This window comes from Scyliorhinus canicula, chromosome 15 (assembly GCF_902713615.1).
Source record: "Scyliorhinus canicula chromosome 15, sScyCan1.1, whole genome shotgun sequence".
NCBI lineage: Eukaryota > Metazoa > Chordata > Chondrichthyes > Carcharhiniformes > Scyliorhinidae > Scyliorhinus > Scyliorhinus canicula.
The window spans coordinates 50,073,351-50,145,082 of record NC_052160.1 but is presented as its reverse complement, the minus strand read 5'-3'; the positions used below and the strand labels follow the sequence as shown (position 1 = coordinate 50,145,082).

The window sequence follows — 71,732 nt, the reverse complement described above, 5'->3', positions numbered from 1 at the left end:
GGGTGATCATTGATCGGCACAACATCGAGGGCTGAAGGGCCTGTTCTGTGCTGTACTGTTCTATGTTCTATGAAATGGTGTCCTGGGTATTTTACCTCCGCCTAAGATTGCGGATAGTGATTTAATATGTGAAAGATGGTATCTCCCCAACAGTGCAGCACTCCCTGGGAATCGCTGAAATACCAGCCTGTTTCTGGAGTCTTTCAAGGCCATGGCTGGCATACGTTTTAATTTATTCTTAAATTGTGGGTCATTGCTGGCTGGGTCAGCATCTGTTACCCGTCCCTAATTGCCCTTGACCCAAGTGGTTTGCTTGACCGGAGGGCAGTTATGAGTCATCCACATTACTGTGAATGTAAATATAGCAGATTTTCTTCTCAAAGAGACATTAGTGAACCCAATCAGGGGGGGGGGGGAGTTTTTTTTTTTCAATGATAATGGTCATCATTAGACTTTTAATTCTATATTTATATCGCATTCAAATTTCACCATCTGCCAGGGTGGGATTTGAACCCAGGTCCCCAGAGCATTATCCTGGGTCTCTGGATCACTAGTCCAGTGACAATACCACTATTGGTGGTAATTACCACTATTACTATACCACCAAATAGCAGGCAGGGCCTTGTGATTAAGTTTTGAGTGCTTCCATGAGGTTTCCAGGAAGGGTAAGTTGAGGCCAACATACTGGACTTATTTGCAAGGGAGGCATATATTGTAATGTGAGGGTAATGGATTTTAAAAAAATAAATAAATTTAGATTACCCAATTCATTTTTTCCAATTAAGGGGCAATTTAGTGTGGCCAATCCACCTACCCTGCACATCTTTGGGTTGTGGGGGTGAAACCACGCAAACACGGGGAGAACGTGCAAACCCCACACAGACAGTGGCCCAGGGTCAGGATTTGAATCTGTGTCCTCAGCATCACAGTCCCAGTGCTAACCACTGCAACACATGCCATCTTCTGAGGGTAATGGATGAGATCAAGTGGGTATGAAGGACCATTTTTTCATGCAACACTTCATACCGCCAATGTTTTGTGCAGTTGTTATGATAATGGTCTAGCATCCCAGAGGGTGTGATTGGATTGGGTGTGGTGCATTGTTCCTGTGATATAAAGGCACTGGCCCTGAACTAGCATACCCAAGTGTGAATTCAAAGCCTACAGTGGCAAGATGTAATTCAATAAATCTGCTAAAGGAAATAATTACAGAGGGAAATTTCCAGAAATCAAGTGGTTCACTAATACCTTTCAGGAAAAGGAATTAGTTTCTTCATATCTGTCACTCCATTTACATGACTCCAGTTGCACCCTCTCTTCTGAAATAGCTGTGCAACTCACCAATTGTAAATAACCATTGGCATTGCGATGGCAACACTTCAAGATGTCTCACCACCATTTTCTGAGGGCAACTATTAATGTGCAGTGAACGGCGCCCATGCCACAGATGCCCAACAACCCAAGAACAAATCACAGTGGCTCAGTGGTTAGCATTGCTGCCTCACAGTGCCATGGGAGACGGGTTCGATTCCGACCTTAGGTGACTGTGTGGAGTTTGCACTTTCTCCCCATGTCTGCATGGGTTTCCTCTGGGTGCTCAGGTTTCCTCCCTACAGTCCAAAGATGAGCAGGTTAGGTGGATTGGCCAAGATAAATTGGCCTAAGGTGGGGTTACAGGGATAGTGTGGGGTTTGGGCCTAGATAGGGTGCCCTTTCAGAGGCCGAAAGGCCTCCTTCTGCATTGTAAAGATTCTATGATTTGATTATGTCATGTATGAGGATAAAAGGGTAGGGATCTTCAAACAAAGTATTCAGGCTGTACCCAACTCTGTCCATATAAAGTTCCTCACATTCTACCAATTCAGAATGCCCTACTTAGCCAGCATTTAATTCATGTTTTTATTTTGGTTTCCCCTCCCTTCTTATTCGCTTTCTCCTTGATTAAGCCTAACCCAGGTTGATGTGGTTACTGCGCAGTTTTGATCCCTGATAAATGAGCAAAATGGAAGTGCAAAAGTTGTTTACTCCTGATGTTAACCTTTTGTTGATCAACAACAACCTGCATCCACATATCCCCTTAATGTAGTAACATTTTCCAAGGTGCTTCACTGGAATTAACCTGATTAAAACTGACACCGAAACAATGAGGGAGACATCAGAAAGGCACCTGAAATCTTGGTCAAAGACTTTAAGGAGCAGAGAAGTGGAGAGGATTAGGGAGAGAATTCTAGAACTTCAAATCTAGCCAAACGATGGAAACCAGGAACCCACAGGACTTCAGCTAGAAATGTGGAGCGGGATTCTCCGACCCCCGCCGGGTCGGAGAATCGCCGGGGGCCGGCGTGAATCCCGCCCCCGCCGTCTCCCGAAGTCTCCGGCACCAGAGATTCGGCAGGGTTAGGAATCGCGTCGCGCCGGTCAGCGGGCACCCCACCGGCGATTCTCCGGCCCGCGATGGGCCGAAGTCCCGCTGCTGTCATGCCGGTCCTGCCGGCAGGAATCAAACCACCTACCTTACCGGCAGGACCAGGCGGTGCGGGCGGGCTCCGGGATCCTGGGAAGGGTGCGGGGCGATCTGGTCCCAGGGGGTGCCCCCACGGTGGCCTGGTCCATGATTGGGGCCCACCGATCAGCGGGCGGGCCTGAGCTGTGGGGGCACTCTTTTCCTTCCACGTTCGCCATAGTCTTCGCGATGGCGGACATGGAAGTGACCCCCTCCTCTGCGCATGCACGGGGATGACGTCAGCAGCTGCTGAAGCTCCAGCGCATGCGCGGACTTCTGCCGGCCGGCGAAGTCCCTTTGGCCCCGGCTGGCGTGGGGCCAAAGGCCTTCCACGCCAGCCGGTGGGCACCAACCACTCCGGCGCGGGCCTAGCCCCTCAAGGTTAGAGCTTGGCCCCTAAAGGTGAGGAGAAATCCGCACCTTTGGGACATCACGACGCCGTAGTGGTTCACGCCACTCCATCCCGCCGGGACCCCTTGCCCCGCCGGGTAGGGGAGAATCCCGGCCATGATCATTTAAGGTACAATCAATACAAGATTATTTTGCATTCTGTTGCCACCATCCTGATCTGTTCGGGATCAACAAAGTTTCTTCTCTTCGGCTTGTCAGAATATCTGTCACATTAGGGTGAAAATTCAGGTTTCTTCAGTCAAGATTCAAACACCACAGCTGTGCAGTGACTGCCTGCACCTCAGATACTAAACCTTTCCGTAATTATTATTAACGTAGGACCAGATTTCTGGGGGTAAAACACCAGTAGCCGACACCAGGTGGCAGCACCAAGCTCTGTTTGAGAGGGCAGTCAGACTGTGAATCCTTAAACTGACTGCGTAAACGCTGACCTTGGCTAATGTTTGATTGTGTTGCTCAGACACCCCCTTGTGGTAACATTCATAGAATGCAGGTGGGAAGGACAGCTTCAAAAGAGAATTGTGTAGCACAGAAGGAGGCCATTCAGCCCATTGCACCTGTGCCAGCACTTTGGAAGACCAAACCGGTTAGTCTCACTCTGCCCTTTCCGCATAGCCCAGAACATGTTTCATTTCAATAGAGGTCCAATTCCCTTTTGAAAGTTGTTCTGTAATCTTCCAACACCATTCCATTGTGATCACTCACAACTCACAGCATCTCACCTCTACTTTGGCAATTATCGTAAACCTAAATCATCTTGTTACTCGCCCAGCTACCAGTGGAAACATTTTCTTCTTATCTACTGCATCCGAATCTTCAGATTTTTCAATACCCCTATTGCGTCTCCCAGTAATCATCTCTACTCTTCAGGAGAACAATTAAAGCTTCTCAAGTCTCTCCATATAACAGAACCCTTTATCTCTGGTACTGTGACTGACTAACACTTACTTGCACAATGTCACCTCCTGCTGGTCACACTCACAAAGTACAATATTTTGCCAACAAATTTATACATTTTTTTTGGAAAATATTTTATTAAGGCATATATAATTTTTAACAACAATTTTCAAGAGGAAAAACAACAGAAGAAATAACACCCACCCAACGAACAACCAGACCCAGCCAACGTGGCTTACGTACACAGATCCCCTGTCCCCTTTCTCGCTAACTCTTTCCCTTAACCCTCCCCCACCCTTATTTGTGCTGACAGCTAATTTTCCCCAAAGAAATCAATAAACAGCTGCCACCTTGTTCGGGCAAACTCTCGCATCAATCCCCTCAGTGCAAACTTGATCTTCTCAAGCCTGAGAAACACGGTCATGTCACTGACCCATACCCCCGATATTGGACGTTCCATGTCCCTCCACGCCAATAAGATCCGTCTCCGGGCTACCAGGGAGGCAAAGTTCAACACATTGGCCTCTCTCGCCCCTCAGACTCCCGGGTCTTCCGACACACCAAAAATCGGCACCTCTGGACTCGGAACTACCCGTACCTTCAATACCGTGGACATGGCATCGGAAATCATGGCCAGAATCCCCGAAGCGTCGGACATGCCCAAAACATGTGGACGTGATTTGCAGGCCCTCACGCACACTGTCCACACCTATCCTCCACCCCTTCAAAGAACCGGCTCATTCGGGCCACAGTCATGTGCACTCTGTGGACCACCTTGAATTGTATCAAGTTAAGCCTGGCACACGACGAGGACGCGTTAACTCTACTCAGGGCACCTTCCCACAATCCCACCTCTATTTCCTTGCCCAACTCTTCCTCCCATTTTCACTTTACCTCCCCTATCGGGGGTTCCCCCCCCCCCATTCCATGAGTTCTTTCTAAATTTCTGAGATCTTCCCCTGCCCCACTCCCGTTTTCGACACTACCTTGTCCTGTACCCCGGGACGGTAAAAGAGGACAGGTCGAGATCTGCCTTCGTGCAAAGTTTCCCACCTGCAGGTAACGGAACCCATTCCCCCGGAGCTCAAACTCCTCCTCCAAACACAGAAAGCTGCTGTCAACAAACAGGTCCCCAAACCGCTTGATCCCAGCTCGCTGCCACCTCCGGAACCACCCCCAACCCCCCCCCCCCCCCCCCTCCCAGTGCAAACCGGTGGTTGCCACAAATAGGTGCCCATACCGACGCCCCCTCCATTCCCATGTGCTTCCGCCACTGTCCCCACACACTCAACACTGACTACTACCAAGGCTTGCTGAGTACCGAGCTGGCGAGAACGGCAGAGGTGCCGTAACCAGTGCCCCTAAAGTTGCGCCCCTGCATGAGGCCGCCTCCACCCGCTCCCACACCGACCCCTCCCCCACCTCCCACTTCCTGACCATTGCTATGTTCGCTGCCCAGTAGTAGTTCCTGAAATGTGGTAGGACCAGCACCCCCCCCCCCCCCCCCCCACCACCCGACCAACCTTGCTCCAGCAGCACCATCTTTACCCGCCCATACGAACCCAGAGATCACCGTGTTCACCCTCTTAAAAAAAGCCTTCCGGACAAAAATAAGCAGGCACTAAAATACAAACAAAAAGCTCGGGAGAACTGTCATCTTTACCGTCTGCACCCTCCCTGCCAGTGGTAACGGGAACGTATCTCACCTTCTGAAGACCCCTTCATCTGCTCCACTAACCGAGCCAGATTCAGCTTGTGTAGCCTGTCCCACTCCCGCGCCACCTGAATGCCCAAATACCTAAAGGTCCCTCCTAGCACCTTGAACGGCATCTCCTCTCCTGCCCCCTCGCCTGAATCGCATATTCAATTTTGCCCATATTCAATTTGCACCCCAAAAACCGGCCGAATTGCCCTAAGATCCCCATAATCCCTCCAATCCCCCCCCCCCCCCCCCCCCCCCCCCACCAAAGCGGGTCAGAAATATACAAAAGGTTGTTCGCATATGGCGAGACCCTGCGCTCCACCCCTCCCACACATTCCCCTGCCAGTCTTTTGACGCTCTCTGCGCAACAACAGTGGGGAGAGTGGACATCCTGCCTCATCCCCCGGTGCAGCCTAAAATAATCTGAGCTCACCGGGTTCGTCTGCACACTCGCTACCGGTAACTGGTACAGCAACTGGACCCAGTCCACTAAACCCTGCCCAAACCCGAATCGCCCCAGGACCTCCCACAGATACTCCCACGCTACCCGATCAAATGCCTTCTCTGCATCCATGGTGACCACCACCTCCACCTCCCTTCCCTCGGAGGGCATCATAGTCACATTTAGCAGCCTTCTAAGGTTCGCCGCTAAACACCACCTTCACAACCCCACCTGGCCCTCCCCTATCACTCCCGGCCCACAATCCTCTATTCTCCAGGCCAAGATCTTGGCCAACAGCTTGGTGTCTACATTTAGAAGGGAGGTTGGCCTGTATGGCCCACATTTTTCCAGGTCCTTATCCCGCTTCAGGATGAGAGAAATCGAGGCCTGGGGGAGGAGCACCCCTCGCTCCCTAGCCTTATTAAATGCCCTTACCAGCAAGGGCCCCAGCACACCTGAAAACCTTTTATAAAACTTCACTGGGTACCCATCCGGCCCTGGGGCCTTGCCCGACTGCATAGCCTCTAACCCCTCCTCGGCCCTCCACCAGCTCTTCCTCCGCCCTTGGAAACTCCAGTCCCTCCAAAAACTGCCTCATCCCCTCCACCCCGGCTGGGGGTTCCGACTCGTATAACCTGCTGTAAAAGTCCCTCAACACCCCGTTCATCCCCACTGGGTCCAAGATCATATTCCCCTGTCTATCCTTCACGTTCCCAATCTCACTCGCCGCCTCCCGCTTCCACAGCTGGTGTGCTGGCATCCGACTAGCCTTCTCCCCATGTTCATACACCGCCCTGCTCGGCCCTCACAACTGTCCCACTGCCTTCCCTCTGGAAAGCAACCCAAACTCCATCTGCAGCTTCTGCTGCTCCTTCAACAATCCCGCCTCCGGGCAACTGAATACTTCCTGTCCTCCTGCAGGATCTCCTTCACTAATCTATCCATCTCCGCCTTCTGCCTATGTGCCCATTTTCAAGATAAACTCGCCTCTCACCACTGCCTTCAACGCCTCCCAAACCATATCTGCCGAGACCTGCCCCGTATCGTTTATCTCCGCATATCTCCGAATGGCCTCCCTCACCTGCACACACACCTCCTCCTCTGCTAATAGTCATACATCTAACCTCCAGTGCGGGCGCTGGCCGCCTCCTTATTCACCCGTATGTCCACCCAGTGCGGGGCATGATCCGACACTACTATCGCCGAGTACTCAACTTCCACCACCTGCACCAGCAACGTCCTATCCATAACGAAAAAGTCAATCCGGGAGTACGCTTTGTGTACATGGGAAAAAAATGAGTACTCTTTCGCTCTCAGCTGCCCAAACCTTCACGGATCCTCCCCTCCCCTTCCATAAACCCCTGTAGTTCCTTCGTAGCCGCTAACACCTTCCCTGTCCTCGAACTCAACCATCCAGCCCTGGATCCATAACCGTATTAAAGTGCCCCCGCCATAATCAGCCAATGCAAGTCCAGATCAGGGATCTTCCCCAGTATCCGCCTCATGAACTGTATATCAGCCCAATTCATGCGTAAATGTTCACCAGCACCATTGGCATTCCCTCCAACTTCCCGCCCACCAGAAGGTATCCTCCCTGAGTCCGCCACTTTACTTCCCACTTCGAATGCCACTCGCTTAGTAATCAGAATCACCAGTCCCCTTGTTTTGGAATCTAACCCCAAATGGAATACCTGCTCTACCCACCCCTTCCTCAGCCTGGTCTGATCCACCACCCTCAGGTGTGTCTCTTGTATCATTGCCACGTCCGCCTTTAAGCTTTTCAGAAGTGCAAACACACAGGCCTTCTTGACTGGCCCACTCAGCCCTCTCACATTCCATGTGATCAGCCTTGTTGGGGTGCAGCCTTGTCACACTCACCATCCCCCCCCCATCCCCGATCAACTATAGCCTCCAGCCCATGTCCCACAGGCCCGCCCTTGGGTGCCCACCGTCATTGACCCTCACCAGGTCACCCTTCAACAGTCCCTTCCTTATCAGTGGACATCTATCCCCCCTTCCCCCCTCGTCTCACAAAAAAAAAACAATTCCAACCCCCATTGACACACTTACTACCCGCTCACCCCTCACTGCGCTTCCATGTGCTAGCCTGCCTAGCTAGCCTGGCAGCCCCCGACCATGGCAGTTCCTACCCCTCGTTGATTCCCCTCCCCCGCTCAATCATCCTCCTAGTGCGAACTTTACAATCCCCACCCAACACATAGAAAAGAGCGACCCACCATCCCCCATCAAAAAAACCCAAACCCAAAACAGAGCAACGGCCCCAAGTACAGTGCAAAAGTGGTTCATACAAACCGGAAGAAAAAACAAAATACAAGATAGAAACATCCCCTCCAGAGTTCAATGTCCCCATTCTCCATTGTCTCTAATAAATTCCATCGCCTCCTCTGGCGACCCAAAGTAGAGTTCCCGGCCTTCGTACGTTGCCCACAGACCCCCTGGGTATAAACTTGCCGAAGTTCACCCCCTTCTTAAAGAGGGCCGTCTTCACCTTGTTGAATCTCGCCCTCCTTTTGGCCAGCTCCGCACCCAGGTCCTGATAGATACACAGCTCGCTGCCTTCCAGCGCCTCGTCTGCCTGGCCAACCTCAAAATCCGTTCCTTATCCAGGAAGTGGTCGCACTACCATCGCCCTTGGCGGCTCATTTCCTCGCGGCTTCCTGTGTGCCCTATGTACCTGGTCCATCTCCAAGGACCGAGCAAATGCTCCTTCACCCAACAGCTTCTCGAATATCCACGCCACATGTGCACCAGCGTCCGCTCCCTCGCTGTCCTCTGGCAGGCCCACGATCCTCAAGTTCTGCCTGCGCAATCTATTCTCCAGGCCCTCCACCCTGTCCTGCAGCCTCCTCTGTTGATCTCTCATCAACCCCATCTCCGCAGCGATGGAGGCAAGGTGCTCCTTGTGCTCCCCCAGCGCCTCCTCCACTTTCCGGATCGCCTGGCCCTGGGCCTCTAACCTCATCTCCATGCGGTCGATTCCCACTTTTATCGGATCCACCAACCTGGCCATGTCCTCCAAGTTCTCCTTCCTCTGCTGGGCAAACTTCTCTTGGAGGAAGCTCACGAACTGATCCCTTGACCAGTGGGCCGGCAAGCTCAGACTCCGCCATCTTCACCTGTGTCGCAGGCTCCACACCAACGTTTGATCGTTGTGCTCTCCTTTTCCGACCACTTCTGATCTACAAATCCATACACCGGTGGGATACTCTCTTCTGCCACACCTCCTGTGCCTTTTACAAACACTCAGCTCCGCTATCAGCCGGGGGAAAGGTACAAAATGTCAACCACGAGCGGGAGCCACAAATGAGCGACCACTCACTCTATAGTCGCCACCAGAAGTCCAAATTTATTTTTCTATCATGTTAATATTGAGCCATCCTATAAACAGATGGAAAGCAGTGGGCAGGGAGGAGGGGGCTGAGTAGTAGATTTTGAAGAAGGAATGAAAGTTGGGTAGAGATGTTGGTGCAGAGTGTAAGAGGGTTCAGGACATTACACTGGAACCTGAGCTTGTGGTAGCACATACAGTAGAATTCTGGTCTGGAGAATGAGTGGTGGGATGTAGGGAGGGTGTGGTGGGATGTAGGGAGAGTGTGGCGGGATGTAGGGAGAGTTTGGCTTTGGATGTAGGGAGGTTGTGTGGTGGGATGTAGGGAGAGTGTGGTGGGATGTAGGGAGAGTGTGTGGTGGGATGTAGGGAGAGTTTGGCTTAGGATGTAGGGAGGTTGTGTGGTGGGATGTAGGGAGAGTGTGGTGGGATGTAGGGAGAGTTTGGCTTTGGATGTAGGGAGGTTGTGTGGTGGGATGTAGGGAGAGTGTGTGGTGGGATGTAGGGAGAGTGTGAGGTGGGATGTAGGGAGGGTGTGTGGTGGGATGTAGGGAGGGTGTGTGGTGGGATGTAGGGAGGGTGTGGTGGGATGTAGGGAGGGTGTGGTGGGATGTAGGGGAGGGTGTGGTGGGATGTAGGGAGAGTGTGTGGTGGGATGTAGGGAGAGTGTGTGGTGGGATGTAGGGAAAGTGTGAGGTGGGATGTAGGGAGGGTGTGTGGTGGGATGTAGGGAGAGTGTGTGGTGGGATGTAGGGAGAGTGTGAGGTGGGATGTAGGGAGATTGTGTGGTGGGATGTAGGGAGTGTGTGGTGGGATGTAGGGAGTGTGTGGGGGATTAGGGAGAGTGAGCTGGGATGGTAGGGAGAGTGTGTGGGGGGATGTAGGGAGTGTGTGGTGGGATGTAGGGAGTGTGTGGTGGGATGTAGGGAGGGTGTGCTGGGATGTAGGAGGGTTGTGGGTGGGATGCTGGATGAGTGTGAGGTGGGATGTAGGGAGAGTGTGGTGGGATGTAGGGAGGTTGTGTGGTGGGATGTAGGGAGGGTGTGTGGTGGGATGTAGGGGGTGTGGTGTGGTGGGATGTAGGTAGGGAGTGTGGTGGGAATGTAGGAAGGGTGTGGTGGGGATGTAGGGAGGTGTGTGGGATGTAGGTGAGGGTGTGGTGGTGGGATTAGGGAGGGTGTGTGGTGGGATGTAGGGGTGTGGGTGGGATGTAGGGAGGGTGTGTGGTGGGGATGTAGGAAGGGTGGTGGTGGGATGTTAGGGAGGGTGTGGTCGATGTAGGGAGGGGTGTTGGTGGGATGTTAGGGAGGGTGTGTGGTGGGATGTAGGGAGGGGTGTGTGGTGGGATGTAGGGTGTGTGGTGGGATGTAGGGAGGGTGTGTGGTGGGATGTAGGGAGGGTGTGTGGTGGGATGTAGGGAGTTTATGGTGGGATGCTGGATGAGTGTGAGGTGGGATGTAGGGAGAGTGTGTGGGTGGGATGTAGGGAGGTTGTGTGGTGGGATGTAGGGAGGGTGTGTGGTGGGATGTAGGGAGTGTGTGGTGGGATGTAGGGAGGGAGTGTGGTGGGATGTAGGAAGGGTGTGGTGGGATGTAGGGAGGGTGTGGTGGGATGTAGGGAGGGTGGTGGTGGATGTAGGGAGGGTGTGTGGTGGGATGTAGGGAGGGTGTGTGGTGGGATGTAGGGAGAGTGTGGTGGGATGTAGGGAGGGTGTGTGGTGGGATGTAGGGAGGGTGTGTGGTGGGATGTAGGGAGGGTGTGAGTGGGATGTAGGAGGGTGTGGTGGGATGTAGGGAGGGTGTGGTGGGATGTAGGGAGGGTGTGTGGTGGGATGTAGGGAGGGTGTGAGGTGGGATGCAGGGAGAGTGTGGTGGGATGTAGGGAGGGTGTGTGCTGGGATGTAGGGAGAGTGTGGTGGGATGTAGGGAGGGTGTGGTGGGATGTAGGGAGGGTGTGTGGTGGATGTAGGGAGTGTGTGGTGGGATGTAGGGAGTGTGTGGTGGGATGTAGGGAGAGTGTGGTGGGATGTAGGGAGGGTGTGGTGGGATGTAGGGAGTGTGTGTGGTGGGAATGTAGGGAGGGAGTGTGGTGGGATGTAGGGAGGGTGTGGTGGGATGTAGGGAGGGTGTGGTGGGATGTAGGGAGGGAGTGTGGGGGATGTAGGGAGGGAGTGTGCTGGGATGTAGGGAGAGTGTGCTGGGATGTAGGGAGTGTGTGTGGTGGGATGTAGGGAGGGAGTGTGGAGGGATGTAGGGAGGGAGTGTGGTGGGATGTAGGGAGGGTGTGGTGGGATGTAGGGAAGGTGTGGTGGGATGTAGTGAGAGTGTGTGGTGGGATGTAGGGAGGGTGTGGTGGGATGTAGGGAGAGTGTGGTGGGATGTAGGGTGGGAGTGTGGTGGGATGTAGGGAGGGTGTGTGGTGGGATGTAGGGAGGGTGTGTGGTGGGATGGAGGGAGGGGTGTGAGGTGGGATGTAGGGAGGGTGTGATGGGATGTAGGGAGAGTGTGTGGTGGGATGTAGGGAGGTGTGTGGTGGGATGTAGGGAGGGTGTGTGGTGGGATGTAGGGAGGGTGTGAGGTGGGCTGTAGGGAGGGTGTGATGGGATGTAGGGAGAGTGTGTGTTGGGATGTAGGGAGAGTGTGGTGGGATGTAGGGAGGGTGTGTGGTGGGATGTAGAGAGGATGTGGTGGGATGTAGGGAGGGTGAGGTGGGATGTAGGGAGTGTGTGGTGGGATGTAGGGAGGGTGAGGTGGGATGTAGGGAGTGTGTGGTGGGATGTAAGGAGGGTGTGTGGTGGGATGTAGGGAGAGTGAGCTGGGATGTAGGGAGGGAGTGTGGTGGGATGTAGGGAGGGTGTGGTGGGATGTAGGGAGGGTGTGTGGTGGGATGTAGGGAGGGTGTGGTGGGATTTAGGGAGGGTGTGAGGTGGGATGTAGGGAAGGTGTGATGGGATGTAGGGAGAGTGAGGTAGGATGTAGGGAGAGTGTGTGGTGGGATGTAGGGAGAGTGAGGTGGGATGTAGGGAGAGTGTGTGGTGGGATGTAGGGAGGGTGTGGTGGGATGTAGGGAGGGTGTGGTGGGATGTAGGGAGGGTGTGGTGGGATGTAGGGAGGGTGTGGTGGGATGTAGGGAGGGTGTGGGATGTAGGGAGGGTGTGTGGTGGGATGTAGTGTGTGGTGGGATGTAGGGAGGGTGGTGTGGTGGGATGTAGGGAGGGTGTGTGGTGGGATGTAGGGAGTTTATGGGTGGGATGCTGGATGAGTGTGAGGTGGGATGTAGGGAGGGTGTGTGGTGGGATGTAGGGAGGTTGTGTGGTGGGATGTAGGGAGGGTGTGTGGTGGATGTAGGGATGTGTGGTGGGATGTAGGGGGAGTGTGGTGGGATGTAGGGGAGGAGTGTGTGCTGGGATGTAGGGAGGGTGTGTGCTGGATGTGGGAGGTGATGGGATGGAGGGAGAGTGAGGTGGGATGTAGGGAGGGTGTGTGCTGGATGTAGGGAGGGTGGTTGTGCTGGGATGTAAGGGAGTGTGGTGGGATGTAGGGAGGGTGTGGGGGATGTAGGGAGGGTGTGTGCTGGGATGTAGGGAGGGTGTGTGCTGGATGTAGGGAGGGTGTGTGGTGGGATGTAGGGAGTGTGGTGGGATGTTGGGTGTGTGGTGCGATGGAGGGAGGGAGTGTGATGGGATGGAGGGAGAGTGAGGTGGGATGTAGGGAGGGAGTGTGGTGGGATGTGGGGAGGGAGTGTGGTGGGATGGAGGGAGCGAGTGTGGTGGGATGTAGGGAGCATGTGGTGTTATATAGGAAGATTGTCTGATGGGATGAAGGGAGAGTATGTGGTAGGATTTAGGATTAATATTTGATTGAGTGTGCGGTAGTACCTATGAAGCAGTTTGAAGGTGAGAATGGGAATTTTGAAGTATAATTTTATTCTAACATCAATAAATAACGTAACCTTCAAACTCTCATGTCTTCTTCACAATGATCCTGAAGATGATTGCCACCAAATAATCGCAAAGTTCATCTGCGTGTGCACCATTAGTATCTTGTCAAACAGTACTTGTGTTCTGGTCATATACATGCTTGCTTCAGTTAGTTCTTTTTTTAAAAATGTTTTTATTCTTCTCCTTTTTCACGTTTTCTCCCGAATTTACACCCACCAACAATAAACAATAATCAGCAACAAGTATGTCAATCCCCATTACAATAACAACGATCCCATCCTCACGCCAACCCCTAAACATCAGCCCGCATGTTTACATAAGCAAATGACAAAAAGGAATCAGGATTATCCAGAGTCACCCTTAATACACACAGCCGCCCTCCCCCCAACCCTCCCACCTATCCCCCTCCCAACTAATGTTCGATGTTATCCAGTTCTTGAAAGTGCAGAATGAATAATGCCCATGACTTGTAGAACCCCTCCGTCCTTCCCCTCAGTTCAAACTTAACCTTCTTATGGGTCAAGTATTCCAACAGGTCCCCCCGCCATGCCAGGGCACAGGGTGGAGAGGCCGCTCTCCATCCCAACAGGATCCGCCTTTGGGCGATCAACAAGGCAAATGCTACGATATCTGCCTCCGCACACGTTTCCAACCCTGGCTGGTCCGACAACCCGAATATAGCCTCCCGGGGACCCTAAAAACCTCCTTCCAGTAGTCCTCCACCTTTGGACAGGATCAAAACATATGAACGTGATTAGCAGGGGCTCCCCGCAACGCTCACACACATCTTCTATTCCTTCAAAAAATCAGCTCATCCTCGCCCTCGTGAGATGTGCTCTGTATACCATCTTCAGCTGTATCAGCCCCAACCTCGCGCACGAGGTGGAGGCATTCACTCTCTGGAGCACCTCACACCCGAAACCCTCCTCTATAACCTCTCCCAACTCTTCCTCCCACTTTGCTTTGATCCCTTCCAGTGGTGTCTTATCTTCTTCCAAAATAGCTCCGTACACCCCTGACACTACCCCCTTCTCCAGTCCCCTTGTCGTCAGCACCTCCTCCAGCAATGTGGAAGCCGGCTCCGCTGGGAAGCTCTGTATCTCATTCCTGGCAAAATCTCGAACCTGCATGTATCTAAACATTTCTCCCTGCTCCAGCCCATACTTCGCTTCCAGCTCCCTCAATCCTGAAAATCGACCCCTGAGAAACAAATCTTTTAGCGTCTTAATCCCCTTCTCTTCCCATTTCTGAAAAATTCCATCCCACCTCCCTGGCTCAAATCTGTGGTTCCCCGAATCGGCATTTGCCTTGACCCTGCCCCCAACCCGAAGTGTTGGCGAAACTGCAGCCTCCAGATTTTCAATGAAGCTATTATTACTGGACCCCCTGAGTATTTCCCCAGAGTTATCGGGAGCGGCGCTGTTGCTAGTGCCTTCAATCCCCACCCCCTGCACAAACTCTCCTCCATTCTGACCCACTGGGAATTAACCCCTCTGACCCAGCTCCGCACCTTCTCCACATTCGCTGCCCAGCTTCAGTTAGTTCTGAAAGGTATGTGGATCTTCTAATTTGATGATGTTTCATATCTGCGTTTCAATTTGCATTGGTTTGTTTTTTTACCACTCTGGGTTTTAATGCCCCGTGTTCTATATCATGTGGACTTTCTATGGGGTCAATTTGAGGTACCTTCAACCTGATTAGTGAAGATGTCTATCCAGCTGCCTCACAACAAACGCTCTCGATTAGCCAGACTGAAGCCACTGATTCTAACCAGCTGGCTGTATCATTACCTCCCAAGAGGTAGCTCACTCAGACCTATCATCGCAAACATAGGAGTCCTCATCCTCCTGAAAAAGAATCTGGCTTCAACCTGTGTCCCTGACCTTCTAACTGCAGTGGGGCTTTGCTGTTAGGATTCAGGAAACTTTGCAACTTGATTTTGACAATAATTAAAAATTGCATCCCTGTCACATTCTCCATGAGTCAATGATTATTGCAAGAGTTTTAAAATTCACCCCGTAAGATTTTGTGATGCTGTAAATCCCAACTGATCGCCTGTCCCGTCTGAATCGCTAATCACTGTGCACAATAATTGTGGCTTTCAGACCTGGAACCCCAGACTGTTCAAACCTCTCGGAGTGATTTCTTCAGCGCTCATTTGTATTTGATCCCTCTGCCAAACACAATACTGAGCTTCCTTACAGCTGCCAAACACTACTGTTCCTTTTAACTGTCTCCCTCAATTTGCACCCCCCCCCCCCCCCCCATGTGTTGAACTGCAACAGGAACAGGCCATTCAGCCCATCTGTCTGTTTCATAGTACAGCTGGATCATGGCTGATCTTTACCTCACCTCGGTCTACCTGCTTTTACCCAACAAAAATCCCATCTAAAATCAACTCCGCAAAATGAGCTTGAAGGTCGGAAATCCCAATTTTTCACTTGTTTTAATTGCCACCAAAACACTTGTATTGAAAGATAGACTGGAATTGCATCATCAACAATGTTTATCTGACTCAACTGGAAGATATTTTCTTTTTTAGCTCCTTCCTTTAATTGTAACAGGGTTAGGGTTAGGCATAACCCTGAGACATAGTCCTGAACGCTCCACCAATGTCTAGCTAACTGAGCTAAACCGACTCCTGACTATAACCCCACCATCTCATCATAAATCTGATTCTGCCTAATCGGGAAGGCTGGTATTCATTGTCCATTCCTAATTACCCGTGGGAAGTTAGTGGTGAGCCGCTATCTTGAACCGCTGCAGTCCACCTAGTGCAGGTGCACCCACAGTGCAGTTAGGGACGGCGTTTAAGGATTTTGACAGTGAAGGAACGGCGATAAAGTTCCAAGTCAGGCTCGTATGTTGTTTGGAGGGGAACCTCCAGGCGATGATGTTCCCATGCTGTGCATGCCCTTGTTCTTTTAGGTGACAGAGGTTGCAGATTTGAATGATACTGTTAAAAGAGCCTTGGTAAGTTGCTGCAATGCGTTTTGCAGATGGTACACAATGCTGCCAATTATTGAACGTTTAAGCTGATGGATGGAATGCAAATCAAGCCAGCGTGTGGGGATAATGGGAGGGAGATAGAAAAGGTCAGGCACATTTTCAGATAAACAATTCTGTAGCTTGTCAGAAAGCAATTGTCACATTAGTAAAACCTTCTCTGCTTTTGCCATTTCAGCTTAAAAATAAGACACAACATTAAAGAATCAAATGAAATGAATGAAATGAAAATCGCTTATTGTCACAAGTAGGCTTCAAATGAAGTTACTGTGAAAAGCCCCTCGTCGCCACATTCCGGTGCCTGTTCGGGTAGGCTGGTATGGGAATTGAACCCGCGCTGCTGGCCTGCCTTGTGTGGTGATATGCATCACTGTATATACACAAGGGGTTAATGTAAATACACTACAACTAAGTAACCACTGGAGAGAACACCAGAGATGTCATAACATGCAGACAGACAACCAATGGGTCATTAGAACAGGACACAACCAATGGGTAATCAGGAGACCCAGAGGTGGCATTACCACAAGGGGGCACTGCACAACCCATATAAAAGGACAGAACACACAGGCTCTGCCTCTTTCCACAGACAGACATCTAGAGAGTTAGACAGGGTTGATCAGCAGCATCGCACCCCAGCACGTGGCTTACAGCAAGCTGGTACAGTTAGACTGAGTTACTAGAGAGGTAGATTAGCAGAGTGTCGAACTCATTTAAGAACTGTGTTAATAGTTCAATAAACATGTTGAACTCATTTCATAGTCTGGAGCATCCTTTCGTAGAGACTACAACAAGGATGCAGCTTGTGTTATCCGAAACAGCATAACACAACTTGGTCTGCTCTAAAAGCCAGCTATTTAGCCCTGTGCTAAACCAGCCCCTGGTTGGGTGTTCAGTTCCTGCTTTAGAAATTAACAAGGAGGCAGACGAGCAATGAGGAGTAGAAATAAATCTTTAATTTGAACACAGTAACGGGCACCACAGTTACTGAGATGGAGCATCAACAGCTTGTATTCATGCAGCAAAAACCTCAGGAAAACCTCCCACAGTGCTTCACAGGGATGTCAGAAAGCAAATCTTGACACTAGGTCGCATAAGGCGGGTGACCATTAGTTGCCCCACTTAAGTGTTCGGACGGGAAGGGTGTCCACCCACCTGCTGGCCCTGGATTTTACTGCGTCAGAGGTGGGAAGCGAGAGGGATCCCCCAGCCCTCAGCACCGGAGCCCCCTCCCCCAAACCCCTCATGCGTGAGGAGCTGACATTGGCACCTGAAGGCATGGCCACAATTAGCGTAGCCATCAAAGTCAGCGATGCTCAAGAGGCCAGAATTGTTGTTGTAAATAACGCACATCCATCTGGTCTCTCATGCACTTGCACGGGGCACCGATATCAAACACAACTTATGATTAAGGAAGCTGGTTTGTGGTCTGCATGGGAGAAAAAATAAAAATGAATTGGCAAACAAAACAAATCCCCAAAATTCCAAGTATCATAATGTAATTTGGTTTTAATCAGTTGACAGTAAAGCGGTGGGCCTGACCATCTTGGGCAGGAGAGCTCGGGAGAGTTACAAGCCAGGTCATTGTTTTTCCATGATCATGGGGAAAATGCCTGGAATCGTGGATTGCATTGGACACAAATGCCGGTGAAAATGCTTGGAATCCTACGTATGAAGAAAGGAATTGGAATTACTCAGTCACAGGAGGCCCTAAATATAATTGACTTTTTAATCACTTTGCAGAAAAGGCAGCTAGGAAAGCCACGTGTTTGAAACAAACCCGATCCCACAGCTTCGCGGCACAGCTCCTTGATCCGGCAATGCCAAGCTTCGTCCCATTACAGATCAACCAATCCGGGGATTGGGAACGCTGATGCAAAAGATTCCACTTCCTCCTTCAGTTGTCTGATCTTGTTCTGGTGGTTGTTGTCAGTCATCATACTCTCCTTGAATTCCTTGAGTGATGCCTTTGCCCCGACGTCTCTCTGAATCTCCAGTGTTATCTGGATCCCTGTAGAGATTAAATAAAACCCTCCATGGATATCAGCACTCAGAAATGGGGCCCATTTTGTATGAGCCAACCTCTCAGTAGTACATTGACAAGCACCACAAAACCTCAGGTGACACCAGGGAGCTGCGAAATCCAGCCAAGGGTCAAGCACTTCACAGCTGGATGGGCTCCCTGACCCCTCCTCCAAGGGGGAGGTAAAGGGGATTGGGAGGAGGCTGAACTCCAGAAAACTCATTGATAATCTAGCTGACCATATTATTAAACAGCCCTGAACCCTCCTCCAACTGGAATGGACCACCACAACCCCACTCCAGCGGGGATTGACTCCGCTCCCCCAACCCACTGCAGCTGGCCCCACCAACCCACTCCAGCTGGGATTGACTCCCACTCCCCCCGTCCCTGATCCAGCTGGGATTGACTCCCCTCCCTCTCACTCCAGCGGGGATTGACTCCCCCTCCTCCGTCCCACTCCAGCAGGGATTGACTCCCCCTCCCCGTCCCACTCCAGCGGGGATTGACTCCCCCTCCCCCGTCCCACTCCAGCGGGGATTGACTCCCCCTCCCCTGTCCCACTCCAGCTGGGATTGACTCCCCCTCCCCCGTCCCACTCCAGCTGGGATTGACTCCCCTCCCCCTCACTCCAGCTGGGATTGACTCCCACTCCCCCCCGACCCACTCCAGCGGTGATTGACTCCCCCTCCCCCATCCCACTCCAGCGGGGATTGACTCGCCCTCCCCACTCCAGCGGGGACTGACTCCCCCTCCCCACTCCAGCAGGGATTGACTCCCCTCCCCTTCACTCCAGCGGGGATTGACTCCCCCTCCCCACTTCAGCGAGGATTGACTCCCCCTCCCCCTCCCCACTCCAGCGGGGACTGGCTCCCCCTCCCCCGACCCATTCCAGCGGGGATTGACTCCCCCTCCCCCGACCCATTCCAGCGGGGATTGACTCCCCTCCCCCTCACTCCAGCAGGGATTGACTCCCCTTCCCCCATCCCACTCCAGCAGGGATTGACACTCCCTCCCCCGACCCACTCCAGCTGGGATTGACTCCCCCTCCCCGACTCACTCCAGCTGAGATTGACTCCAACTCCCCAGACCCATTCCAGCGGGGATTGACGCTCCCTCCCCCGATCCACTACAGCTAGGATTGATTGCCCCTCCCCCGATCCACTCCAGTGGGGTTTGACTCCCCCGATCCCCACCCCAACTGGGATAGACTCCCCTCCCCCCATCCCGACCCATTCCAGCAGGGATTGACTCCCCCTCCCCTGACCCACTCCAGCTGGGATTGACTCCCGCTCCCCCCCGTCTCCGATCCAGCTGGGATTGACTCCCCTCCCCCACTCCAGCTGGGATTGACTCAAACTCCCCCGATCCACTCCAGCCGGGATTGACTGCCCCTCCTCCCGGTATATTCAGTTGGGACAGACTCCAACTCCCCCAACCCACTCCAGCTGGGACTGACTCCAACTCCCCCGACCCACACCAACTGGGATTGACTCCCCCGACCCCGACCCACTCCAGCTGGGATCGACTCCAACTCCCCCGAACCACTCCAGCTGGGTTTGACTCCAACTCCCCCCACCCACTCCAGCTGGGATTGACTCCAACTCCCCCGACCCACTCCAGCTGGGATTGACTCCCCGACCCCGACCCACTCCAGCTGGGATCGACTCCAACTCCCCCGAACCACTCCAGCTGGGTTTGACTCCAACTCCCCCGACCCACACCAACTGGGATTGACTCCCCCGACCCCGACCCACTCCAGCTGGGATCGACTCCAACTCCCCCGAACCACTCCAGCTGGGTTTGACTCCAACTCCCCCCACCCACTCCAGCTGGGTTTGACTCCAACTCCCCCCACCCACTCCAGCTGGGATTGACTCCAACTCCCCCGACCCACACCAACTGGGATTGACTCCCCCGACCCCGACCCACTCCAGCTGGGATCGACTCCAACTCCCCCGAACCACTCCAGCTGGGTTTGACTCCAACTCCCCCCACCGACTCCAGATGGGATTGACTCCCCCTCCCCGACTCACTCCAGCTGAGATTGACTCCAACTCCCCAGACCCATTCCAGCGGGGATTGACGCTCCCTCCCCCGATCCACTACAGCTAGGATTGATTGCCCCTCCCCCGATCCACTCCAGTGGGGTTTGACTCCCCCGATCCCCACCCCAACTGGGATAGACTCCCCTCCCCCCATCCTAACCCATTCCAGCAGGGATTGACTCCCCCTCCCCTGACCCACTCCAGCTGGGATTGACTCCCGCTCCCCCCGTCTCCGATCCAGCTGGGATTGACTCCCCTCCCCCCACTCCAGCTGGGATTGACTCAAACTCCCCCGATCCACTCCAGCCGGGATTGACTGCCCCTCCTCCCGGTATATTCAGTTGGGACAGACTCCAACTCCCCCAACCCACTCCAGCTGGGATTGACTCCAACTCCCCCGACCCACACCAACTGGGATTGACTCCCCCGACCCCGACCCACTCCAGCTGGGATCGACTCCAACTCCCCCGAACCACTCCAGCTGGGTTTGACTCCAACTCCCCCCACCGACTCCAGCTGGGATTGACTCCCCCTCCCCCGACCCACTCCAGCTGGGATTGACTCCCCTCCCCCGACCCACTCCAGCTGGGATCGACTCCAACTCCCCCAAACTACTCCAGATGGGTTTGACTCCAACTCCCCCCACCCACTCCAGCTGGGATTGACTCCCCCTCCCCAACCCTCTCCAGCTGGGATCAACTCCAACTCTCCCGAACCACTCCAGCGGGGATTGAATCCAACTCCTCCGACCTGCTCCAGTTAGGATTGACTCCAATTCCCCCAACACTCTCCAGCTGGGATCAACTCCAACTCCCCGAACCACTCCAGCGGGGATTGAATCCAACTCCTCCGACCTGCTCCAGTTAGGATTGACTCCAATTCCCCCAACCCTCTCCAGCTGGGATAGACTCCAACTCCTCCGAACCACTCCAGCGGGGATTGACTCCAACTCCCCCAACCCATTGCAGCTGGGATTGTCATCCCCCACTCCCCCCCCCGACCCACTCCAGCTGGGATTGACTCCCCCTCCCCCGACCCGCACCAGCTGGGATTGACAGTCCCACGCCCCTCCACCCCAACCCACTCCAGCTGGGTTTGACCGCCCCTCCCCCAACCCATTCCAGCTGGGATTGACTCCAACTCCCCTGACCCACTCCAGCTGGGATTGTCATCCCCCACTCCCCCCCCCCCCCCCCCCCCGACCCACTCCAGCTGGGATTGACAGCCCCGCCCCCCCTCCACCCCGACCCACTCCAGCTGGGATTGACTCCCCCTCCCCCGATACGATCGCTGACTAAACGGACGATTCTTTAAAACAGAGATGAGGAGGAATTTCTTCAACCAGAGGATTGTTAATCTGTGGAACTCTTTGCCACAGAGCATGTGGAGACCAAATTACTGTGTCTTTAAGACAGAGATAGATCGGGTCTTGATTAATAAGGGGTATGGGGAAAAGGTAGGAGAATGGGGGTGAGGAAAATATCAGCTATGATTGAATAGCGGAGCAGACTTGATGGGTCGAGTGGCCTAATTCTGCTATGTCTTATGGACACACTCCAACTGGGATTGACTCCCTCTCCCCAGCACACTCCAACTGGGATTGACTCCCTCTCCCCGATGCCCAGTCCAGCTGCGATTGACTTCCCCAAGCTCTCACTCCAGCTGGGATTGACTCCCCCCCAACCCACTCCAACTGGGATGGATTTCCCATTCCCTAATCCCCACTCCAGCTGGAATGGACTCCCCTTTCCCTGATCCTCACTCCAGCTGGGATTGACTCCCCGTCCCCCAACCAGCTGGGATTGACATCCCCGATCCCCACCCCAACTGGGACTGATTCCCCCTCCCCCGATCCCCACTCCAGCTGGGATTGACTCCCCCTCCCCAATCCCCACTCCAACTGGGATTGACTTCCCCTCCCCCGATCCCCACTCCAGCTGGGATTGACTCCCCCTCCCCCGCTCCCCACTCCAGCTGGGATTGACTCCCCCTCCCCCGATCCCCACTCCAGCTGGGATTGACTCCCCCTCCCCAGTTGATGAATTTTTCTCTTCTTTTGAGATTCAATCATCCCCAGGTGATGCATTCGGCCCCTCTCACTGAAAAACACCTTCACAATCCTCGCCTGTTAGTTTGGAGGATTCCTGGTGCCCTGTCCTGAAGACACGGGTAACTTCAGTGTTCCCGATCAGTGCCAAGCAACTTTACCTCGGTGAATAAGAGCTGCCACTGTCCGGAAATCCTTCTCCTTAAACCCTCGGGAGGTGAGGGCTGGTGTCCCCAGACGGAGGCCGCTGGGACGTAAAGCACTCTTGTCACCTGTCGGACAATAACAGATTAAAATCTCCTCATTCCCACTTCATTGTTTCACATCTTTTCCACAGTGTTATGGGCCAGGGTTTAGAGAGCCCTAAAGTGTATCATGGAGTTCACCTGACCCACAACTTTTAATAGATGGTGGTATGGGAAGCACACGGCCCACTCTACAGGGGTGGTACAGCAGAAATTGAAAATTATTTTTTAAAGCAAAACAATGTTTATTCTATGAACTCAAGTTACCCTTTTTAAAACATACAGTGAACATCTTAGCAACCATTAATTCAAATACAATCCCCAAAGACTACAACACTAAGTAATGCTTACACTGTCCTTTTAACATCCAGAAGACTCACAAAAAAACATAACCCTTAACAGAAGCACATCAGATTAAAGTCACTACTCAGAACATTTATAATTCTGAATCCACCAAATGATCAAGAGATAGTCTCCTCAAGGCAGGGAGAACAGCAGTACACCTGCTTTGTCTGGCTTCAGCTCCAACACTGAAAACGAAACTAAACCCTGCAGCAAACAGCCTAAAACGCAAGTAAAAAGCTGACAGACAGCCCAGCTCCACCCAAACGCTGACATCACTGCAGTAATATGAGCAGCCAAACATTTCGTAAAGTGACATTCTCATGACAACAGTCAAAGACAAATGTATATCCAAGTGTTCTTTTTTTCCTTGGCTGGTGTGGTTATAGGAACTGGCATGGGCCATTCAGCCCCTCAGGCCTATTCCATTAATCCAATAGATCATACACAATCTGTATCTTAACCCCAAACACCCAAACCCATGGTTCCCTTTCCTTAAGGCAAAGAGAAAATGATTAATCTCAATTTTAAAATATTCAGTTGATTCCCCCTCCAGTCTCCACAACTTTTTGGGGGTGAGAGTTTTATATCTGCCTGAAGAAGAACTTCCTTGGTCTACTGTTCCACCCAAAAGAAAGCACATCCGATGGTGCAGCATGCTGTCAGTGATGCCTTGGTGTTAAAAGTCTGGATGACAGAGTGAATGAACACGCTAACCCCTTCATGCTCTGGAATGAATTCAAAGTGATAGTGGCTATATTTTATTCAATAAAAAAAAGGCTCGGCGCTTGCTAATGTCTATGGGGTAGTATCAAAGTGCAACAGTATTTTACACCCTGGGTCGGAGCATAATCTCCAAATGATTACGCCTTGGTCATGCCCCACGTATTGTCACATCCATCACATAATATCTCTATAATCTCTGTGCTCGAGTAATCTCTTCTGATGCTTTCTTTAGGCAGCAGAGCAGATGAAAACCGGTTTAACCCAATATTCACCTCACTATAATTTTATAGACCTAACTACAAGAGGTTTTGTTTACCTATCTGTCCACCTCAAACTCTCAAGATCTCTGACTTCCCTCACTCGGCTAGTGTCTGGCCAGAGAGAGGGAAATATGGTGGCCTTCACACCGTTATTTTGTCTCTGCTCCAACTACATCTGAACCTTTGAACGTTTGCTACGGTGTTTATCATTTGGTTCCCACACAGGAGCTTTCCTGCTTGGGTACTCCACCACATTCCTGCCGAAGTTTACTATTTAACCAATTAGTTCTTTTCAAAAGCTTTGGGGTCAAAGCCGCTTGGCCAACGAAGGTCCAAACCACAATTCCACGTCAGCTTATCTCTCAGCAGCTTTTTCCCAGGCTGTTACACAATCAGAATGAAATAGATCAGGTGTCAGATTATATCTAAGAGTGAAATTAAATACAGTGGCAGGTGTGAGGAAATGCCGCAATTCTTGGGCCTGCCTTTCCGTTGAGGCAGTAAACTGAGGGCCTGTCTGACTTCTAGGGTGGACAGAAAATGACCTATTGTATTATTTTGGAGAACAGCCTCAATCAGCATCACTTAAAGCAGATTATTGGGTGAAATCATCTTCAATTTATTTTTTTCCCTCGACCATTGGCTACCTTGGTCTTCAGCTCTGGCATTTCATCCCTAAACCTGTCCAGATTTTCCCTTCTGTCCTTTACAACAGCCCCATCTTATTGACCAAGCTGTTGGTCATCAGCCCTCATATTTTTCAATGACTCGTTGTCAGATTAGGCCTGGTAACACTCCTTGGAGTATGGGACCTTTTAGCATGTCAAAGGTGCTTCACAAATGCGAAGTTGTTGATACATACCCGGACAGGTGTTCTTGTTGCAAGCAATGGCGCACCTTTCCAGAACCTTCTCAGCTCTGCCCCCATCTGTGTCTTGCTTGCGCAGATCCACCAGAATCAGATGATTGTCTGAACCACCTGTATTAAGAAGGACATAGTGGACCGTCTTCAACCCGAAGGAAGCAAATTCATGGCATCGGTCATCGGGAAAAAGTCATCACAACGAGCAACAGAACCGGGGCCAAGGAAATTGGGTCAGATTCTCAAGAGAGATCGAGGAATAAGGAGGAGCATGGACTAGTTGGGATTTTGCCTACCGTAAAATGTAACATTTTACACAAAACCAAGGGGGCATCTGAAAATCTGAAAGAGAGGAAGGCCATCGACAGAAAAGGACAGTTCTACATGGCAAAGTGTGATCGCAATGTTGCAGATTTTTCTCCGCAGGTCCTGGGGGCTGAAGGTTTTTTTTGGAAGATAGCGAAGAGGGTTTGTCATCTTTAAAACAGTCAGAAAACTAAACGAGAGGAAAGGACAAAGAGAATTGGAGAGGAAATGAGAGTCATGGTTTGGCACCCAGATTCCAAATGACCGAATGAAGCAGAGGAAGTCGGAGGGTGGGATGGGATGGGATTGGGGGTCCGGGGGAGGGAGGAGTATTTCCATGGTTTTGAGGTTTGAGACAATGAACGAGGAACGGGGGATGGTGTCAAGAAGCTAAAGGAGGAAAAGTGGTTGGGATCAGTGCCATTTGGAATGTAGAAGGAAAGGGTAAGGGAGGGGATATTCCATGAATGGTATTTGCCTCATGTGATTTCTTGGAAATATTAAAGGCATCCGTGACCTGGATATAACTTTAGATCTGCAGTGAAATGTTTTGCATATGAATATAAATCCTTGTTTAGTGCTCAGCTCACTGCAAGTGTTTCATCCAAACTCACTGATTGAAACAAAGTTTAAATAAACTTGCTAAATTAGTCAAATTTGCAAGCAGGAGTCGGTTGCTTCAACCTTGCCAATATTCTCACCAGTGACAATCTTGTATCCGAAGTCCACCAATACTGTGGATAGAGCTTTGCAGTTGGCCACAACCTGCTTCTGGTAGACCTTGAATTCTGGAGTCATTGCCTGTTTGAGCGTGACAGCAACTCCTGTCCAGAGACACAGGGACAGACATCAGCACAGACAGTACAACAACAAAGCTTTCCCTTCTGAGTAAAACACTTCACATTGAGTTAGATCTGCTCAGAATAAATAAAGAACACTGCTAACTTCAGTCGAGCACAAGGGAAATGCTGCAATGCTTACTGTAGAGAAAGACAGATTGCATAGTAAAGAGTGAAAAGAGACTTGGCCGGTGTGTGTGCACAAATTGTTGGAGGTGGCAGGGCAGGTTGAGAAAATGGTTTTTAGAAAAAGGGATGAGCTTTATAAATATGAGCATAAAGTAAAAAAGCAAGGAATTTGTGGTGAACCTTCACAAACACTGATTTTGGTTCAAGGGGAGACAATATCGCAGTGGTATTGTCACCGGAGTAGTAATCCAGAGACTCAGGGTAATGCTCTGATAACCCAGGTTCAAATCCCACCACAGCTAATTTGAATTAAAAACTGGAATTAAAAGTCTACTGTTGCTATTATCCTTCATGTCCTTACCTGGTCTGGCCCACATGTGACTCCAGATCCACAGCAATGTGGCTGACTCTTCAATGACCCAACAAGCCAGTTCAAGGGCGATCAAGGATGGGAAATAAATGTGCCCCACACGATGCTCGGGGCACCACACAGTTGAGGTTTAGAGAGGGCGACAAAAGGATTTATGAGACTAATTGTGGAAGATTTCAGTTAAGTGGAGATATTGGAGATAGATTTGGTTGATTTCATAATATTCAAAATCATGAGGGGTCTGGAGAGAGTAGATAGAGAGAAACCGTTCCCATTAGTGGCAGGGTCGAAAACTAGAGCATGATGTAGTCATCAGTAAATCAGCTTCCCTTCCACAATGATGGCAAAGGCACACTTTACCTGCAATGGCGTGGTTGTGGGGCCCACCTTGCAGCCCTGGGAAGACTGCCTGGTTGATTAGACTTTCCAGATTGTACAGGTTCTCCTTGCCTGTCCTCGGGTCAATGCTCCGGACTCCTGCCAAGTGAGAAAAGCAGCAACTTGTCAGTTATCAAAAAGTAGTTTTTTGTTATCAAGAAGTAGTTTTTTGTTTTAAAATTCATTCAAGGAAGTAAATCAATCAATCGATCAAGTGGGCATTGCTGACAACACTGGAGTTTATTGCCTATCCTTGGATGCACCTTGAGAAGGTGCTGGTGGGCCGTCATCTTGAAGTAAGGGTGATTCTCAGATTCACCTAAATTGCCCCTTAATTGAGAAAAACAAATAATGGATACTCTAAACTTATTTTTAAAAAGTAAGGGTGATTCTTGTCATGATGTGCAGACATGCAGATAATGATATACAGACAGGCACAGGCAGGCAGCTAATGAACACAGAGAACAGGACATGACCAATGAGCAGGCAGGACACTCATGGGTGGTAACTCACTATAAAAGGCACGAGGCACTCACACTCCACCTCTTTCCACTGATGAACATCTACAGAGTCAGTCAGGGTGTATGTACAGTATCACACCTCCAGCACGTGGCTAAGAGCTAGTCTGGTTCAGTCAGACAGAATAACCACACTTAGGTTAGCAGAGAGTCGAACTCATAGAGAACTGTGCTAACTGTGCTACTGGTTCAATAAATCAGATTGAACTAACTTCATGGGCAGCACGGTAGCTAGCATAAATGCTTCACAGCTCCAGGGTCCCAGGTTCGATTCCCGGCTGGGTCACTGTCTGTGCGGAGTCTGCATGTCCTCCCCGTGTCTGCGTGGGTTTCCTCCGGGTGCTCCGGTTTCCTCCCACAGTCCAAAGATGTGCGGGTTAGGTGGATTGGCCATGCTAAATTGCCCGTAGTGTCCTAAAAAGTAAGGTTAAGGGGGGGGGGGGGGTTGTTGGGTTGCGGGTATAGGGTGGATACGTGGGTTTGAGTAGGGTGATCATTGCTCGGCACAACATCGAGGGCCGAAGGGCCTGTTCTGTGCTGTTCTATGTTCTAAGGTCTGGAGTATCTTTTGGTTAAAGCTGCATCCAGTTGCAGCCTGTGTTATCCCAGAGTACATAACACAACAATTCTCACCATTGAAGTCAGGAAGGAGAGGGGTGGAGAGAAAGACACATATATATTTCCGCATTCTCAGACACTGCATCATTATGGGCTGTGCAGAGACAGATTACAATGAAACACACCATGCCTAGGCACAGGGCCCGGGCCAATTTGGGGGTCCCCGTGCTTGCCAGTTCTTGGGAACTAATCAGAGACTGATAGCTCTACATTTGCTGATCGGCTCAATATCAGCAGGCAATGCAGAGCGACACCAAACTCAGATTGGCCATGTGCCCTTAGAGCAGGAAAACACGCATCAGAAGTCGATGAGGTGATTTGGACGGAGTGAGGCAGTCAAGCTGAAGCTCTTCTGTGTTTTTGCAAAAGAAGCAGCCGGTTTCTTGATCTTGACCAAGAACTGAGGAAGGAGGGTCATAGCCAGGTGGTCAGCAGCGAGGTGAGATCGTCGAGCGAGGTGAGGTGAGGTGAGAGGTGCCAACTGTCAAAGGGAGAAGAGGGGTGACTCAGCTCCCAGCCCCCAAGTCAGTGCGGAGGAGGGCTGGGCAGGCAAGGCCATAGCCAGGCAGCCCAGCCAGCCGCGAGGCGAGGTTGTAGAGGGGAGCGAGGAGACTCAACCCCCAGGGCTGAGGAAGGCAAATAAAAGCCTACTCTTTCAGAAAATTCAAATTCCTTAAAATCAGGAAAGGTCAGTGAATATGAAGCAACATTGTCAATCTGGCAATCAAAAACACAGAAAATTGAAACGGATGAAGCTAGTTAAAAGGCTGACTTCTCTGTTTCCCGCTGCCAGCAGCGAGAATTGTGATCAGACAGAGAACAGTGAGCAAGTGAAAACTCACTGCTTGGGCCCCGCGTCGATTCCAGCGGCATGCTCCCGTCTCCCGCTGGCGGCATCAGTGAAGTCTGCGCCCTGCAGCAGCAGACCCAAGCAACCCCGCCATTTGCATGGATTTAAATCTCATTCGCGGGTTAGACTCTTCATGCTCCACCCCTCCGCGATTCATGCTCCACCTGCCTCAGGTGGGGGTCAAGCGGGGCCTGGGTGCATTGACTGTTGAGGGGGAGCGGGAGGCTATGATTGTCGATCTGGCTGGGGCGTAGTTGCCTGACCAGGGAGGGCAGTGGGGAACGATTTGGTGCATGGACTCAGGGTGACCCCTCAGGATCGGGGTGGCCTGGCTCAGACAGTCATTGCTGCAATATGTGATTTAAATGCATCCTTGTGGTGCTACTTACAGGCTCCAGGCTGCTTACCACTGGTCACCGGCTGCCATCCTGAAAAAGGCCCCTTTAACCCCACTCTCTGCCTTCTGCCAGTCAGCCAATCCTCTATCCATGCCAGGATTTTAACACCATGGGCTCTTAACTTATTTAACTGTCCCCCAAGCGGCACCCTGTCAAAGGCCTTCTGGAAATCTAAATAAATCACGGTTCTCCTTTGTCTAACTTCCTTATCATCTCCTCAAAGAACTCTAACAGATTTGTCAGTCATGACCTCACCTGTGACGAAGCCGTGCTGACTCAGTCCTATTTTATCATGCACTTCCAAGTACTCCGCAATCTCATCTTTAATAATGGACTGTAAAATCTTACCAATGACCAAAGTCAGACTAACCGACCTATAATATCCCGTCTTCTGCCTCTCTGCCTTCTTAAACAGCGGTGTTACATTAGCCACTTTCCAGTCCTCTGGGACCCTTCCAGCCTCCAGTGATTCCTGAAAGATCATCACCAATGCCTCCACAATCTCCTGAGCTATCTCTTTTAAAACCCTGGGGTGTAGTCCATCTGGTCTAGGTGATTTACCCACCTTCAATCTTTCCCCAGAACCTTTTCCTTAGTGATGGCCACTGCACTTACCTCTGCCTACTAATTCTCCTGGAGCTCTAGCATCCCACTGGTGACTTCCACCGTGAAGACTGATGCAAAGTAACTATTCAGTTCCTCTGCCATTTCTTTGGTTCCTATTATTACTTCTCCAGCCACATTTTCCATTGATCCAATGTCTATTGTTGCCTCTCTCTTATCTTTTATATATTGAAAAAAACTCTTCCTTTATATTAAATTCTTCTTTTATATTACTAGCTAGGTTCGACTCATATTTTATCTTCACCCCTTATTGCTTTTTTAGTTGTCCTCTGCTCGCATTTAAGGGCTTCCCAATCCTCTGGCTTCCCATTAATCCTCGCCACTTTGCATGCTTTTTCTTTTGCTTTTATGCTGTCCTTGACTTCCCTCGTCAGCCATGGATGCCTTGTCCTCCCCTTAGCATGTTTTCTCCTCCTTGGGATGAATTTCTGTTGTGCCTCCCGAATAACCCCCAAACACTCCTGCCATTGCTGTTCCACTGTCTTCCCTGCTAGGCTCCTTCTCCAATCAACTCTGGCCAGCTCCTTCCTCATGTCTTTATAGTTACCCTTATTTAATTGTAATGCCGTTACATCTGATTGCAGCTTCTCCCTCTTAAACTGCAGGGTAAATTCTGTCATATTGTGGTCACTGCTTCCTAAGGGTTCCTTCACCTTAATTTCCCTAATCAAGTCTGTCTCATTACACCACCAAATCCAGAATTGCCTGTTCCCTAGTAGGCTCTGTCACAAGCTGCTCCAAAAAACATCAACTAGACATTCCACAAATCCCTTTTCTTGGGATGCGCTCTGTGCTTTGAGACCATTTTTACAGACTTGCACGTGGAAACCATTCTGAAAATATTTTTAACAATACCTCTCACAAATGCTTCTGGCGAACGTTCTTTATCTGTATTGAAAAGAGTTAACAATTGGGAAGTACGATGAGTCAGGAACATTTGACAGGTTCAGCGATATTGACGATTGAAAGTGCGTCTTTTGAAGATATTACCTACGATGATGTAATTCATGATTTTGTAAAGAAAAGGTGTCGAAAAAAGCTATCTAAATGGGCATTTCAACAAGGGGTGAAGCAAGAAAATCTTAAAAATCTGTCATCTTCCATATTCTCTTGTTTAAATTCAGTTTTCCAAAATGGACTATTGCTGGTCTGACATAATGGCTACAGATGGTCACGTGCTAATAGTTCTAACCACCATCGCTCTCAAGATTGGCCTTCAGAAAGTTTCTTCTTTTTTTTAATTACTTTATCTTAGTTACACAGCCAGGGCTCAGAGTGTGGACAGAGGCGAACCCCTAATCCAGCTCTTTGCCTGCTCCAAAAAACAATTCAAATTGAATTCATGGTCCCCATAAAGGAGACATACCAGATCTGAGCCAAAAGGCTCAATCTACGCTCAATCTTAGCCAAAAGGCCGAGAAGCGATCAGAAAGTTTCTTCGATAACAAAGAACGGAATCTTGCAGACAGAGCTACTGATATTGGATTTGGACTCACTGGGCACTCCATTCACGTAAACTTATTTGACTTTGTGAGAGAAAATAAGGGGGTTAACTTTTGAAACTGAATGAGACTCTGAAGTATACTGAATGGCAGCATATGCATCGTGTTGATTGGAGTAGCTGCTCCTGTACAGGTCTGGCTCACTCTGTCCAGCACTGACTTGTGCTGCAGTGATGCCATTGGCTGATTTTTCCATTTTGTTGCTCACCTGCAAGTTCCATGTTTTCTCGCCTCAAGACTCAGAGGGTAATATTGACCATCGTTACCCTCAGTCTGACAAGACGCAAGCTTCAATTCAGCAATTATTCATACAGGCGTATTTTCACAAGTTAAAAAACACTAAAGCAGTTCAGCAGTGATCAATGTGTGTATTTGTGTGGCTTGTGCCTTTGCACTCTGTGGGCAGTGTTGGGAGGGGCGTGATATCATGATGGGGAGGAGCATCACATCATTGGGGAGGGCCCAAAAAACCAAGGTGTGTGTGGGACCTCACAAAATGCAAGCCGCCTCTGGGGCTGTGTGTTCTTCACTCCTTCCACAAACACTCACTCCCTCCACCACTGACGAACTGTAGCATCCATGTGTACCATCTGTGAGATGCACTGCAGGAATTTAATAAGACTCCTTAGGCAGCACTTTCCAAACCCTGACCACTACCATCTAGAAGGACAAGGGCAGCGGATGCCTGGGAACACCGCCACCTGGAAGTTTCCATCCAAACGGCTTACCATCCTGCCTTGCAAATATATCGCCGTTCCTTCACTGTCGCTGGGTCAACAGTCCTGGAAGGAACTCCCTGCCTACCAGCACAGTAGGTGTACCTACACCACATGGAGTGTCGCAGCTCAGGAAGACAGCTCATCACCACCTGCTCAAGAGCAATTAGGGGTGGGCAACAAATGTTAGCCGAGTCAGCGAAGCCCACATTCCATGACAGAATAAAATAAATTAGATGTTTGTTTGGAAGGTACCAATTTTAAATCACACTGCTAACTGTGCAAGATGTCTATATAGCGACATTGACACTACTGTCGCTAAGAGAAGTTGTAAATTTCACCAATGTGTTGTGGTAAATTACAATCTCAAAAATAGCGCTTTACTCAAGAGGTGGGACTGGGAAACAGTCCAGCCAAACATCTTTTCCTCACCTTTTCTGTAGAAGATCATCCCAGATCTGCACCCACGGAGAGTCTTGTGCGTTGTTGTGGAGACCACATCGCTGTACTCGAAGGGAGAGGGCACCACCCCGGCTGCCACCAAGCCACTGATGTGTGCCATGTCCGCCATCAGGTAGGCACCATTCTCATCCGCAATCTGTCGCATCCTGGCATAATCCAAGTTACGGGAGTAGCAGCTAATACCTGGGAAAACCAACAATGCAGTTGAGCTGATTGGGAAGCTGCTGTGAATGTTGACTCTTCCTCCTACTGTCCCCCCCCACCCAATACACCTTCAGATATCTGCTATTTCCTCCTTAAATCTCCCCGCCACTCTCTCCTCCTTTGAAGACCCTCTTTAGAACCCAACTCTTCAACTAAAGGCAGGTTAAAAGAAAACGTCAGGAACTGATCAGCCATGCTGCCTTTCTTACATTTGCTGCCTACGACAAAACTCTGCAAAGAAAAACCTGCACGCAAGCCCCAATCTAATCCAGTAACCTGTGATCCAGTGAAGGACAGCGTCAGATAGTCGCAATTCATTAAGAATCACCCCGCAGGAATCCGGCCCGAACTTGCTGCGATTAGCATTACTGAATGGAGCCAATTGCCCGACCCACAATGAAGATTCATGTGCTTACCTGCAATTATGAGCTTTGGGTGGAAAAGCCGAGCATTCTCTGCCAACCTGTCATAGTCAATATAACCAGTCTCAGGATTTACCTAAAGGGAATGAACAGCAGAGAACTTTCTTTCACTGACCAATGTGTGTATCACTGCCAAAGCCATTGTTTATTTCCCATCCCTAACGACCCTTAACTCAGAGAGCAGTTAAGAGTCAACATAGAGGCCAGACTGGGCAAACACAATAGATTTCCTTCCCCAGAAAGTCATTAGAGAACCAGATGGATTATCTATTACAACCTGGTAGTTGCTTGGTCGAGATTATTGATACAGCAGAATCATCGAATTTACAGAGCAGATGGAGGCCATTCGGCCCATCGAGTCTCCACCGGCTGAATTGAAATTTCACAGCTGCCTTGGTAAGATTTCAATTCATGCGTCCAAATTATTAGTCCAAAATCTAGATTACAGTCGGGATTCTCCGATCCACTGCCGAGTCGGAGAATCGGCGGGGGCGGTGGAGGGGGGGGGGGAAGAATCGGGCCGTGCCGCTCCGATGCCAGCCCGCCGATACTATGCCGCTGATTCTGGGGTGCCCGCGGGATCGTCGCCGCGCCGGTCGGGGGCCTTTGAAAGCGCCCCCACCCCCCGGCGATTCTCTTCACCTCGACGGGCCGAGTGCCCGCTGACATAGGTTACCTATGGCTCTCCCCGGTGGGACCTCAGTGTTCTGGCTGCGGGGTCCTGTCCTGGTGGGTGGGGGTGTGGGGGGATCCGACTGCAGGGGGGGCCTCCATGGTGGCTTGGCCAATTGATCAGTGGGCAGGCTATTTCTGTGGGGGGGCCTATGTTCCTCCACGCCGTGCCATGGCGCGCATGCACAAACTCACGCTGGCCGAAGCGCGCATGCGCAGACCCTCGCCGGCCGTGGCGTGTCGGCTGGACACCATTCCTGCGCCGTACTACTCCACTGGGAAGGGGTGAATACCTGGGCCTGGAGGCCCGTTGACGCCGGAGTGACTCACACCGCTTTTGACGCCGCGTCAGAACTTGGCCACGGGATCGGAGAATCCCGGCCTACTCGTCTATGATCAGATCCACTGTAACACCAGCCCCGATATGATTCTTGAGTGTTATCTGTAAACATGATGTTCGAATGTGTGGCGCTTGTTAAATGTGGTGCTCCCCATCAGAAGGGTGGGGAGCTGGAGGTGATGGTGGCTCCGGATGCGGAGAAGGCGTTTGATTGAGTAGAATGTAGTTATTTGTTTGCAGAGTTAGAGTGGTTTGGAATTGGGCCTAAGTTTGTGGCGTGGGTTAATTGTTTTATAAGGAACCGAAGGCGAGAGTTCGTGCTAATGAGGTGAACTCGGGAGATTTTTAGCTGCATAGGGTAATGTCCCCCTTTTGTTTGCGCTATCAATAGAGCCCTTGGCCATTACGGTGAGGTGTTCGGATAAGTGGAGAGGGATAGTGAGGGGGCTGGAGCATAATGTGTCCCAGTATGCTGACAACCTTCTGTTGTGTATTTCTAACCCAGGTCCAAGGGTGGGAGATATAATGGGACTGCTCATATGATTTGGGGCTTGATGCACTATCAATTACAACGAGATGAGAGTGGAGAGTAATCAAGGCTTTATTACGCAGAGATGTGGAGCCTCCCGCAGCTGCTACCGAAATGGCTGCAGCTCGGAGAGCCCACACATTTATACTCCGCCTACTGGGCGGAGCCAGCAGGCAGGGATCTACCCCTGTACCTGTAGTACAGGGGCCTTAACGTAATACCCTCGTATGCAGTATGTCATACAACAGTTGTGACTACCACAGGGCTTTTTCGGGATTTAAACTGAATTTGGAGAAGATCAAGTGCTTTTTGGTTTCCTCTCCGGGGATAGGAGCTGACCTGGATTGCCGTTTCATGTGGGGACAACTCGTTTCAGGTGGCACGGCACAGGGCCCAGCTCCGTAAATTGAATTTTACAAGCCTGATGAGCAGGGTTAAGGCAGATTTGTTGAGGTTGGACAGCCTCTCGCTGTCATTGGCAGACCAGGTGCAGGCGGTAAAGATGAATATCTTGCCATGGTTTTCATTTTCATTCCAGTGCTTGCTAGTCTTTTTGCCAAAGGCGTTTTTATACGGGTGGAATGGTTGATTTCATCATTTGTCTGGTTGGGTACGGTGGCGAGGATTCGGAAAATGGTGTTTCAGAGAGGACGACAGTCAGGGCGGTTTGGCTCTTCTGAAGAGGTGCGAATTGCCTCAAACCAGGACAGTTGCTAGGATTTCGTAAATCCAGGCCAGATGGTGGGGGGTGAATGTACCCCCCATTCAACCCCACCATCTGGCCTGGACTTGCAAAATCCGACCAACTGTCTTGGCTTGAGACAATTCATAGAACATACAGTGCAGAAGGAAGCCATTCACCCATCGAGTCTGCACCGACTCACTTCAGCCCTCACTTCCATCCTATCCCCATAACCCAATAACCCCTCCTAACCTTTTTGAACATTAAGGGTAATTTAGCATGGCCAATCCACCTAACCTGCACGTCTTTGTACTATGGGAGGAAACCGGAGCACCCGGAGGAAACCCACGCAGACACAGGGAGAGCGTGCAAACTCCGCACAGACAGTGACCCAGCGGGGAATCGAACCTGGGACCCTGGCGCTGTGAAGCCACAGTGCTAACCACGTGTGCTACCGTGCTGCCCCTCTTTGCACCTCTTTAACCTGGCATTACCCCTATCTTTGGATCTGTAAAGATTTGATTACCCGCAAATGCTCGCTGTTCCAAGCATTGTCTGGCATCTTTGACTTTGTCTATATATATGTTTCTGGAACATATCGCTTCATTCACCCGAGGAAAGAGCAGTGCTCCGAAAGCTCGTGTTTGAAACAAACCTGTTGGACATTAACCTGGAGTTGTAAGACTTCTTACCATGAACAATCGGAATGGTGATGTCTCAATGCGGTTCGTGCAGCCCTCTTGTGCACTATTGCCGTCTGCATTTGACAATGCAACAAACGCAATTACTCTTCCACAGCTGTGAAATCCTTTTGGGATGCCCATAGAAGTAGAAGGTGTCAGTTCAATGCAACGGCCAATAAACCAGTACATCTGTAACGTTTCCAGTTTTGACAAAAGGCCATTGGCCCGAGACGTTAACTCAGTTTCTACCACCACAAATACTGCCTGGCCTGCTGAGTGTTTGCAGCGCTTACTGCTCCGATATTATATAAATGCAAGATGGGTTTTCTTTTTCACTTTGTGAGCACAACAAAAGTATTTGAACGTGAGCAATGTGCGACAAGATCAGACTGTAAAGTGCTCATGCTACTGCTGCCCTGAATTAGCTTTGTCTAGTTTTCATTCTGTAGATGCAGTAAGATATCATCAAACAGGCAGTAATGGGGGCAGGGACATCGCTTTACTGCCTGAGCCATCAATATTCCTGCTCTGCCCCTTTAACTGAATGACCTGATCATAAAAAATATTTGTTCAAGGTGCATACACAATAAATATGTAATTGCCATAAACCAAACAGCAATCCTTCACTCACAGAGCTCTGCCACAACACACATATTGTACTTTGCCATTGTGCCTGACCTTGAGGAACCATTCGACATCAGCAACAACTGTACTTTGAAAACCATAAAACCCGGATGCTTCACTGGAATGATTACTAAACCAAATTAGAGATGACATTGGAGAGGTATTGGGATGGGATTGGAGGGGTTTAGGGATGGGAATTGGAGGGGTTTAGGAATGGAATTGGAGGGGTATAGGGATGGAATTTGTGAGGTTTCGGGATGGAATTGGATTAAGCAACAGAATGAAGGACTTACAATGGTGGAGCAGGAGAAAAAATGGGAAGCATAAGAGGCCAGAATTGGAATAGGGCCAATATCTCCGAGCATTATCCGATTGGAGAAGTGGAGAAGGTTACAGAGGTGGGTAGGTGGGGCCGAGGCTACACAAGGATTCGAAAACAAGGATGAACATTTTAAATTTGAGGCTTTTCTGGGTCAAACGCCAATGTAGCTCATTGAACATACGAACGGGAATGCAATATATTTAGATTTTTATGGATCAGATTCTACTCAATTGAAGCATAACTTTCCTGTCATAATATACACCAGTATATCATGGTGCAGACACACACTGATGGACACACACAGGGACCGATCAACATGCACAAACACCGCAGCCAATCACCAGTTAGAAGAAACACAATAAAGGCAGAGGGCACCACGGATCCCGCTCATTCTGGGTGCTGCCTCTGAGTGTAACAAGAACTCATCCAGCCCAGCACAGACTCACACCATGTGCTGAGAGAATCAACTGGTTCGGACAAGGCTTAGGTCTCTAGTTTAAGTTGGCATCATTTAGACCCACAGTCATTGTGTGTTAGTTAGTTAGAAGTTAGTTAATAAAATTGAGTTGAACCTTCCTCAGTGTTGGTAGTATATGTTCATCTCTCAAGTCTACATTATCCAACACTTCGTGGTACCAGAAGTTGAGGGATGCTAGCACTTCCGAGACCTACCTTTCCGTGATCTGCCTTCCACCAGTCTCGCGCCATCCTACAGAATGGACTCCGTTCACCCACCGCTGCCTCTCCGCATTGCCGGGAATCTGGGCTCGAACTGGAAACTTTTCAAACAGCGCTTCCAGCTGTACCTCGAGGCCTGGAAGCTGCTTCCGACGCACGGAAGATTGCGCTCTTCCTCTCCACAGCCGGGAACCACGCTCTGCACATCTTCAACTCGCTCACCTTTGCTGAGGAGGAGGACAAATCGAAGTTCAAGACTGTCATTTTAAAGTTCGACAGCCACTGCGAGGTCGAGGTTAACGAGAGCTTCGAGAGATACATGTTTCAACAGCGAACTCAGGGTAAGGACGAGCCTTTCCAGTCCTTTATCACCCACCTCCGCATCCTTGCGCAGTCCTGCAACTACGGGTCCACCTCTGACTCCATGTTCCATGACCAGATTGTTTTTGGTGTCCAATCTGAGCCCCTGCGCCAGCAGCTTCTAAAAGTAAAGCAGTTCACCCTGTCCATGGCCATTGAGACCTGTGTGCTTCCTGAACATGCCTCCACGCGCTATTCCTGCATCCAGGCTGCTGAAACGGCGCAGCAAGCCCCTTACGAGGCAGAACGGGTCCAAATGATTAAATCTTTTCAGGCTCTGGATCTGAACGATGGCGGCCATTTCGCGCGCTTTTCACGGAGTCCCGTGCTGACACGCAGCGAACGTGGTGACGTCACGGACTGCTTTGCGCAGGTGTGAACCTCGCTGGATCGCCCCGCTACTATGTGCAGGTCCTCCCTGCCTGCTGTTTTTAGGAGGTCCACCCAGTCCCACAGAGACATCAGGGCTATCCAGCCTGCCATTAATGAACCTACTCCAGACCTTGCTTCCGACTGTGCCTGCGATGACCCACAGGTCACGTTCCAAGTTGGCATCGTTACCACGAACAGGATGTCCCCCAAGCGTGGCACAAAACCCGTCCACATTCACAGCATCGACCAGGATGATGAGTGGTGTGCCACCCTTACAGTCAACCGGTCCCCTGTCAGATTCCGCCTGGACACTGGTGCCTTCGCCAATCTCATTGCGTCGTCTGATTTTTGCAAACTCTGTGTCCAGCCTTCTGTCCTGCCATCTGCGTGTAAATTGCTTGACTACAATGGCAATGCCATCGCTGCCAGTGGGTCCTGCTGTCTCGAGGTTACACATCGTGCTCATACAGCTGTTCTTCCGTTTGAGATCGTTGCTGCCTCAAAAGCCTCCTTGCTTGGTGCGGAGGCATGCAAGCTGCTCCACAGTGCAGAGAGTACACTCTCTCTCTCCCAGCAACGTGTCTGCATCTTCTGACACAGACTTCAGGGCGCAACTCGACTCCATCATCATGTCTTCGAGGGCATGGGCACGCTCCTGTACACGTACAAAATCTTACTCAAGCCAACGCCACGCCTGTAGTTCACGCACCTCGCAGAGTCCCAGCGCTCCTTAAGGACCGCCTCAAGCAACAGCTCCAGGACCTCCAGGACCAAGGAGTCATCTCTAGGGTCACGGAACCCACAGACTGGGTAAGCTCCATGGTCTGCGTTAAGAAACCGTCCAGTGAGCTGCAGATCTGCATAGATCCTAAAAATCTGAATCAGAATATCATGTGGGAGCACTACCCGATTCTGAAACGTGAGGAGCTCACGTCTGAGATGGCCCACGTCAAACTCTTCTCAAAACTGGATGCCTCAAAGGGTTTCTGGCAGATCCAACTAGATGAGTCAAGCAGAAAGCTGTGTACGTTCAACACACCCTTTGGCAGGTTCTGCTACAACTGGATGCCATTCGGCATCATCTCCGCGTCCGAAGTTTTCCACCGGATAATGGAGCAGATGATGGAGGGAATCGACGGCGTCTGGGTATATGTCGACGACATTATTATCTGGTTACCCACCCCGCAGGAACACATTGCCCACCTTAAGCGTGTTTTCAGGCGCATCCACGAACACGGCCTCCGCCTCAATAGGGCCAAATGCTCCTTCGGCCAGTCGAACATTAAGTTTCTGGAGGATCATATCTCCCACCAGGGGGTGCGTCCAGACGAGGACAAGATTGCAGCAATCACGTTCATGAAGACGCCCGAGGACAAGAAAGCGGCCCTCCGGTTCCTGGGCATGGTGACTTTCCTCGGGAAGTTCATCCCGAATCTCGCCTCACACACCACGGCCCTCAGAGACCTGGTTCGCAAAACCACAGATTTCCGATGGCTCCCCGCTCACGAGCTCAAATGACGGGAGCTGAAGGCCAAGCTTTCTACGGCCCCAGTGTTGGCCTTTTTCGACCCGACCAAAGGGACCAAAATCTCTACTGATGCCAGTCTGTCGGGCATTGGTGCCGTGCTCCTGCAACGAGACGAGGCCTCATCAAGGGGCCACGTTACGTATGCGTCGCAGGCAATGACCCCCACAGAGCAGCGCTACGCGAAAATTGAAAAAGAGTGTCTCGGCCTTCTCACCGGTGTCGTGAAGTTCCACAACTACGGGCGAGATTCTCCGCAAATGCGGAGAATCGTAAAGGCTGCCGTGGGACAGGCCGTGACCCACGGCAGCCTTCACGCCCACTTCCAGGGCCGATTCTCCCCCCCGGGCGGGGCTAGGAGTGTGGTCACGGCGGCGCGGCCTTGACAACAGTCGTCAAGGCCGCACGTCAAGCGTCACGCCGACTGACGCGGCCGATGACGTCAGCCGCGCATGCGCAGGTTGGACAACGCCAACCCACACATGCGCAGTTGGCGTCTTTTCCCTCAGCCGCCCCGCAAGACGTGGCGGCTTGATCTTGCGGGGCGGCGGAGGGAAAAGAGTGCGTCCGTTAATGACACACGGCCCGCGATCGGTGGGCACCGATCGTGGGCCTATGCCCCCCTTGGCACGGCCGTGGTACTGCCGTGCCAATCGGGCCCCCAGGTGCCCCAAATGTCGGGAAGGCCCTCCCGCTACTCTCCCACCCGGCGTGGGGGGCAGAGAATCGCGCCCATCGTCTATGGACTTCCACAGTTCACGGTTGAAACCGACCACCGTCCGCTTGCAAATATTATCAAAAAGGACTTGAATGACATGATGCTCGCCTCCAGCATATCTTACTCAAGCTGCGCAGGTATGACTTTCAATTGATTTATACCCCTGGCAAGGACCTTGTCGTTGCCGATGCCCTGTCTAGTTCGATCACCACTCCATGTGATCACAAAGGGTTCGTCTGCCAAATAGATGCTCAAGTTCAGCTTGCAGCCTCCCATTTGCCAGGTTCGGATGCATGACTGATGCAAATTCGCCGCGAAACAGCGGCTGACCCACTTCTGCAGCGAGTGATGCGTTTAGTGTCAGACGGGTGGCTCAAGGGCCAATGCCCACAATTTTACAACGTCCGTGACGACCTGGCGGTTGTCGACGGGGTGCTCCGCCCCGCTCTCCACCGGCCTGTCGCCTGCACAGCTACTAATGAATCGCACCCTCAGGACGACGGTGCCATCGATTCTCACTCCCAACCTCGATTATGTCTCCGTGCTCCACCGCATGCACATGTCTCAACTGCAGCAGAAAACTTCCTACGACTCAAGGCCTGCTGATCTCCCCGACATCCGGCCACACAACACGGTTCGCATCCAACTCCTGGATGGTGGCTGGTCTGTGCCTGCTGTTGTTCTTAGGCAGGTGGCCCCCCGCTCCTTCCTGGTCCGCTTACCGGATGGATCCATTCGACGCCGCAATCGTCGTGCCCTTCGCCTGTTCCACAGTCGTCACGGGATCCTCCGATCAGCTCGTCTGCTGACCCTGCCATGGACTGTGCAGAGCTTCTGGTCACTCTGCCTGCCCCTGACTGTGCTGCAGCCCTCCCGGCTCCTGATGCGCCAGCTATTGATCCACCCTTGAGGCGGTCAACCAGAGTTCGTCACCCACCTCAGAGACTGAACTTATGAACTCTGCACATATGTGGACTTTCTGATCGTGTGTTAGTTAGTTAGAAGCTAGTTAATAAAATTGAGTTGAACCTTCCTCAGTGTTGGTAGTGTCTGTTCATCTCTCAAGTCTACATTATCCAACACTTCATTCCCTTTCTAGTCCAACACCTTTAAGATAAAGAACAACATTCTATAAACCTTCTTGACAGCATTTTGTCTTGACCAACTGGCTTTTAATGTTTTATATACTTGGGACTCTCAAGTCTCTTTTCTACTGTACTGATTTCTCCATTTTTCCAATGTACTCTGATCTCTTTAGCCTGAGCACAACAATCACACATCTCCATTTGTCAAACTCCATTAGTTTCGCTCATTCACATTGTCTGTCTATGACCCTTTGTAACTTCCTTCTCACATCTGTATAACTTACTGCCCAATGTAACTTAGAAGTCACCTGCAAAGCAGAAATCTAGGGAATGGGAATCTGCCACTTTCTGTACAAATATGGCCAAAGATTTCCAGGGCAGGTTAAAAAAAAAAATGTCATTGCCTACTCCAACCTTTGTCTTAACGTCAGGAACTTTCCCCACCTTACCCCAAGTCAAATCGAGCAGGGGGGGCCTTGCGCCACCAAATGTTAGATTAGGCCCAACAACCTTAGGGCAGCATGGTAGCATTGGGGTTAGCACAATCGCTTCACAGCTCCAGGGTCCCAGGTTCGATTCCGGCTTGGGTCACTATCTGTGTGGAGTCTGCACATCCTCCCCGTGTGTGTGTGGGTTTCCTCCGGGTGCTCCGGTTTCCTCCCACAGTCCAAAGATGTGCAGGTTAGGTGGATTGGCCATGATAAATTGCCCTTAGTGCCCCTTAGTGTTGGGTGTGGTTACTGGGTTATGGGGATAGGATGGAGGTGTTAACCTTGGGTAGGGTGCTCTTTCCAGGAGCCGGTGCTGACTCGATGGACCGAATGGCCTCCTTCTGCACTGTAAATTCTATGAACCTGTAGTCGCTTGGAAACCAATGCTCCAGAGACATTGCTTATAGTTTGTCTTCAGAGCAATGAGCCAATCTGCACAGGCACCAGTCAGACATCAAGCTGCAGGGTAAGTGGCTCACAAACAGCTCATGATGGTCTTTTCTCTCCCCTAACCCATGCGTTCCCTTTGATTCTCATTGAATTTACAGTGCAGGAGGCCGTTCGGCCCATTGTGTCTGCACTGGCCCTTGGAAAGGGCACCCCACTTAAGCCCATGCTTTCACCGTTCCCCCGTAACCCAGTAACCCCACTTAACCTTTTGGACACGAAGGGCAATTTAGCATGGCCAATCCACCTAGACTGCACATCTTTGGACTGTGGGAAGAAACTGGAGCACCCGGAGGATATCCACACAGATATGGGGATAAAGTGCCAACTGAACACAAAACCTTACCCAAGGTCGGAATTGAACCTGGGTCCCTGAAGCTGTGAGGCAGAAATGCTAACCATTGTGCTACCGTACCCCCCCTAGTTCTAGATAAAAAAAAGAGAAGAGCGAGACAACTCACTCCCATTCTCCAGCCAAGGACCATCTCTGAATCGGCCATACTGAGTTATGAAGGAGAGTGGTCCCTGGTATATTTCAAGTCTAGTTCTTGCTTTCTTGCTGTGAGGAACACCAACCTGGGCTTAGTACATTGGGAATTTGAGAATGGTGAACAGGCAGGCATCAGGTTGGCTTCAGAATTTGCATGGGGATGGTTGCCAGTGCTTTTGCTGATAGGTTTCACTTGCTCGGCAGTGGGGGTTGGAAATTGAGTGTTGATTCAGGAGCGCGAGAAACAAAGAAATGGAAGGCAGGAAAATAAGTGGGGAAGGCAGAGGAAACAGAGGCTGGAAAATAGTCAAGAGGAGGGTTGGGCAGTATTTAATGATATACATTACAGCATAAGAAGTTTAATGATGAGTTGAGAGCACAGAAAGATACTCTGAAATACAATATCAGAGCTATTACTGAAACATGGCTTAAAGAAATGCAGGAGTGGCAGATCAACATTCCTGGTTACAGAATTTTCAGATCAGATAGTGAGTGAGATGAAAAGAGTATGTGGGAGGATGTTGCACTATTGATGAACAATCACAGCTGTGAGCAGGGATTATATTTAAACTGGATGTCATGTGGGTTGAACAGAAGAAAAAAGGTGCAATCGAGCTGCTGACAGTGTACCATGGATCTCAGTCAGAGGCAGCTTGAGCAGCAAATGTAGGCAAATTGCTGAAAAGTACAAAAACAATAGGCCCTGATTAGGGGCTTAATATTGACTGGGAATCAAGTGAAGTGCCCATTGTCCCAGATGACCATTAGGCTGTTTTCCCCTTTGAGGGGGAAGAGCTGACTGGTGGTGACTTAAACCTGAGGGTCGCCACCACTCAGCTGAGGTGAAAGGTTAAGAAGGCGGGGCCTTCATGAATAACTTCAACTGGTTGAACCCGTGCAGTTAAGAGCACAGAATTCTTAAAATGTATTCAGGAGGTTTTTTTTAAGTCATCGGTTAGCAATTCCAACAAGAGAAAGCAGGACTTAAGTAAGAGGAAGTTGTAAGGGCTCAAAGCAAAGAAAAAGGGTGGGACTCCCTTTGGAGCCTCTGGATTTCAAGGAGCATACATGGTAGTAGGAGACACAAAACCGCAAGCTGATGTCAGGTACTGAGTGTTCAATGGTAGAATAAGCCTGGAGAAGTAAAGAAAGTGCAGGGGTGAAATTAAAAAGAAAATTAAGAAAGCAAAGAGAAAGAACATTGGTAAGGAAAACTCATGGGTGTCTTATAAATAAACAAAGAGCAATATGAACAATCTACGTAGATCATATCAAACACACTACCGTCATTGATCCTCCTGTCACTAAGGAAAGCACAGGGACCATTGGAGACCAATAAGATTATTCATGTGAGGAGTCAGAAAGATGCGAGTGTGGTTCTTAATCAATACCTTGTCTCAGCCTTCCCAAAAGAAGGGAACAGTGCTGACATTGTAGTTGAGGAGATGGGAGTCTGAAACATTAGATGGGATAAATATAGCGAGCAAGGAAATATTAAGGGGTATAGCGTCATTGAAATTAAATAAACTCCGCGGCCCAGATGAAATGTATCCCAGCTTATGGGAAGAAACAAGGGAGAAATAGTGGAAAATGGGTTCTGGTCAGCATTTTTCCAATCCTCGCTGGTGACAAACTGGAGGAAAGCTAATATTAATCTGATTTGTTTTAATAGAGGGAGGGATAGAATGATTAATTGCAGCTCAGTCAGCCTAAACATGGTGGTGGGTAAATTATTGGAAACATTTCTCAGGGACAGTATAAATCTGTCATTTAGGCAGGCATGGATTCATCAACGGCAACCAGCAGACGGTTAATTTGTCAACGGTGGACTCATTTGATGTAATGTTTCGAGAAGGTGGCAGGAGGATCAATGAGGGGTAGTGTGTTTGATATGGTCGGCATAGATTTTTGACAAGATCTCACAGGGCAAACTTGTCCGAAAAGTAAAAGCCGATGGGAACCAAGGGAGAAGTGGCAGGTTGAATCCAAAATTGATCAGGCCAAAAAGTAATGGGTGATTGTTGACAGGTGTTTCTGTGGCAGGAGGGCTGTTTCCACTATAGTTTTATAGATTGATAGATTGATTCGATTTATTGTCACGAGGTACAATGCAAAGTATTGTTCTGCGTACAGTCCAGACATATCGTACCATACATGAAAAACATAGGACATACATAAATACACAATGTAAATACATAGACACAGGCATCGAGTGAAGCATAGGGAGTGTAGTCCTACTCGGCAGACAAGATGTGTGAAGAGATCAGTTCAGTCCATAAGAGGGTCATTCAGGAGTCCGGTAACATCAGGGAAGAAGCTGTTTTTGAACCTATCTGTGTGTGTTTCTCAGACTTTTCTATCTCCTGCCCCATGGAAGAAGTTGGAAGAGAGAATAACCCGGGTGGGAGGGGTCTTTGATTATGCTGCCCACTTTTGTACGGTAGCGGGAAGTGTAGACAGTCCATAGATGGGAGGTGGGTTCACGTGAGGGACTGGGCTGTGTTCACGACTCTCTGTGGTTTCTAACAGACTTGGGTCGAGTAGTTACCATACCTCGCTGTGATGCAGCCAGATAGGATGGTTTCTATGGTGCATCTGTAAAAGTTGGTAAGAGTCAACGTGGACATGTCGAATTTCCTTAGTTTCCTGAAGAAGTAGAGGCGCTGTTGTGCTTTCTTGGTTGTAGCATCGACGCAGGTGGACCAGGATTTTTGGAGGGCCCAGTACTAGATCCCTTGCTTCTCACGGTGCATTTCAATGTACAATTAATTAGGGGGCCTGACCTGGAAGTTTGCAAGTGATACAAAACTGGCCATGTGTTTCAGAGTGAGGGAGAAAGATATAGACTGCAGGAGGATATCAATGGACTGGTCAGGTGGGCAGAAAAGTAGTACATGGAATTCAATCTGAAGAAGTGTGAAGTAATACATTCGGGGAGAACAAACATGGCAAATGAATAAACAATAAATGGCAAGACACTGAGAAGTGTAGTGGGAGAGGTGCCTAAAGAGCATGTCCACAGATCCTTGATGAGTTTCAAGAAGCATTTCCACAAGGGGCCACAGAAGAGGGTATCACATACAATTATAGGATTAGGGGGTAATATATTGACATGGATTGAGCATTGAGGAGAGCCTGAGTCGTAATACCACTCTCTAGGGGCTTGACAGGGTAGATATTGAGAGGTTGTTTCCCTTGAGGAGGAGCCCCCTGAGAGTCATATCAATCTCAATAAGGGCGTTCTCACTCTTCTAAACACCAATGAGTACAGGCTCAACCTACTCAATCTCTCTTCAATATTCAATTCATGTCAATAAATCACCCCCCAATCCGATAATTTTATGTAATACTCTCTTGCATGGCCCCTTGTGGAAATGCTTTTTGAAACTTCTGCTACCATCAAGGATACAGTAAGAAGTCTTACAACACCAGGTTAAAGTCCAACAGGTTTATTTGGAATCACTAGCGTTCGGAGTGTAGCTCCTTCATCAGGCGGGACTTCTTACTGTGCCCACCCCAGTCCAATGCCGGCATCTCCACATCATGGCTACCATCAAGGATGTAAGAATAATAAAAATAGTCTCTTATGCAGTATAAATTGATGTTCACTTTGCTGTTGGTTTATCTGAGGTAGTTGTCCTGATGCGGGCAAGACAAGAAGGTTCAATAGCATGTCTCTTTTTACAGTAATAATTTTTTTAATTATAAATTTGGAGTACCCAATTATTTTTTCTCCAATTAAGGGACAATTTAGTGTGGCCAATCCACCTAACCTGCACATCTTTGGGTTGTGGGGGTGAAACCCACGCAGACACGGGGAAAATGTGCAAACTCCACACGGACAGTGACCCAGGGCTGTGATTCAAACCTGGGTCCTCAGCTACGCAGTCCCAGTGCTAACCACTGTGCCACATGCCTCCCTTTCTTTTTACAGCAATAATAAAATTCTTCTCAAGGCTTACACTCCCCCTAATTTTGTATCATGGACAAATTGGGAAGGAAATACACTTGGGCCCCTCATTTAACATATTGATAGAAATTGTAAATTTCTGGGGCCCAAACACTGATGATCCTTGTGGTACCCTGCTAGTTAGCCTGCCAACCTGAAAATGACCCATAATTCCTCCTCTGTTTTTTGTTTATTAACCATAAGATCATAAGATGTAGGTGTAAAGAAGTAGACCACTCGACTCATCGATTCTGCTCTGCCATTCAATGAAATCATTTAAAAAATATATATATAGAGTAGCCAATTATTTTTCTTTTCCAATTAAGGGGCAATTTAGCGTGGCCAATCCACCTAACCTGCACATCTTTGGGTTATGGGGGTGAAACTCACGCAGACACGGGGAGAATGTGCAAACTCCACACGGACAGTGACCCAGGGCCGGGGTTTGAACCCGGGTCCTCAGCGCCGCAGTCCCAGTGCTAGCCACTGCGCCACATGCCACCCCCTATTCAATGTGATCATGACTGATCTGATATGATAATCCTCAACTCCACTTTCCCGCCTTGTCCCTATTACCCTTGACTCCCTTGCAGATTAAAAATCTGTCCATCTCAGCCTTAAACATACTTAATGGCCCAGCCGCTACAGCTCTCTGAAGAAATTCCCCCTCATCTCTGTCTTAAATAGGTGAGCCCTCGGTCTGAGGTTATGCCCTCTGGTCTTAGACTCTCCCACTTGCCATTAACTGTTGCCCATCCTAACTGTCCTTGAGAAGACTGTGGTGAACCGCTGCCTTGAATCACAACAGTTCATCTGGTAAGTTATCCACTTTGAAGGAAATATTTTTTAAACGGTGCAAGACTAGGAAATGTTGACGTTCACAAGAACCTGAATCACATTCACATGTATGCATAGTAAGCAATTAGGAAGACACAATGGGATTGGAGTATAAACGAAGCCGGCTTACTGAAATTGAATAGGGCATTGGTGAGACCACAACTGGTGCAGTTTTAGTCTCCTCGGAGGGAGTGCAATGAAGGTTCCTGTTGTAGCCGACACGAGACCCACGGGCTGGGCCGATTTGCCTCCCCGTGAGTCTCGTGGAGGATGAGCTTCCTCGCTGAGGAGTGGAGCTCCCTCAACAACAGGGGAGCAAATCAGGACTTATAAACCCCGGCCCGAGTGTGGGCTGGGCGCGGGTAGTTGCGTCTGGGACCAGTGCACATAGGATCTTCGTTCTTCGTTAATAAACCTTTTGTTTCCTCACGTTCCTGTTTGGTCACTTCCTCGAACTCAACAGTTCCCTAATCTGCTTCCCAAGGTAAGGAGCGTTCTATGAGGAAACCGAGTAGGCTAGGCCGATATATCCCTGGAACTTAGAAGAATGAGTAGTATTTTGTTGAAACATATAAAATTATGACGGAACATAACAAGGTGGATGTTGGGACAATATTTCCCCAGCTGGGAGTCGAAAATTAGGGGTAATAGTCACAGAGTAACTCAAGATTGAGAAACATTTCTTCACTTGAAAATTTTGGGAATTTTTGCAATTTCTACCCAAGAGAGCTTTGGGTGCTCAATTGTGAGCACATTTAAGGCGGGGATCAATAAATTTTTGTAAGTTAAGGGAATTAAGGGACATGGAACCGTGTGGAAAGGCAACGTCAAGGTAGAAGATCAACCATGCTATTAAATGGCAAAGAAGGTTTGAAAAACTAAATGGCCTCCTCCTTTTCCTATCTCTTGCATGGTTAAGAAGGCATCCAGAATAGTTTCCTTTATTGGTTGTGGCACAGAATGGAGGAGCAGGGAGGCTAGGCTACAACCCCAGTTGAACCACAGCTGGAGTACTAGACACAATTCTGGTCATCGTATTACAGGTAGTACACGAACACACTTGAGAGAGTACAGAACAGATTTACAGTGATGATGTTACCAGGAATGGAGAAATCTAGATATGTGGAAACATCTGACAGGGTGAGTTATTTTCTTCTGAGCAGAAGTGGCTGAGGGGAGATTTAATTGAGGTGTATAAAATGATGGGATGGAGTAGGTAGGAAAGGAATATTTCTCTGACCAGGGAGGTCAATAATTAGGGGGCATGGATTTAAAGCAATTAGCAGAAGGCTGATTGAATAATTCAGGAGATTTTCTTTCCACTCAAAGGGTTACCTGGAGTCCACGACTCAGTGGAGTCATTAACCCTCGCTGCATTGAAAAAGTACTTTAGACGTGCACTTGAAATGCCATAACCTTCAGGGCTGAGGACCAAGAGCTGGAATGTGGGATTAAGCTGGATACTCGTTTTTGGTTGGCACAGGCCATGATGGGCCAAATGGCCTCCTTCTGGACAATAAATTACACGGTTCTATGAATCCAATACTATATAATATGTGCAAGTGCACTACCAATTGTCACACATTTCTTAAAGGAAGTCAGAGCAAATTTTACATTTCTGGATCCCAGTGTAACGAATGGGAAGGAGGAGATTATTGCTTCTCATGTCCAGTCATGTAAGCTTTATTGTGATCTGGAATAGCTCTGCTGAAAAGGGGGGATGAAGCAGATTGATTAAAAATTGTAAAGGTACCTGAAAAGAAAGAAATGTCCAGGGCTCTGGGGAAAGGGCGATGGGGCGTGGGAATAGGACTCGTTGAATAACTCTTTCAAAGAACTGGCACAGGCACCGTCAGCCAAGCGGCTTTCTGTGACACTGCGAGATTTCTTTAGAGTGAAAAATAAAAGGGCAGTGAAGAATTGACTGCTAATTCAATATCGAGTTACCTTCCAAATGCTCCTACCTTGTACGGCATTGACTCAAAGAAGATAGACGTAGCAGAGATTTTCTTCTTCTCTGTCATGAAACCATGGGTCAGGTGGCCACCATCAGGAAGGTCCAATCCCATGATCCTCCCATGTGGCTCCACGAGAGCCGTGTAAATGGCAAAGTTTGCTGGAGATCCTGTCAAGCCCAAGGAGGGAGAGAGACATAGATACTGATATCCTTTCAAAATCTCCATCCTCGTCCTCAGGCACCAGGAGGCTAATGTTACAATTTTTAATTCATTTATGGGATGTGGGGGTCGTTGGGTAGGCCAACATTTATTGCCCATCCCTAGTTGCCCTTCAGAAGGTGGTGGTGAATTACCTTCTTGAACCGCTTCAGTCCCTGGGCTGGAGGAACACTCACTGTGCTGTTAGGGAGTTCCATGATTTTGACCCACCAACAGTGAAGGAACGGCAATATATTTCCAAGTTGGGGTCGTGAGTGATTTGGAGGGGAACCTCCAGGTCGTAGTGGTCGTGGGTTTGTAAGGTGCTGTCTCAGGAACCTTAGCGAGTTCCTGCAGTGCATCTTGTAGAGGGTACACACGGCTGCCTCTGTTCTTTGGTGGTGGAGGGATTGAATGTTTGTACAAGGGGTAGCAATCAAGCATGCTGCTTTGTCTTGGAGAGTGTCCAAGCTTTTGAGTGTTGTTGGAGCTGCACTCAGCCAGGCAAGTGGAGAGTATTCCATTACACTCCTAACTTGTGCCTTGTAGATGGTGGGCAGGCTTTGAGAGGGTCAGGAGGTGAATTACTCGCCATACGATTGCTAGCTTTTGATCTTTGAAATGTCAGTTTTATTGCAAGGTGCTCCTTGCTCCAGGTGACATGGAGCAGAGGAGAAGAAGGCCCTGTCTCCACCCATGGTGGAATAGTCAGCTCACACTCAACATCTAAGCAAGCACGTAAAGCAAGATATTTGTGGTTCTAATAGACTCTGTGTCCTCTGAATGAGCTAGTGCCTTCAATAGAGGAGGGGGATATTCTAGGGATAGTAAGTAAGGGGTGAGTGAGTTATGCCTGAGGGGTTTACCTGAATATGGCTGGACGTTGACTCCCCATTTCTGTGGGTCAAGGCTGTACAAATCCAGTGCTCGTTTCTGACACAGCCTCTCCAATTCATCGACAAATTCAGTGCCACCATAATACCTATAGAAACAAGACAGCTTTGCATTAAAACAGGCCATGGTACCACCAATTTAAAAAAAGGATTTGCTGGAAGACCATAAATAATTTATCCTGGTGCTCTGACAGGAGCAGTATCGTTAGTCGAGTCATGGTAGACCTTACGTTGCACCTTTATCAGTTCACACAAAGGCGGTGCAAATCTGAAAACCCCTCCCCCCCCACCCCACCAGTAAATCTGCTGAGGCTAGGGGTCAATTGGAAATTCCAAAACCAAGGTCAACAGTTTTTATTTGTTATATAAGATCAACAAAGGATATGGAACTAAAGCAGCTAAATGGATTTAAGAAACAGATGAACCAGGATCTAACTGAATGACACAGCAGGCTCAAGGAGCTGAATAACCCTCCCCTTACTGCTACAATGGCAATTCTATTCAGTCACGTGAACCACAATGGAGGACACTGAGCACTGGGACCAGAGTGGAGCGGGAGGACTTTTGCAGAAGACGGGTGGTTTACCACCACAACCTTGCTCTAAAAAGGGCCGTCACATTGGCTACTCTCCTAGTGGCCGACTTTCAGGAACTGTAGGCCTCATAGGACATCCGAATGAACAAGAGCAGCCAGTCTAGCCCCACTTCCACTTTAAAAAAGGGGGTTACATAGGGGCCAGTTCCTGTAATGGGGCCCAAAAAATCTAGTGAAGGAAATAAACCTCCGAACACAGTATAGACATGAACTGGTGAGTTCTCCCCACTGTCAGCTCTGTTATTAATTACTTTGCTGGGTTCCGAGAGTACAGCACTTGAATTGGTTGAGCGATTGAATTGGGCTCAATTAAGGGTAATATTGATGCTGAGGGTAGGTATCGAAGCTCAGCAGAGGGTCAGGAGAGACTGTCACTGCTGCTTAGGATCCAGGCCAGTAAAAAGGGAAAAAAAGGACTGGTATTTATGTCGCATCTTTTACGATCTCAGAGCTTCTCAAAGCACTTTACAGTCCATGAAGTACTTCTGGAATGTAGTCACTGTGGTAATGGAAGTGTTGAGAGCTGAAAACAAACAAATAAAACAAGGCAATAGGTGAAATAAATGAATTAAAAATCAACTCATCCCATCTACTGTTTCTTTGATAACACTCCTGTGAAGCACCTTGGGACAGTTTACTAAGTCCAAGGTGCTTTGTATAAACCAATTTGTTTCAGCTCCAAGGCATTTGGGAGGGCTGAAGAATTTGACTCGTAAAACCCGTCCCCCGGGCCATCATACTACCTTTTCTTGCTAGACAGGTGAAGCCACATGTCATAAAAAAGAATGAAGTTATTCAAGGCAAGGGTGAGTGCTGATTTCATACCTCTGGCCAGGGTACCCCTCCGAATATTTGTTGTTCATACAGGAGCCCAGAGCCTCCAATACGGCTCGGCTCGCAAAGTTCTCGGAGGCAATGAGTTCCAAACCAAGTCTCTGACGACTCTTCTCCTTCTTAATGATCCCGTACACCTGTCAGGGAATCAGAACGTTTTTAAAAATCTTCGTAAGTGCTGTTTCTCAGCACAGGTCAATGGTTGGTAACCCGTCTTACACAGAAATAAAGTCTCATTGTCACCACCTATTATAAATCACTCTTAGATTGGGTCACTCCAGTCCCGAAATCAGGAGGCGGAATTCAATCTAATTTTCTCCCCCTCCACATTCTCACCACTGCCCCTGAGCCCGAGGCCTTTTATCCAATTATAGCATGTCTGCTCTTTGAACAGAAGAAACAGGAGCAGGAGTAGACCACACAGCCCCTCGAGCCTCTTCGACCATTCAATCAGATCCCAACTGAACTTCTGCCTGAATTCTGTTCCCCCCCGCTAACCCAGTGTCTCTGGATATCTTTACTGTCTAAAACTTTGTCAAACTCAACAACTAAGTATTCTCAGTTGTCTGGGTTTGATCATTCCAAAGATGCACAGCTTTCTGAGCAAAGAAATTTCTCCTCACCTCAGCCCTTGTGGCACAGTGGCTAGCACTGCTGCCTCGCAGTGCCAGGAACCCAGGTTCAATTCCAACCTTCGGTGACTGTGTGTGGAGTTTGCACGTTCTCCCCTGTGTCTGCATGGGTTTCCTCTGGGTGCTCTGGTTTCCTCCCACAGTCCAAAGATATGCAGGTTAGCTGGATTGGCCATGCTAAATTGCCCCTTAGTGTCCAAAAGGTTGGGTGGGGTTATGGGGATAGGACAGGGGAGTGGGCCTGAGTATGGTGCTCTTTCAGAGTAGACTTGATGGGCCAATTGGCCTCCTTCTGCACTGTAGGGATTCTATGATTCTAAATGGTTGACGCCTTATGCTGCAGCTATGATCACTAGGTGATTCCTTGGCCAGGAAAAATAGCCTCTCAGCATCAACCTCAAAAACATTTTGTTTTCATAAGATCACCTTAACTCCCCTCATCTAAACTCCAGAGGACATAGTCTATTCTACTCAATATCTCCTCACAGAACAGCCCCTTCATTTGGGGAGTCAATCTAATGAACCTTCATTGCACCTCCTTCAAGGCACGTATATCCTTTGGTTAAGGGGACTATAAATGTATATGGTACTCCATGTGTGATCGCAGAAAAGCCCTTTATAATTGCAACAAGACCACCTTACTCGTGTACACCAATCTCCCTGCAATGAAGGCTCACATACCATTTTCCTCCCGAATTGCTTATCATACCCACAAAGTTAACTTTGTAATTTTTTTTACAAGGGCACACAGATCTCATCTACCAGTCTCGCACTTTGAATAAGAGGCCTAAATGGGTAACCCGTGGCTGAGGCCGCACATAGTTCCGTTTTTTACAATGGGGAGCTCCGCTCACTAGAACTCCCTGTTGTAGCTCGAGGTTAGGGTCCCGATCTCCGAGGCCCACAAAAAAATCCTCGATCTCCCCGCCCCCCCAGCCTGAATGCAGCATGGGAGGCCCTCCCCAACACCCACGGAGGGCAACCCCGGCCTGATAACGCGTACGCAAAAAATGCCAGCCTGGCAGTGCCAACCCAGCACCCTGGCAGTGGCCCCGTGAGCTGGCAGTGCCCCCAAGGCACCTTGGCAGAGCCAGGCTGGCACTCAGGTGGCACTGCCAGGTTTGCAGGCTGGCAGCGCCAGGGTACCCAGATGGCACCAACAGTGCCAGGGTACCACATTGTACCACACTCCGATCCCCTTGAGATCCCCAATCTCGCGAGGCGTTGTGAGCCGGATCGATCCCGGGAGCGGGGTCTTCTGGCTTTCACCGGTCAAACTGCCCCACGGTGAGCCGCTTTTCCAGCGCAGCGTGGCCGGAAGATCGCGCCCATTGATTTGAATTGTAAACAGCTAAGACCTAAACACTGAGATCTTGCTGCACCATTAGGTGCAACCTCCCACCCAAAAATGATCCATTATTATTACTCCCTGTTGTTGTCTGTTAACCAATCCTCAATCCATGTTAATACATTATCCCCAATCCCATGAGCCTTTAACTTGCGTAACAACCTCTTTTGTAGAACATTGCTGAGTGTCTTCTAAAAATCCTCATATACTACATCTACTGGTTCCCTTTATCTACCCTGTTGGTTACACCCTGAAAAAATTCTCATAGATTTGTCAAACATGATTCCCTTTCATAAAACCTTACTGGCTCTGCCTAATCATATTATGATTTTTTGATTACGCTATGTTATTATGTCCCTAATAATAGATTCTAGTATTTTTCTCTATGACTATGATCAGGCTAACTGGGGGTGATCTCAGCTCCCTGTATCTTCTCTTCCTCTTTTCTTAAACAGTGAGGGGTACACTTGATAACTTCCAAACAACGTGGATCAGGTTAGAATCTAGGCAATTCTTGGAGACTAAGACTATTATTATCTCTGCAGCTACAACTTTTGAATCTCTGCAGGTAGACTATCAGGTCCAGGTAATCCATCTTACAGTCCCATTAATTGCATTAATACTTTTGCTTTACTAATATTAATTACCTCAAGTACTTCACTCTCAGTATACCTACTTCCGGTCTGTTCTCTGTGTCTTCTATTGTGACGATAATAAAAATAATGCCAAAACTTTGCCTTGTTTCCCATTATAATGAGGTCTCTGCCTCTAAGGCAGTGGTTTTCAAAATGGGGGGTCATGGCCTTCGGGTGTGTCACAGGATGTTAAAAAATGGGACGCCAAAATTGAATCTGCAAAGATTCCCTGCCCTTTTTTTCTCTGGGTAAATGAAATACATATTCTCTCTGCAGTACACAGAATGACCACAAGAGGCAATGAACACATTGGTGTGCCATTGGCGCCATTTGTTTTTCCCCTTGCTAGCAAGTTGATTCATTGTCTTTCTACACATAACTGCACATAATGACAGGCTGCACATAACCCATGGATCGTTTTGTCATCCGAAAGAGAGGGCCAGAGACACCAATAGCCAATAAACCTACTGGCCTTATAATTAGGTTTAATATGTCTGCGAGGTTACTCTCATATTCTATTTTCTCTTTTTTAAATTAATGTTTTGGTCAACCTTGGTTGATTTTTAAAACCTTCTCAATATTCAGACTCATTACTCAGCAACTTTAAAGCCTCTTATTTTAATTCATGCTTAACTTCTCTAATTAACCATGGTTGTATCCCTTTCCCTGTGGCATTTTTCATTCCTCAAGGGAAAATATAGTTGTCAAGAATTGGGAATTATTTCTTTATATCTTCACCAATTCTTACCTATATATTTATAAATCAAAATTACGAGTTAATTTAACTAGTCCACCACCTTACTCCGCTGTATTTGGTTTTGTTTAAATTTAAGTGTTTCAGACATAACACATTACTCTCAATTTATGAAATTCTGTCACTTTGTGATCTATTTATGATCTGTTGCTAAGATTATTACACAATACTAGATCTAAAATAATCTGCTCCCTTGTTAGTTCCTCGACATATTGTTCTGGAAAACTGATTAATTTGCATTCCATAAATTCCTGATCCAAGTTACTTTTTCCAATACAGTTTACCCAGATAATATGAGAACTAAAGGGCCTGTCAATTATTGCATAACCCTTGTTGCATGCTCCTCAAATTTCCAGATTAATGCTCTGGCCAACACTATGGCCACTCTTAGGAGGTCCATAAAGTACTTTCACAATGTTTTCTGCCATTTGTTATTTCTTCATTCCTCCCATTCGTATTCTATAGGGGCTGGTTTAGCTCACTGGGCTAAATCGCTGGCTTTTAAAGCAGACCAAGCAGGCCGGCAGCACAGTTCGATTCCCGTACCAGCCTCCCCGGACAGGCGCCAGAATGTGGCGACTAGGGGCTTTTCACAGTAACTTCGCTGAAGCCTACTCGTGACAATAAGCGATTTTCAATTTCAATATCCTGATTTTGTGGGCTAAGATCCTTTCTTTCTATGGCCTTCCCTCAGCCTTTAATGATGCACTTTCACAGGTTTCAGATGTGAATATGAAAAGGATTTATTAATAAGTAAACAGTAGTCTCATGGCTGCGCCTAGCTCCTAACATGTCTCCTGCCTGAGGGTCTCCACCCCCTGGGGCGATAACCCACTCTGAGTCCCAACCTGCCAGAGAGAATGGTCCACCAGCTCCCAACTGGTCTCCCAAGCTAGGTGACCCTTACTCTGCTGTGTTATTCTTAAAGGGACAATCAGCACAAATCACCACACCCCGCTCACCTCCTTTTCCATTTTGCCTATCATTCCTCAAAGTCACACACTCTCGAATATTAAGTTCCCAACTCTGGCCGACCCCCAGTAATGGCTACAGAGCAAATCCATTTATCTCAATTCGTGCCATGAATTCATCGACCTTGTTACAAATGCACCTTGCATTCAAATATACCACATTTAAATTTAACTTTTTACTATATTCCCTAACATTGCCTTTGACACAATCTGCCATTTTACTCAAATCACACCTCTGCTCTCCAGCCTTGACTTTTCTCAAAAGACTTATAAATGTATTTAGATCTGAATTTTCCTACCACTCGCACCCCAACTTATTGATTTAAAACCCTATCTACTCTGTTACGCAGACTATCTGGCGGAGAAACAGGCCATTCAACCAAATGGTCCATGCTGCTGTTTGTGCTCCACACAAGCCTCCTCCCACACTGTTTCTGGTAACCCGAGGATTTCCTCGTAATCCTTTCTCCTTCATTTAGTTATCTAGTTTTCCCCTGAAATGAATCAGTACTATTTGCCTCTTTTGTTCCATGTGATAGAAGGTTTTACATTCAAACCACTCTCTGGTTAAATAAGCGTCTCTTGAATTTTTATTGGATTTTATGAGTGATTTGTCTCCATTTTGAGCCACGCTCAAAACTGCCTCCATTTATCCCAACGAACTCCTTCACGATGTTCATGACCTCTATCGGGTCTTGGACTTCTCTTTTCCACAGAAAAGAGCCTCAGCCTGTTTAGTATTTCCTGTCACTTTGAACCTGTCGATTCTGGGACATGAAACCTCTAGTCTGTACTGCCTGGCACCCGCACTTTGCCCACTGACAGCCCCATTACAGTTTTAAGAAACAAATCACTTCTTAAAGGAAAACTGACAATATAATTTTACATTTTTACTCACCTCTGGATCATTGCTGCTCAGGGGTTCCACTAGCATTGCAGTGTGGGATTCCCAAATGGCTGAGTTACCAATGGCTCCTGCCATGATTGAAAACCTTTTTCCAAGTCAGAATGTCTGCTGCGTTAAACATAAAAATAGCACAAGAGAAATGAACGAGCCTGGAGCTGGATTCGGCCGAGAACCAGTGTCCTTAAAAATGCTTAATCGCTACTCTAAACAATGTTTCAACAACCCTGTATAATCATTCACAGATTGGTGACCAGTTCAGGGTTGCACTTTGCTGCTGCATAGTTGGACCGTAACCAAATAAAAAGCAGCAGTAAATAACTTTTGGATGTTCTTCCTTTTTTTAAATTTAGAGGATCCAGTTAATTTTTTTTCCAATTAAGGGGCAATTTAGCGTGGCCAATCCATTTACCCTGCACACCTTTGGGTTGTGGGGGTGAAACCCACGCAGACACAGGGAGAATGTGCGAATTCCACACAGACAGTGACCCGGGGTTGGGATCTAACCTGGGTCCTCAGCACCGTAGGCAGCAGTGCTAACCACTGCGCCACCGTGGCGCCTTTGGATGCCCTTCCTACATGGTAATGTTTCACAAAGCAGGAAGGGGCCATTTGGGCCACCGTACCAATGCCAAATAGTGACCAGCAAAGTTCCGTTCCCCGAAGCTCTCTCCCCTCTGGAATTCTTATTTTTCAAATACTTATTCTTTTTCCTTTATTTTCAAGAAATCTTTAATGAATTCTGCCACCACCCTGAAATATCTCCATCTCCCTTTCCTCCTCCTGAGAGTCTAACCTCTTCAACCAAACATTTGCCACTTGTCCTAATATCGTCTTATGTGGCTCAGTGTCAAATTTTATTTGATAAACGCTGCTTGAAACACCTTGAGATGTGTCACGACATTAACGGCGCTATATAAATGCTAATTTTGTCTATATACAGAGTCTAGAGTTCCTCAGCCGGACATCAAGATGCAGCCAGCAGTATAATTTGAATCTAGCAGCCTCGAGTGGCTATCAGAACACTGTTTCCCCGTTGTAACAACAGTCTAAATAAATTGGGCATAAAAACTCCATTTGGAATAGCAGAGACTTGTTCAGCTAGGTATTCTGTAATTAATGGTCGGAGTATATACTCAGACCAAAGCTCTGTCAATGCCATCTGAAACAGCAATTGGCTAATAAACCACCAGTCGGCTCTTCAGATGTTTGTTGACAGCTCTTTCCTGTGTAAAAGCTGAATCACCACACAGGCAGGATTATGTGAGGCACAGCTAACTCAATATTTTAAGAAGACTACAGATTGCTCCATCTGTTGGAGCACCTTTTGATATAGAACATAGAACATAAAACAGTACAACACAGAACAGGCCCTTCGGCCCTCGATGTTGTGCCGAGCAATGATCACCCTACTCAAACCCACGTATCCACCCTATACCCGTAACCCAACAACCCCCCCCTTAACCTTACTTTTTAGAACACTACGGGCAAGTTAGCATGGCCAATCCACCTAACCTGCACATCTTTGGACTGTGGGAGGAAACCGGAGCACCCGGAGGAAACCCACGCACACACGGGGAGGACGTGCAGACTCCGTACAGATAGTGACCCAGCCGGGAATCGAACCTGTGACCCTGGAGCTGGGAAGCATTTATGCTAACCACCATGCTACCGTGCTGCCCTGAGGTAAATTTCTAGTTACCATGCAAACTGTGTACCTGCTATCCAAAAACAACTTGCATTTATAAAGCACCATTAATATAGTTAAACATCCCGAGGCAGATCATTCCACCTATTTCCACCTCTGTAATATCAACTGGCTCCAGGCCTACCTCAGCTCATTTACTGCCCAAAACCCTCATCCACGTCTTTGTTGCCTCTCATCTTGGCTATTCTAATACACTCCTACCTGACCTGCCATGCTCTACCCTCCGTAACCTTGAGCTCACCCAAGTCTCTGCTGCCCACTTCTTAATGCACACCAAGTGCTGTTCATGCATTGTCCCAGTGTTGGATGACCTACATTTAAATCCTGTTAAACAATGCCTCAATCTTAAAAATTCTCATCCTTGTTTTCAAATCCCTGCAGGGCCTCAACCCTCCTTTATCTGTGCAACCACTTGAGCCCCAACGGCCCACCACAATATCCGCATTCCTCCAAATCTGGCCTCTTTAGCATCCATGATTTTAATCACTCCACTATCGGTGGCCGTGCCTAAGCTCCGGAGCTTTATCCATGGCATCTCTCTGCCTCTCTATTTTTCTTTAAGACATTCCTGAGAACATAGCTCTTTGACCAGGTTTTTTGTCATCTGACCGAATATTTCATGTGGCTCAATGGCAGTTTTTGTTTGATAATGCTCCTGCAAAGTGCCTCGAGATGATCTGCTACTTTAAAGGTGTTACAATACAAATTGTTGTCCTTCCAGAAGCGTAATCAGACGCAGATTTGATAGCCAACCACACAGGGAGACATTAGGATACTGACCAAAAGGGGCAGCACGGTGGCGCAGTGGTTAGCACCGCTACCTCACGGCGCCGAGGTCCCAGGCTCGATCCCGGCTCTGGATCACTGTCCATGTGGAGTTTGCACATTCTCCCCATGTTTGCGTGTGTTTTGCCCCCACAACCCAAAGATGTGTAGGGTAGGTGGATTGGCCATGCTAAATTTATTTTTAAAAAGGATACTGACCAAAAGCTTGGTCAGGAAGCAGGATTTTAGGGGAATTGAATTTAGGCTTGAGTAGATGAAGGCACAACTGCCAATTATGGGACAAAGAAGAGAACGCCAGAATTTGAGGAACATGGGGCGGGATTCTGCAAAAACTGGCGGGGCGGAATCCTCCGCACCTTCAGGGGCTAGGCCGGCGCCAGAGTGGTTTGCTCCGCGCTGGCCGGCATGGAAGGGCTTGGCGCCACGCCAACCGGCGGCGAAGGGCCTCCGCCGGCCTGTGCGAGTCGCCGAATGCGTGGGAGCACCAGCGTGTGCTGGCGTCATCCCAGCGCATGTGCAGGGGGCGTTCATCTCTGCGTCGGCCATCGCGGACTGTTATAGCAGCTGACGCGGAGGAATAGAGTTCCCCCACGGCACAGGCCCGCCCGCGGATCGGTGGGCTCCGATCACGGGCCAGGCCACATGGGGCACCTCATGGTGCCAGATCCCCCTGCGTCCTCCCGAGGACCCCAGAGGCCACCGCGGAGCCAGGTCCCGCCGGTAAGTACCTGTTGTCATTTACGCTGGCGGGACCGGCCGTAAACGGTCGGCCAATCGGCCCCTCGCAGGCCAGAGAATTGCCGGGGGTGGCTGCTGCCAGCGGCCGCCGGCCACGTGTAACAAACCTGAAATACTGGGCAGGATTCTCTGATTCCCCAAACTGCGTGTTTGTCGGCTGCGTGTCGTTCGTTGGCGCCATGATTCTATCCTCCCGCTGCCTGTCAATGGGATTTCCCATCCAAACCACCAAACGCCAACGCAAAACCCAGTGGAGGGGGGTGCACTGCCAGCGGGAAAAGTGAATCAGGACGACCAGAGAATTCCGGTCACCGTTTATAATTGTTTCCTCCAAATCTACTGGAAGCAAAGTAGCAATTCAAGCTCAAATATTTTGGCATGCTGCCCAACTGAAATTTGGACAAAGCCCGCTTTGTCTCAGCACTCAAGCCTCACGTGGTCTAAACTACTGTCACACTGTAACAAGTTACTTTTTAAATTTTCAGCCACAGCCTTCACAACAGGAAGGAAGTTTAGTACCAAAGTTTAGAATGGAGAAGATGCAACACTTGAGATGCTTCATATCTTTCAGAAACAGTCCAATTTATCTTCTAACCTTCAGGTTCCTTCAAATAAAACCTTTCTTCCCATCTTCGCCCAGCAGCACTGGTTCTCATTGCAAAATTATTCCTCACAAATGTTGCTCCTTTCCCAGTACCTCATCCGATTGCCAATTCTTCATGGGGGAACTGCATGATGAGAGTCTGTGGGATATTCTTCCTTCGGAGATATCACTGCTAACCCCAATTCTGATTTACATCGCACTTTATTACATCCTTTGGACTTTCCAAGACGTTTTAAACCCAATGAATTATTCTGATAGATCATCAGACATTGCAGCGAAGTACCACAGTCGGAAAGGAACATTTTTTCTCCCTAATGGCTTTGGATTTTTATCGAGTTGTTCATGTCTTCCAGGTGGAATGGGTAGTACGTATGGATATATAAAATACATATTGTAAGGTTTCTGATATTTATAAGGTGCTCATGAAGGGGAAAGGGTCCCAGACGGAGGAACTGAAACTCAAATGGGAGGAGGAGCTAGACGGGGTAATGGAGGACGGGCTGTGGGCAGAAGCCCTGAGTAGGGTAAATTCGGCCGCAACATGTGCCAGGCTCGGCCTGATTCAATTTAAGGTCGTTCACCGGGCCCACATGACGGTGGCTCGGATGAGCAAATTCTTTGGGGTAGAGGACAAATGCGCTAGGTGCGCAGGACCAGCGAACCACGTACATATGTTTTGGACATGTCCGATGCTTAGGGGGTACTGGGAGGGATTTGCGGGGATCATGTCCCGGGTGCTAAAAACAAGGGTGGTGATGAGTCCAGGGTTGGCAATTTTTGGGGTTTCGGAAGACCGGGAGTCCAGGGTGAGAAAGAGGCCAATGTTTTGGCCTTTGCTTCCCTGATAGCCCGGCGACGAATATTATTGGCGTGGAGGGACTCAAAGCCCCCGAAGACTGACTTGTGGCTTTCGACCATGTCGAGTTTTCTGGGTATGGAAAAAATTAAGTTCGCCTTGAGGGGATCTGTACAGGGGTTCGCCCGAAGGTGGCAACCATTCATTGACTTCTTTGCGGGAGAGTGAGCATCAGCAGGGGGGAGGGGGGTGTGAGGTTAGAGTAGAGTAGGAGGGATAAATTGGCGGGTAGTACCGATGGATGAGGAGCGGGCTTGTGCAGTATGGTACGATTGAAGTATTGAACGTACGTGGATGTTTGCACATTTTTGCCTTTTTTGCTTTCTCTTTGTTGATGTCTGTAACTATTTACAATGCCGAAAAACTACCTCAATAAAACTGTTCGTTAAAAAAATATATATATTGTACGGCAACTATACATTCCTGTTTATAAATTTCTGCACATGCTGGAATCTGAAACAAAAACAGAAAATACCGGACAATCACAGCAGGTCTAACAGCATCTGTGGAGAGCAAAGGGAGCTAATGTTGCTGACTCGAAACAAAGAGCTTTGACAAAGAGTTATCCAGACTCAAAATGTTAGCTCCTTTTTCTGTCCACAGATGCTGTAATATTTTCTGTGTCTGTGTTATACATTCCTGTTTTCCAGAGAGTGCCTAATTAAGCTACCATGACTCTGGACAAATAATGTCCCTAGAAGGGTCCCAATTCACAAAATCTACACCTGAATGAACATCCTATTGGTGTGTGCATGGGTTCAAATTAGGATTCAAGTGACCCTGAGCTGCCCTGTGGTCAGTCAACGAAGTGGACAGAGGTGTGTGACAGGTTGGTTCCAATTATTGGAAGAGATGTCAGTCTCTTGTTTTAAACTATTCGGAGGGGAGACTCACAGAGACTTCAACTTGTGCTGAGCTTGTGCCCGCAGGCCGCAGAACACATGCTCCAGAAGCTGCACAACCCCTTTACCACCTCCCCCCTCTATTCCTGGATGATCTCCAGGAACAAGCACAATATTCTTGTGCGTTTGGGCCAAGAGGCAATGGCCACAGAGACAAAACGTCCAAGCAATGGTGCCACTGGTAACCAAGGACAGCAAAATGTGTTCCATGGCCGCAGATGGCGTGGATGACCGTCAGACTGGATCTCCCCAGTTCCAATTAAGACAAAGTCACCAGATGACGTGATGTATAAAGAATTGCGAGTTGAGTGAATGGAAAAACTGTTACAGCACAGGAAGCCCTTTTTTTGCCTGTCCTGCTCATGCTGGTCCTCTGCAAGAGCCGTTTCCCTTACCCCAGGGCTCCAGAGGTTTTTCCTTTTCAGACAATGATCCAACCCCCTTTTGAATGCCAAAATTGAATCTTCTTCCATCACACGCTCAGTTAGGTTACATTACAGTTCCTAACCCCTTAATCCATAAAAATGTTTTCCCTCATGTCGCCATTGCTACCTTTGCCAATGACCTCAAATCTGTGCCCTCTGATTCTCAACCCTTCCACTGATGGTGAACAGTATCTCTCCATCTACTCTGCCCTGGCCCTTGATGTTGACCATCTCCATCAAATCTTAGAGACACAAACTGGGTAGAGCAGACTCTCTCTCTCTCTCTCCTGTCAGTCACTGTTGGTCCTGCTTGTCCAGACCTGGACCCCGAAATGTAATATGGGCACCGAGAGCTCTTTCACAGCTGCTCTGCTGTGCATCATCTGCACGATTTCTGACTGTTTCTGTTGTGCTCAAGGTCGGGTGACAGACGGGGACTGATCCTCTTCCTTCCCCTCTCCCCAAAACCGTTAAAGCAATGCAACCTCGGTGGTTGCCGCTTTAAAGACCTGAACACTGCGATCTGCCTGGAAAGTTGTCGGATTTACGCGCAGTTCCGCCACGACTTCTCTGCCATTGTGATCCGCTACAAACTTACCGGCAAGAACTGAGCCCGGAGTGAGGAGGGCGCGCTCAGACCCACTGCCAGCAGCCAATCACAGCAAAGCCCCATTCCAACCAATCAACTGTCTGTTGACAGAGGCCAATCAGAGACAGAACTCTACTCGCTGTAGCCAATTGGAGATGGACAATTATTTACAGCCGCTAATCAGAAGAGAGTGAACTTCTGTTGACCTACTGCTCCTGTGTCTGGAGGGGCGGCAGTCAGTGTGCCAGCAGCCAGAGTCAGACAGTGTGCCAGAGTCAATGTGCCAGAGTCAATGTGCTGGAGTCAGACAGTGTGCCAGTGTCAATGTGCCAGTGTCAGACTGTGCCAGTGTCAATGTGCCAGAGTCAGACAGTGTGCCAGTGTCAATGTGCCAGAGCCAATGTGCCAGAGTCAATGTGCTGGAGTCAGACAGTGTGCCAGTGTCAATGTGCCAGAGTCAGACAGTGTGCCAGAGCCAATGTGCTGGAGTCAGACAGTGTGCCAGTGTCAATGTGCCAGTGTCAGACTGTGCCAGTGTCAATGTGCCAGAGTCAGACAGTGTGCCAGTGTCAATGTTCCAGAGTCAGACAGTGTGCCAGAGCCAATGTGCTGGAGTCAGACAGTGTGCCAGTGTCAATGTGCCAGTGTCAGACAGTGTGCCAGAGTCAATGTGCCAGTCAGACAGTGTGCCAGAGCCAATGTGCTGGAGTCAGACAGTGTGCCAGTGTCAATGTGCCAGAGTCAGACTGTGCCAGTGTCAATGTGCCAGAGTCAGACTGTGCCAGTGTCAATGTGCCAGAGCCAGACAGTGTGCCAGAGTCAATGTGCCAGAGTCAGACAGTGTGCCAGTGTCAATGTGCTGGAGTCAGACAGTGTGCCAGTGTCAATGTGCCAGAGTCAGAAAATGTGCCAGTGTCAATGTTCCAGAGTCAGACAGTGTGCCAGAGTCAGACAGTGTGCCAGAGTTAATGTGCCAGTCAGGCAGTGTGCCAGAGTCAATGTGCCAGAGTCAGACAGTGTACTAGAGTCAATGTGCCAGAGTCAGACAGTGTGCCAGAGTCAGACAGTGTGCCAGATTCAATGTGCCAGAGTCAGACAGTGTGCCAGAGTCAGTGTGCCAGAGTCAGACAGTGTGCCAGAGTCAATGTGCCAGTCAGACAGTGTGCCAGAGCCAAAGTGCTGGAGTCAGACAGTGTGCCAGTGTCAATGTGCCAGAGTCAGACTGTGCCAGTGTCAATGTGCCAGAGTCAGACTGTGCCAGTGTCAATGTGCCAGAGCCAGACAGTGTGCCAGAGTCAATGTGCCAGAGTCAGACAGTGTGCCAGTGTCAATGTGCTGGAGTCAGACAGTGTGCCAGTGTCAATGTGCCAGAGTCAGAAAATGTGCCAGTGTCAATGTTCCAGAGTCAGACAGTGTGCCAGAGTCAGACAGTGTACTAGAGTCAATGTGCCAGAGTCAGACAGTGTGCCAGAGTCAGACAGTGTGCCAGATTCAATGTGCCAGAGTCAGATAGTGTGCCAGAGTCCATGTGCCAGAGTCAGACAGTGTGCCAGAGTCAGGCAGTGTGCCAGAGTCAATATGCCAGAGACAGACAGTGTGCCAGAGTCAATGTGCTAGAGTCAGACAGTGTGCCAGAGTCAGACAGTGTGCCAGAGTCAATATGCCAGAGACAGACAGTGTCCAGAGTCAATGTGCCAGAGTCAGACAGTGTGCTAGAGTCAGACAGTGTGCCAGAGTCAGACAGTGTGCCAGAGTCAATATGCCAGAGACAGACAGTGTGCCAGAGTGAATGTGCTAGAGTCAGACAGTGTGCCAGAGTCAGACAGTGTGCCAGAGACAGTGTGCCAGAGTCAGATAGTGTGCCAGTGTCAATGTGCCAGAGTCAGACAGTGTGCCAGAGTCAGACAGTGTGCCAGAGTCAGACAGTGTACTAGAGTCAATGTGCCAGAGTCAGACAGTGTGCCAGAGTCAGACAGTGTGCCAGATTCAATGTGCCAGAGTCAGATAGTGTGCCAGAGTCCATGTGCCAGAGTCAGACAGTGTGCCAGAGTCAGGCAGTGTGCCAGAGTCAATATGCCAGAGACAGACAGTGTGCCAGAGTCAATGTGCTAGAGTCAGACAGTGTGCCAGAGTCAGACAGTGTGCCAGAGTCAATATGCCAGAGACAGACAGTGTCCAGAGTCAATGTGCCAGAGTCAGACAGTGTGCCAGAGTCAGACAGTGTGCTAGAGTCAGACAGTGTGCCAGAGTCAGACAGTGTGCCAGAGACAGTGTGTCAGAGTCAGACAGTGTGCCAGTGTCAATGTGCCAGAGTCAATGTGCTAGAATCAATGTGCCAGAGTCAGTGTGCCAGAGTCAGACAGTGTGCCAGAGACAATATGCCAGAGTTAGACTGTGTGCCTGTGTTAATGTGCCAGAGTCCATGCGCCATTGTCAATGTGCCAGAGTCAACCGTGTGCCAGTCAGTGTGCCAGTGTCAGACAATGTGCCAGTGTCAATGTGCCAGAGTCAGACAGTGTGCCAGAGTCAGGCAGTGTGCCAGAGTCAGGCAGTGTGCCAGAGTCAATATGCCAGAGACAGACAGTGTGCCAGAGTCAATGTGCTAGAGTCAGACAGTGTGCCAGAGTCAGACAGTGTCCAGAGTCAATGTGCCAGAGTCGGACAGTGTGCCAGAGTCAATGTGCCAGAGTCAGACAGTGTGCCAGAGTCAATGTGCCAGAGTCAGACAGTGTGCTAGAGTCAATGTGCCAGAGTCGGACAGTGTGCCAGAGTCAATGTGCCAGAGTCAGACAGTGTGCTAGAGTCAGACAGTGTGCCAGAGTCAGACAGTGTGCCAGAGTCAATATGCCAGAGACAGACAGTGTGCCAGAGTGAATGTGCTAGAGTCAGACAGTGTGCCAGAGTCAGACAGTGTGCCAGAGTCAATATGCCAGAGACACAGTGTGCCAGAGTGAATGTGCTAGAGTCAGACAATGTCTAGAGTCAATGTGCCAGAGTTAATGTACCTGAGTCAGCCAATGTGCCAGTCAATATTCCAGAATCAGACAATGTGCCTGAGACAATGTGCCAGAGTCAGACAATTGCCCAGAGTCAATGTGCCAGAGTCAGACAGTGTGCCAGAGTTAATGTGCCAGAGTCAATGTGCCAGAGTCAGACAGTGTGCCTGAGTCAATATGCCAGAGTCAGACCATGTGCCAGAGTCAATGTGCCAGAGTTAGACAGTGTGACAGAGTCGGACAGTGTGCCTGAGTCAATATGCCAGAGTCAGACAATTGCCCAGAGTCAATGTGCCAGAGTCAGACAGTGTGCCAGAGTTAATGTGCCAGAGTCAATGTGCCAGAGTCAGACAGTGTGCCTGAGTCAATATGCCAGAGTCAGACAGTGTGCCAGAGTCAATGTGCCAGAGTCAGACAGTGTGCCTGAGTCAATATGCCAGAGTCAGACAGTGTGCCAGAGTCAATGTGCCAGAGTTAGACAGTGTGACAGAGTCGGACAGTGTGCCTGAGTCAATATGCCAGAGTCAGACAGTGTGCCTGAGTCAATGTGCCAGAGTCAGACAGTGTGACAGAGTCAGACAGTGTGCCTGAGTCAATATGCCAGAGTCAGACAGTGTGCCTGAGTCAATATGCCAGAGTCAGACAGTGTGCCAGAGTCAATGTGCCAGATACAGACAGTGTGCCAGAGTGAATGTGCTAGAGTCAGACAGTGTGCCAGAGTCAGACAGTGTGCCAGAGTCGGACAGTGTGCCAGAGTCGGACAGTGTGCCAGAGTCAATGTGCCAGAGTCGGACAGTGTGTCAGAGTCAGACAGTGTGCCAGAGTCAGACAGTGTGCCAGAGTTAGACAGTGTCCAGAGTTAATGTGCCAGAATCAGACATTGCCAGAGTCAGACAGTGTGCCAGAGTCAATATTCCAGTGACAGACAGTGTGCCAGAGTCAATGTGCCAGAGTCAGACAGTGTGCCTGAGTCAATATGCCAGAGTCAGACAGTGTGCCAGAGTCAATGTGCCAGAGGTAGACAGTGTGACAGAGTCGGACAGTGTGCCTGAGTCAATATGCCAGAGTCAGACAGTGTGCCTGAGTCAATGTGCCAGAGTCAGACAGTGTGACAGAGTCAGACAGTGTGCCTGAGTCAATATGCCAGAGTCAGACAGTGTGCCTGAGTCAATATGGCAGAGTCAGACAGTGTGCCAGAGTCAGACAGTGTGCCTGAGTCAATATGCCAGAGTCAGACAGTGTGCCTGAGTCAATATGGCAGAGTCAGACAGTGTGCCTGAGTCAATATGGCAGAGTCAGACAGTGTGCCAGAGTCAGACAGTGTGCCTGAGTCAATATGCCAGAGTCAGACAGTGTGCCTGAGTCAATATGGCAGAGTCAGACAGTGTGCCTGAGTCAATATGGCAGAGTCAGACAGTGTGCCAGAGTCAATGTGCCAGAGTCAGACAGTGTGACAGAGTCAGACAGTGTGCCTGAGTCAATGTGCCAGAGTCAGACAGTGTGACAGAGTCAATGTGCCAGAGACAGACAGTGTGCCAGAGTCAGACAGTGTGCCTGAGTCAATATGCCAGAGTCAGACAGTGTGCCTGAGTCAATATGCCAGAGTCAGACAGTGTGCCAGAGTCAATGTGCCAGAGACAGACAGTGTGCCAGAGTCAGACAGTGTGCCTGAGTCAATATGCCAGAGTCAGACAGTGTGCCAGAGTCAATGTGCCAGAGACAGACAGTGTGCCAGAGTCAGACAGTGTGCCAGAGTCAATGTGCCAGAGACAGACAGTGTGCCAGAGTCAGACAGTGTGCCAGAGTCAATGTGCCAGAGACAGACAGTGTGCCAGAGTGAATGTGCTAGAGTCAGACAGTGTGCCAGAGTCAGACAGTGTGCCAGAGTTGGACAGTGTGCCAGAGTCGGACAGTGTGCCAGAGTCAATGTGCCAGAGTCAGACAGTGTGCCAGAATCAATGTGCTAGAATCAGACAGTGTGTCGGACTCACTGTGCCAGAGTCACACAGTGCACCAGAGTCAATGTGTCAGAGTCAATGTGCCAGAGTCAGACAGTGTGTTGGTCTCATTGTGCCAGAGTCAATGTGCCAGAGTCAGATAGTGTGCCAGTGTCAATGTGCCAGAGTCAGACAGTGTGCCAGAGTCAGTGTGTCAGAGTCAGACAGTGTGCCAGAGTCAGTGTGTCAGAGTCAAATTGCCAGAGTCAGACAGTGTGCCAGAGCCAATGTGCCACAGTCAGACAATGGCCAGAGTCAATGTACCAGAGTCAGACAGTGTGTCAAGTCAGACAGTGTGCCAGTGTCAATGTCCCAGCATCAGACAGTGTGCCAGAGTCAATGTGTCAGAGTCAGACAGTGTGCCAGAGTCAAACTATTTGGATTGGATTTGTTTTTTGTCACCTGTACCGAGGTACAGTGAAAGGTATTTTTCTGCGAGCAGCTCAAACAGATTATTAAGTACATGAAAAGAAAATAAGAAAATGCATAATAGAGCAACACAAGGTACACAATGGAAAGACATAGACACCGGATTTGGAGCAGTGCCAGGCATTGCCTGGAATTTGTGTGGCATGGATATTATTTGCTGCTTACCAGCTCAAGGCCCACCCCTCCTCCTCAGCCCTTCCTGGATGTTGTCCAGATCTGGCTCTATGAACCACAGACTGCTGGTAAAGTTAAGAATGTTTTATAAGGCCACAAAGGAGTCCATACCGAGTAGTGCTCATTACAGACAGCTGGACCCCTTTCACAAAAGGAGTTCTCTGGGTTTTTAACCCTGTACTACCTGGTTTCTAATGGTTTATTTACAATCACGTTTGCATACATCACACTGTAGATCCCAACTGGTCCTGCCTTACTGGTGCCTAACTGGTCAACTTCATATACTGTACAACTGTACTTTGTTTAGAGGTCCTCCACCCCCCCCCTAAGGAGGGACCTCATATTCTGCAAGAATCACGGGGAGGTTAATTGTTCCCACCCCTCAAAGTCCGAAGGATTTTCCGACGTCTGTGGGGAAGGAGGACTCTCTTTGTGCCTGGTCGGTTGTCGTACACCCCAAGCGCCAGGGCGGGCGGCGTGAATCTGGAAGGCGTACTCAACTTTGAATGTTGCAGTGGTCGCTGAACTATTGACTCCTCATTGGCGATTTCCGATTCTTGAGTTTCCTTCTTTGAATCGTTTTCCATGACCTCAGTCATCTCAGCATCTTGAACTCTGAGGGTTCCTGTTACAGGCTGCTTCGGTATCAGAGGTGGCTGGATGAGGATGGAGCGTTCACGAGGAAACTGTCGAAGAATTGGTTGCCTGGACCGAATATGATCGAGGTGCTATCGCATGATCTAACCTTGGACCTGTACTTGATGGGAAACCGGCCCTGTCTGGCGGAGGACAGTTCCGGAGACCAAGTGGGCGCCGTCTGCAATGTTTCGAATATACTCCAAATCACCTGATACAAAACGTCAAGGTGGTTGACACAGAATGAGGCAACACTCTTGGAGCTCCTAATTGTGGTGCACGTTTGCACTATGTCTGGGAAAATCATACAAAGGCAGGTTCAAAGCTTATGCCCCATCAGTACTTCAGCCTGGACCACCACGGTGACAGCATGTAGAGGGGTCCTGCAGCAAAATAAAAAATGAGCCAGCCTAATGTCCATCAAACCTGAAGACTGCTTCTTGAAACCCCTTTTAAATGTCTTTACTACCCCCTCCGCTAAACCATTGAAATCGGGTGGTAGGGGCAGCATGAATGTCCCGCAACCCATTTGCCTTCAAAAACCCAGAGAACTCCTCACTCGTGAAAGGGGTCCCGTTGTCTGTAATGAGCATTTCAGGAATGCCGTGCATGCAAAACGACAAATGCAAATTTCTCAATGGTCGCCCGGGAAGTGTTCGCCACTTTCTTGTGGATCTCCAGCCATTCTGAATGGCCGTCAATTAAGCGGAGGAACATTGAACCCTGAAATGGGCCAACAACATTGCAACCGTACCAATGGCCGTCCTGGCCATTACCAAGGGTGAAAGGGCGCAGCCAGTGGGAGCCTCTGGTGCTTCTGACAGACGGAGCAGTGCTGGGCCATCTTCTCAATGTCCACATCCAAGACTCGCCACCAGATATATCTTCAGGCCAACATCTTTATTTTGGACATCAATTGTGGATGTCCTTCAAAATCAACTGCTGCCCTTTGCCAGGAATAACTGTCCCTTGAGCTGCAGACAAGCCGTTTATTGCAGTTTCCTCCATGCCCGCTCTTGATTCTTCTTGAAAAGAAGGTATAAGGGGTCCAGCGTGGTCACTTGGTTTGGGATGAACTTGCAGTAACAGTTAACAAGTCTTAGAAATGGGGACAGCACGGTGGGGCAGTGGGTTAGCCCTGCTGCCTCAGGGCGCCGAAGTCCCAGGTTCAATCCCGGCTCTGGGTCACTGTCTGTGTGGGGTTTCCACATTCGCCCCATGTCAGTGTGG

At 49.3% G+C, this 71,732-nt stretch overlaps 1 protein-coding gene across 2 annotated transcripts; it reads right to left on the bottom strand.

The window, feature by feature from the left end:
- Nucleotides 1–17,184: 17,184 nt before the first annotated feature.
- On the bottom strand, nucleotides 17,185–64,354 carry shmt1 (serine hydroxymethyltransferase 1 (soluble)). Of its 2 annotated transcripts, XM_038820434.1 has the most exons (12): nucleotides 64,280–64,354; nucleotides 57,657–57,773; nucleotides 52,410–52,555; nucleotides 50,963–51,078; nucleotides 49,905–50,065; nucleotides 33,131–33,212; nucleotides 32,481–32,693; nucleotides 26,805–26,921; nucleotides 25,808–25,930; nucleotides 24,801–24,917; nucleotides 22,527–22,637; nucleotides 17,185–18,261 (listed from the first exon to the last, which is right to left on the bottom strand). In XM_038820434.1, exons 2-12 carry the CDS (start codon nucleotides 57,738–57,740, stop codon nucleotides 18,089–18,091), a joined length of 1,443 nt encoding a protein of 480 aa, XP_038676362.1. In that variant the 5' UTR covers nucleotides 57,741–57,773; nucleotides 64,280–64,354; the 3' UTR covers nucleotides 17,185–18,088. The 2 variants fall into 2 exon arrangements, with proteins under 2 accessions (XP_038676362.1, XP_038676363.1); XM_038820435.1 differs by lacking the exon at nucleotides 64,280–64,354 and having other exon boundaries at nucleotides 57,657–57,849.
- Nucleotides 64,355–71,732: the final 7,378 nt, after the last annotated feature.

Bases quoted from the DNA above. Each gene is read 5' to 3' on its own strand.
- shmt1 (XM_038820434.1), bottom strand. From the start codon at position 57,740: ATGGCAGGAGCCATTGGTAACTCAGCCATTTGGGAATCCCACACTGCA. The intron at 32,694-33,130 runs GTAAGCACATGA...TGGTTTTCCCAG, and splicing joins CCCAAAGCTCATAATTGCAG to GTATTAGCTGCTACTCCCGT. The intron at 24,918-25,807 runs GTGAGAATATTG...TTCTTAATACAG, and splicing joins CGGATACAAGATTGTCACTG to GTGGTTCAGACAATCATCTG.